The sequence below is a fragment of the Apodemus sylvaticus genome, chromosome 5, assembly GCF_947179515.1.
Source record: "Apodemus sylvaticus chromosome 5, mApoSyl1.1, whole genome shotgun sequence".
NCBI classification, from domain to species: Eukaryota; Metazoa; Chordata; class Mammalia; order Rodentia; family Muridae; genus Apodemus; species Apodemus sylvaticus.
The window spans coordinates 115,138,600-115,210,688 of record NC_067476.1 but is presented as its reverse complement, the minus strand read 5'-3'; the positions used below and the strand labels follow the sequence as shown (position 1 = coordinate 115,210,688).

Below are 72,089 nucleotides of genomic sequence, written 5' to 3'. Positions count from 1 at the left end.
GGGTCCCTCACCAAAGGCTAGGGCTTGGATAATGTAACAATGCTTTTAAAAGATGGTGTTAATAGGAACAGTAACAGAAGTTCCCTGGGAGAATCAGTTATGCAAGAAATTGAGACTTCCATAGAACCTTTTACTTAAGTAATATTAGTAAGCATGAGACACAGAATTTGAGAAAAAAACATTAAAGAAGAAAACCTTAGAAAATTCCAGGAACTAATAAACCATAACTGAATCATTAGGTTTTCATGTCACTCTTTCTATGGATGTGCAGCCTCAGAAATACAGAACTAGTACGAACAGGAAAAATTTTTTGATTATGCAATTATTGACAAACCTTAGTACCCACCAGAAGGCAAAGCAAGCAGTCTTAGAAATCCTGAAGTTCTTCAGCCCTTGAATTGTAACAAAGGCAGGGGTCATGCTGGAACAAGGGTGTATGACAGAGACACAGAGAAACATGACAGAGACACAGTGAACTGCCCGGCTTCCTGAGCAGGCTTGTCAGATCAGGACTTGTTCTAATATTGTAGAAAAATAAGACTGCCTTGTTTAACCAGTGCTGTGTGCTGCCTAAAGAACCACAGGATGCTTTAAAGGAAAGAATGGTGGTCATATATCAAATATAAAAGAAAATTAGAGGGGAAAGGAAGAAAACTAAACAAAGGACTGAGAGATTGAATTTCTGTAGAAATACTAAATATTTAGGTTAGTAAAACAATACAAGATAAGCTTGATATAACAGTAGGAAATAACTACTGGTTTATTAATTCAGTCAACCTTAAATAGAGATATTCTGACTAATATTTCTCTAAATAGAAGGGTTTCTAACACTGATTTTTAACAAAAACAGACATTAAGTTAAAAGAAAACTGATTTTTGGCTGTGGGAGCTGCGGTTTACCGTGCAGGCATGGCCAAGTCCAGAAACCACACCACACACAACCAGTCCAGCAAACAGTACAGAAAGGGCATCAGGAAACCCCAGTCACCAAGATGTGAGTCTCTTAGTGGGGTTGACCGCAAGTTCCTGAGGAACATGCGCTTTGCCAAGAAGCACAAGAAAAGCCTGAAGAAGATGCAGGCCAACAATGCAAAGGCAGTGACTGCGTGCACAGAGGCCATCAAGGCTGCTGTGAAGCCTCAGGCCATCAAGCCCAAGATGCCAAAGGGCCCCAGCCTCAAACTCAGCCGCCTGGCTTTCATCACTCACCCCAAGCTTGGGAAGCAGATTCGAAGCTACATGGCCAAGGAGCATAGGCTCTTCCAGCCAAAGCCCAAGGTTCAAATCAAACCAAGGCCGAGGTCAAAGCTCCAGCTAAGGCCCAGGCTTCAGCTCCAGCTCACACTCCCAGAGGTGCCCAGGCCCCTGTGAAGGCCCCATAGAAAAGGCTCCTGCCAGTGTGAAGACAGACGGACTGCCGTGACAGACCTACCCACACACTATTTGCAGATGACCAGTGTCCTGTGCTGTTTTTACAAATAAACTTGAGGCTAGATCTGTTTAAAAAAATGATTTTATAATGTTAATTTTTAGTTTTCATAAAATTTGTTGTTTGCTTGCTTTATTTCTTTTACGTGCTTATATAATCAAGGAAGATTTTTATCCTAAGAAGTTATGTAATCGATGATTAAAGTTTTTGAGAAAATGAGTTTGTGAATAAATAAAACCTGTAAGAGACACAGGCTGTCAGAGTAGGCCAAGCTGCACTGAGATGTGCTTCCTCTCTATCCCGTCTCTCATGAAATGAAACTAAAAGGTATCCTATGTCAGATTCCTCCCTCACAGCTCTTTCATCCGCCTACTTCAGGCCCTTACTCTCACCCAGAGCTGGACTCTTGCACTTTTCCTGGGGAGCCACTACACGCATGCCAACTCTACTCACCCCACGTAGAAGCCAAAGTACAGATACCACGAAGTTCTACTTGGTGACCCAATGAATTTTATTGGTGTTACAGGAATGTGGATGAGTGGTTACTTACAGGAGGAGAAATGACTCAAAGACAGCTGCACCCCAAAGTTCACCCCAGCATGAGTGACAGCTCACAAAGCGGGGAACCTGTTGCACACCGCACAGCCTATAGGCAGATCAACAGATTGGAGAGTGTCCCTTCCAATTGACTCAGCTGGTCTAAATCTCTTCCAGACAACGCAGCTGGTTTCTGCTTCCCAGGCAGCTGTTCTAATTTCAGAATCTCCTTTGCAAAGTGTTTTGTCTGAGAAAGACTCTCAACTTTTATTATTGTTTTTTTCACTTTAGCAGAGAGGGCCCTAGTGAATCTGGACAGTTTCAGGAACTTCCTGAAGCTATTGTGAGTTATCAACCTCTTGCTTCAAGAGCTTCCCTACAGAATGGGATGTTTCAGTCTCCCAGGAAACTGTTACACAACAGAGTGTCTCTTGAGTCTGCCTCTCTCTCAAGATCCTCCTCCAGGTCCAGCTATGGCTTCCACAGCCCCCTTAAGATACATGATAAAACACCCCAGCCAATATTAATTGTTCATGTGTATATTGTACAAAGCACCCAACCTCAGGGATGCTTCCCTGGGGTTGTGAATCCTTCTGATCCATTGTATCTCTTTTGTCAAGGTTTTTAATGACTCTTCCTTGATTTCAACATGTATGAGATGGAAATCAAAAATTATCCCCCCAAAGACCATGGACGGGGATTAGTACAAATAAATGCTGACATACAGGTAAATCCCGACATAATTTCCTGACCGAACTCATTATTTCCACTCTACATTTTTCCTCATGGGAACTTCTCAGCCCAGCATTTGTGTGAAATAATTAGCACTCTCAAGAATTCTTTCTGTTCTGTGGCATTCTCCCATTAAGTCTTATCACAATAGGAGAATTGGTCATAATTGCTAACTGGAGGTAATTGAATATATCTACATGAGTGCAAATTCTTATTAATAATTTCTGGTTTGGCTCCTTTTGCTCTCAGGAGACTGAAGACCTGGCTAAGAGCACAGTATCTCACAGAACAACCAAAAAGATTGGGAACAACACCTGTGAGGTCGAGCAGAGGCCAGTTCATGCCTGAGGCCTGATCAGACAAAGATTGGCTGATAGGATCAGGAAACTAACTCACCACTCACCTTAAAAGCAATTGCAAAACAGAAGGGCTGTTCACCATATTAGAAATGCTGTACTGAAAAATCGCAGAACAACTAGATTGTTGCTTGTACATTGTGACATTCTGGGATTGCTGCGCAGCTTCTTTCAGCCGGAAGCCTTTCCATAATGGGACTGCATTTTAGCATAATAAATGGAGCAGCATTGCCCCCCACCCACCATGGAAAGACAAGGACCCGCTAAGCTGGGAAGAAGAGCCAGCTCTCCTTCACCTCCTTAACACTAGGCCTCCCTGGATGGAGCCTCTAATGAGAGGAAAGAAGAATGGAAGGAGAAGACCAGAGTCTGTGAGTCCCATCCCATACTGCTGACTCCATGGAGTCAGAGGAAACCCCAGCTAGAAAAGAAAAGAAGTGTGCCTTGCTATCATGTGTCCTGTGTGATTATGGCTGATGGCCAGAAAGATTGTTTGCTACTGAAATCTATCAGTGCACTACATATTCAAAGCACAACATCAAGCTATATAACATTAACAAACACCATTTACTGAATCCTTCCTCTGCTTAGTGCCCAGACAATAAACTATATCCTCTACACATCTCTTAATTCATCCAGCCCAAGAGGTGGTATATTAGCTATTTGTGTTGCATTATAAATTACTCTGGTACTTAACATCTTAAAACAACAAAGATTATCATCTCATGAGGACTCCAGGAGTTAGGAATTCTGAAGATAGTGCGGCTAATGGCTTGGCCTCAGAAGTTCTCATGATGCCGTAGTTAAGATGGTGCTGGAGCTTCTGTCACCTGTTAGAGGGCTCACCCTTTCATGACTATCAAGATAGTACTGGTGGTTGGCAAGAGATCACAGTTCCTTGCCACATGGCCTGTGAGGGAGTGGGAATGCCTGTTTGTCCCCACAACATGACAGCTGGCTTTATCTCGAAGCAAGAGATCCAACTCTAGACACTATCCATGTAGTGATCTAGCCTCAGAAGCTGCATTCTCTCGTTTCTATATTCTGTTGCTTCCATGGAACTCTATTTGTGAAGGGAAATTCCCAAGGAAAAGAGGTGACCGGGGAATATCTTGAAGCCATGAACATTCCCATTCATAGCAGAAGAAGCTGACACATGATTGAGTTGCATTGCTAAGATTCACAGATGGTCTTCAGCAGAACTAGGGTCTGAGACTCTGGCCTCGCTGACTCCAAAGCCAGGCAAAATGTAGTAGTAGCTTTTCACACCACTTTGACAAAATGCCTGCAGTCACAACTTAAAGGAGGAAAGTTTGACTGGGATCATGGTTTCAAAGAGGGTCTGTCCCTGGTTGTTTGACCCCATGTCTTTGCAAAGAGTATCCTAGAGGAAGACGGGTACTGTGGAACATGACCTTTCCCATGGGCCAACAGGAAACAGAGAAAAGAGGACTTGTTTCTCCTTTCCCCAATTATTCAATTGTAATGGCACTTCCCTCATTCATGCTGGGTCTTCCTCCCTCAGCCAATCCTATCTGGAAAACCTCTCACAGACATACCCAGAGCTGTGCTGTATCAATGCACTAGGTGCCTTCTAAATCCAAGCATGAAGACAATGAAGATTAGCCATCACACAGAAACATTGATGGAGCCTGAAGTGTAACTGTGTGCAGAAACAAGTCTGTGATAGTCACAGGATAGTGTACTAAATATCTTGGGTCTTAGCCTTACAATTCAACCTCAGCTTGTAACATTGCTTTCATGGCAAAAATAACACCCCAAAAATATACAGCATGAAACGACAGAGCTAAACAACTCAGGGCTAAAATTAATGAAAGAGAAAGAAATAGAAAGAATCAATGAAATAAAGAGTTTGTTCTTTGAGAAAGTGAACAAGATTGACAAACTCTTGGGCCAAGTAACTAAAAGATCAGAGAGAAAATTCAAATTCATAAAATTAGAGGTTAAAATGGAACATTACAACAGACATCAAAGAAATTCAAAAAGTTCATAAGGAGATACTTTAAAAATATATACTCCACCAAACTAGAAAAATCTAAAGGAAATGGAGGTATTTTGTGATAAATACAACCTACTAAAGTTAAATCAAGATCAAATATGCAATTTAAATACACCTATAACCCTTAGTGAAATAATTTAAAATCTTCCAAATCCGCAAATTTTAGGATCAGATGGATTCAGTGCAGAATTCAACCATACATTCAAAGAAAAACTAACACTAATACTCTTCAAATCATTCCAGTAAATAGAAACTGATGGAACATTGCTTAATTCTTTTCATAAGGCCACCATTACTCTGATTCTAAAACCACACAAGACCCAACAAAAAAATTATGGATCAACTGAATCCAAGAAGACCTCAAAAAGAAGTCATCTACCTTGATGAAGTGGGCTTCCTCCCAGAGATTTGGGGATGTTTTAATATATGTAAATTGATAAATGTAACCCATCACATAAACATACAGAAAGGTAAAATAATTACATGATCATCTTATTAGATGCAGAAAAGACCCTTGGCAAAATCTAACATCCCTTAATGATAAAAGCGATGAAGAGACTGGGGATACAAAGAACACACCTCAGCATATTGCCAAGAAAATTCAATTTCTATAAAGAAACATATGTCTTATAAAAGTCATATAAGACTTATAAAAGAGGTCTTATAAAAGAAAGCATTTAATGGTGGGCTTGTTCATGGCTCCAGAGAGTGAGTCCATGCCCATGATAGCCAAGAGGGAGCATGACCACAGGCAGGCAAACAGCACTGGAGGGAGGGATGGTTGAGAGCTTCCATGTTGAGACAACAACCACATAGCAGAGAAGGGGGAGAGAGCCAGAAAGAAAAGCTTGAACCAGGAATGGTTCTGGTTCCAGTAGACCTCAAAGTCCACCCCTAGTGTTACACCTTCTCCAAAAAGGCACATTTCTAACAAACATTCAAATTCACAAGCTTTTGGGGGTCAATCTCATTCAAACCACAATAGTAAACACAATTTACAACAAACCCACAGCCAGCATCCAGTTAAACAGAGAGAATCAATGCATTTCCAATAAAATCAGGATCAAGACAAGAATGTCTACTCTTGCCATACTTATTTAATATAGTGCTTGAAGTCTATTTAATATAGTGCTTGAAGTGCTAGAACAATAAAACAACTGTTTAATATAGTGCTTGAAGTGCTAGAGCAATAAAACAACTATTTAATATAGTGCTTGAAGTGCTAGAGCAATAAAACAACATGAGGATACCAGAGGGAGACAGATAGGCAAGGAAGAAGTCAAAGTATCTTTATTTGTGGATGATGTAAACTAAACGATCCTTATACATAAAACAGGGACCCACAACTGAACAATATGAAGAGAGTGAGAGTCTTTGGAGCACCCAGTCCTAAACACGATGTCTTCACCCCCTGGAACTGGAGTTAGAACTTGTTATAAGCTACCTTGTCGGTAGCTGGGAATTTTCTACTCAGGGAGAAAAGCTAGTGCTCTTGACCATAGCGCCTTCTCTCCAGACTCTAATATCTAACTTCTCTGAGGCAGTCTTCCTATGTAGACCTGGACCTCACAGAAATCCTTCTGCCTCAGCCTCTTAAATGCTGGGATTACAGGTGTTGGCTATCACATCTGGTTTGTTTTGTTTTAACTTCAAGGAATCACAACAGAACATCCAAAAGTCAGAGACTATGTATAAAAGGATGCTAGAGAACATAGCAGAGCTGATGTTTAACAGCAAGCTTTTAGCAAGTGACACCTTTATTTTATGTCTTCATTTTCCCTTAAAGGTCAAATTTCCCATTATTCATGTCTTAAACAGAGATGGGAACATTTGGATTAAATATGACTAAGTTATTGTTCTCATATATGTATACATTAGTTTCCAAAGCACATCAAATTCCATTCCATATTGACACACAATTCCGTTAGCTTTGACAAACCAGGAAACCCCAGGCACTGCATGTCTTGGAGTCTTTCTTATGAATGCTAATTACCACTACTTTATAGGTATTCAGAAGTGTTTGTTCAGATAAGCACAATGGCAGAAAAATGAATTTTTATTGTGTTCAGAATGGAGGCTTGGAAAGACTGGAAGAAATCACACAAGGCATCTAAACAGCTACAGAACATTTCCACCAAATCAGGGAGCGCTGTGCAGGATTCTGAAGCTCACGGAATACAGTGGCATTCGGAGAGTTTTATATTTCCAGTTTTCATGTCTTCACGTGGCTTTCATGGTAACAAGTCACTTTGTAGATTTATAGGAAATGAAAAGTGGTGCATGGGGAAATTCATGTCTAGTGACCAAAGACTTATACAGGAGATCAAGTGCCCTCTTCTGGCCTCTGCAGATACACCTAAGCACAAGATGCACATACACTCATACAGGCAAAATACACTGATACATAGAATATAAGATGGAAAAATGTTAGATATTCACTTATCACTAAAATGTAATAAGACAGACTATGAGGATAGCTGAGTCTACAGACAATTTGATAAGTGCTATATTTTATAATTGAATGTGTGATAGGTAGGCAGCTTAACCCATCTGCTAAAAGGCTACCATGATGTGTGTTTTACCAGTTTGGTCCTATACAGCTTGTACATGGAGTCTTGGGTGTTTTTATTATAAACTCACTAAAGATTTCAGAAAAACTCTCTCTTCCCCTGGCTTCCATCTGGATGTGTTTTCCAAACTTCATGTCTTGAAATTTTCCCACAGGATGAGCCCATGAGTGGGCTTTGTGCCCTTACAAGTGGGGCTCAGGCGGTCTAGTTTGCATGTTGCCCCACAAAAACAACACGAGAAAATAGAAATAAGAGAGTGAACACTCACCACACAGAATCTTTAGAAACTTGGCTTTAAGAAGCTGTTCTTGATGAAATATACAAAATACCACATAAGAAGTATGTGTGTGCAATAATTGTTCCTGTGAGCAAATTTGATCTTCACAGTTGATATCTAATTTCTTCATGTTTCTTCTTCACGCTTGACTAGTTAACAAACCACAATCACCCACAGCCAACAGCCCACCCCCACTTCTCAGGGACCTAATGTCACACAATAGTAGAAACTATCAGTATCTGGCAAAATCACGCCCCCACCAGAGCATGAGGCAAATCATAGTCAGCTGTTGCGGACAATCTGAAGCAGACATATATCCCATACCTGGGATTAAAACAAAAACATATTAAAATATTTCTGTGCTTTTTAAAGAAACCAAAATTCCAAAACTGTCACTACATCTGTTCACTTTGATGTGGTCCTTTTGTTTGTGAAGACCTGGACATGTTCCTGGATATTGGCTATTTTTGACATGTCCCATTCAAATATTTTGCAATTTATTGTTTGAATGTCCAGCTTTTCTTATCAATTTATAGAATTTTCTTTAAATATATGTTCTAAACCCTGACACTACTATGGATGACAAGAAGTGTATACCAAAAGGAGCATGCCGTGGTTGTGTCTGGAGGGGACCTGCCAGAGCCTTACACATACAGAGGCTGCTAACAACCAACCATTGGACTGGGCGTGGGGTCCCCAAAGGAGGAGCTGGAGGGTGGTCCGGAGGAGCTGAAGGGGTTTGCAGCCCCATGGGACAAACAATGATTTCGACCACCCAGACACCCCAGGACTCCCAGGAACTAAACTATCAACCAAGGGGCACACATGGTTCCAGCCAAAAATGTGGCAGAGGAAGGCCTTGTTGGGCATCAGTGGGAGGAGTGGTCTTTGTTCAGGTAAAGGCTCAATATATGCCCCAACAAAGGGAAATTGAGAGGGGAAGGAGGGAGTGGGTTGGGTGGAGGAGCATATATGTGGAGGCAGGGGCTGGGAGGAGGGGTTGGGGGTCTTTGGGGAGGGGGGAAATTGGGAAAGGTTTTACTATTGGCAATGTAAATGAAGACAATATTCAATAAAAATAAATAAATAAATAAATAAATAAATAAATAAATAAATAAATGTTCTAGATACCAGTCCTTTGAAAACATAAACATTGAGAATAATATTTTCATATTTTATGGCTGAGTTTTCACTCTCTGAGGTCTTTTGATGACTGGAAATTCCAAATTTTAATCCAGTCTGATTTTTCAATATGTAACTTGCCTAAGCAGGTCTTTCTAATCCCTAAGATGTAAAGATATCCCTTTGTGTTCTCCTAAAACTTTTACTGATTCAACTCTCATATTTAAGTCAGCAAATTACCTAAAGCTGATTTTTCTTGTGACATGAGAAGCTGAAATGTATTCAGCTTCCATCTCTGTTGGGACAGCCTCTGCTCCATAATCATCACTCTGCTCCATAATTGCTGGTGACAGTCAGGCAATGACACAGCACTGGGCTCTTCATGTTAGCTTCTTCAGAGTCAGAATGAGTCACAGAACTGCCAGCTTCTTTATGTCTGTCTCAGAGGCTGATATTTAGATTTTTGTCAGTTCTTAGAAGATAAATAGCATCATGTAACGGCAACCAGCATACAGCAGTGCTTCCTAGTGTGTAGACCTGATTCTGTAGAATATAAACTTTGCAATTAATGAGAATAGTCCTCTGTAGATGGCAAGTTAATGGCCACTGGTGGCCAGTATAGATAGCAATGAACAACCTGCTATTCATAGGCAGACTGTTAACTTCTCTGAACTTGTCATTTGGGCAATGCCCTCCTCTCTCCTGATGATGTCTACAAGGTTACATCCCTCAGCTATGTAGAAGAAATGGTAGGTCTATACATTATACAAGATCAGGGGGCTGATGAAGGCATGGAAGAGCTCTGGCTCACAAGGCAGCAGACCCTGACTCTAGTTCTTCCATACCAAGCATAAGACCTTGGGCAAAGTCTTTCTGAATTGTGTTCTCTTCGTTTTGAAACAAGTTGGCTGGGAAATCTCCATGGACTTTTCTATATTGTCTGATTCTGTGAAACTCAAAATAGCACTGAATTTACACAATAATTAAAATGTGTAATGTGAAAAAAATGTGTCTTAAAACAGCAACTGGGCTTTGGAGAGCACCTTGGTACACAATGGTTGCTGTTTCTCAAACCAGCAAGCTGATTGCAATGTAGGATTAAGGTAAGAAGAGTGTCTAATGCTCAATTCTTTTTTAGTAAAGAAACTCAGATCCAGAGAAATCATGTGCTAATTTGTGAGTGTACCTTTGTCCTCCAGGTACTCTGGACTTTTTGAGCTCACTCAGCTGCATTTAGACAGTTTCCCAAATGGGCAACTTGGAGGATGTGAGATTGCCCACATTATCCTGAAATTCCAGGGAATGCCCTGTATTTTATTCTTTTGTAGCTACCTTTTCCTGGAAAGATTTGAGGAAAGCAGCCAGCTGATGAGCTTGTGGGCTCCTTACCCAGCTCAGACTGGGAGCCAAGAAAGTGGGGATGGAGTTGGAAGGAAAGTTGCCACCTTTTACTGGGGAGAAATTGGATGGTGTGGTGGTAAGAAAACTGAGGCGAAGCAGACAGGCTGATCTCAGTAGGCTAAGACTGCTTTATTGAGAGACTGAGGACCCCAACTTTTCTGTGGGATGAAGCCACTCACTTAGAGGGACCGGGGAACATAAATATGCAGAGGTAGCTACCAGGAAGTTACAGCTATTTATTGTGGTTTGCCTGGAACCAGAGTGGGTTGTTTTCAATATCCAGAGATATTTCTGCTGATAACGTTGAACAGTCAGGCTGGGCCTAAGCCATTCATTATGGATACGGGCTATCGTTCATAATTCCTCATGACCCAACATATCCCAACTCTGGAAGGGTAAAAAGAAGTGGCAAAGGACATAGTTTTTTGGGGGGGCTGCTTCCTGCTGGAGAGGGACAGACAGTCCCAGTGGTGCAACAGGGCAAGTTGAAGTCCCTTCTAGCTGGGGTAGGGGCTAGTAGGTTTTGGCCATGAAGAACTCAGTGACCCTCTGAGCTATGAAAGTGTAGTCTTTGTTGGAAGAACTTGTTGAGACAGCTGTAAAGGCAGGGACCAAAGAGAGAAGTCAGTACAACTGTAAGGACTGGGATTGCTGAGAGGGCAATCTGCATCCCTAAGTAGTCAGATTATCCTTCCAGGACGTGTTGTTAGCCCTTCCTCTGTTTTTAATTCTCTCTAATAATTGTTTAGCATTTCTTGTACTAGGCCAGCTTACTTTGTGTAACGGAGCAGTCATCAAGTCTAGTCCTCTGAGGTTTTGGAGGATCACAGCAGCCAGGGAATCCACTTAATTTTGTAGGGTGATTATGCTTTGTTGTACCAAGGTCAGGTCCTTCTTTATCTGATTGGTCAGTTGGCTGTGTTGTACCCATTCGAGCCCTAGTGCTTTTGCATGGGTGGCTGTTGTAGGGTGAAAGCCATGTAGAGGGCCTATGTGCAACCTTTTGTTTCTCTATAAGAAGTTCAGTACTTAAAAGGCAAGGTAACTCTTGCCTGCCAACTCCCCTGAAAGCACACCCAACAGTGGTAAACTGTACCCTACACCCCATGCTCCATTTCCTGCCCCATAACTTTGTCTGCTTTCCCAGAAGCCTTGCAGACACCATGAACTCCAGTCCACGCTGGTAACAGGGACCACAGATGCATCTTTATCACACAAAACTTCCAAGCCCACACAGGCCACAAAAACTCAGTGGAGAAACTCTACTGTACCTGAAGATGGTACACTTCAACCCCAGGTTGGTCATTAGAACCCCAGACCACTCATGTCAGAAGACACAGAGAAAACAGCACCCAAGAGGGGAAAAAACATCTAACAAAGATAAACTCAGAAATCATCATCTGAGCCTATAAGAACCATGAACCCAGATGACCAGAGGCCAGAATAAGAATACAATAAGGATGTTAAGCTGACCTGAGATTTCTTTTTTGTTGTTGTTGTTTTTTGGTTTTGGTTTTGGTTTTGGTTTTTTGGTTTTTTGTTTTTGTTTTTTTTTGGTTTGTTTGTTGTTGTTGTTTTGGGGGGGTTGGTTTTTTGAGACAGGGTTTCTCTGTATAGCCCTGGCTATCCTGGAACTCACTCTGTAGACCAGGCTGGCCTCGAACTCAGAAATCCACCTGCCTCTGCCTCCCTAGTGCTGGGATTAAAGGCATGCACCACCACTGCTCGGCTCTGAGATTTCTTTAAGGCTTTTGAGCACCGGTAAGACAGAAAGGTTAACTGACATAGAAAAGGTTTCGGTGTGCTCTTTTAGTTTTGAGTTCCAAAACCAATGTTCAGAGTTATATGGAGTTAGATTCCCCAAACTATCGGCTACTAAAAGATGCCGTAGGAAATTCATATTAGGATTCAAACTTTTTACAACAGTCACTAAGAGTTTTTACATTTTTATAGAACTATAGGGGCATAAATACAGAAAGGTACACAAATGTACAACCTGGTGCATTTTTCTTTTCATATTTTTATTTTATTGTTTACTGTATGTTGACATTTTGCTATATGTCTGTGTACCACATGCATTCAGTGCCCAGGAAGCCAGAAGGAGGTATCAGATACCCTGGGACTCAGTTACAGAGAGTTGGATGCAGGGGATTAAACCTGGGTCTTCTGGAAGAGCAGTCAGTGCTCTTAACTGCTAAGTCATACCTCCAACCATGTATTATATGGTGTTCATATTTTTTAATTTCGTTTTGATGTGTATGAGTGTTTTGCCTGCATGTATATTTGTGCATCCAGGTACATGCCTGGTATCCACAGAGGTCATGCCTGGTATCCACAGAGGTCAGACAAGGATATTAGATTCCCCCAAAATTGGAATTAAGGATTATTGTGAGCCACCACATGAATCCTGGAAATTGAACCTGGGTCTTCTGAAAGAGCAACAAGCGCTCTTAACCACCAAGCCATCTCTTCAGTCACCCAACCCTGTAGATTTCAATAAAACAAATATATCACTGTCACCAGCATCCATGGCGAACTATAGCAATATTACGCAGCTTATGCTTTGCTGGAGGCACAACCCTCGCTACATGACATATGAAATGAGTTGACAAAGACTTAAAAGGTACAATTAAGGAGAGAGTGGAATCTAGACAGAGAAAAGACAGACTGTGAAAGGGACAGTGTCCTTGAGAGATGAAGTATTTCCTGCAAAGCCTGACTAACTCACCAAGCTTCGTGCTTTAAACACGGAATTTCATGCCTGTCCTTTTTCATTCAACATTTTGCCTGTATCTGTAAACCCTTCATTCTCATTGTTACGTTCGTGCTGTGAATATCCTTTCTACACTGTGCTTACCACCCTTTGTCTGTTTGATATTGTTCCAAGGAGAGCTGCCTCACAAATGCACAAATCCTCTCCAAAGGATTACATTAGGTGTGCCAGAGATGTTTGCCCAGTAGTTCTGAAGATGAATCAGTGGCACATAACCACTAAACTAGAGCACTAGTCCTGGAATGTCACTGAAAGCCCATGGAAGACTTGCTAGAATAGAGACTTCTAGACTCACCCCAAGAACACGTGGTTCAGGGGATCTGTGGTGGGCTTGAGAACCCACATTCCTAACAAGTTCCATGAGGACTATCAAATCTGCTTGTTCAGTAGCCACAATTTTTTCCCTTCTTTGGGTGCTTATCAGTGTTTATTAATGTATAGAATGGTAGGTTCCATTGTATTTTCACACAGGTAAGGATCATATTTCCCTCCTCTATCACCCAGGTTATCCTCCCATTCCCTGGTCCCCTTCCCACCTTCCTGTTCCCTAATAACCTTCTATTTTTGTGTCACTGTCCATTTTTATAGTCTGCATGAGAAAAATCATGCAATATCAGTCTTTCTGCATCTGTTTACACACACACTCACACAAACAGACGTGACATATGTTCTCTTATCATTCATTCACTGGTGGGCATGCAGACTGGTTTTGTGACTTGAGCTTTGTGAATAAATACAATAAAAACAGGTGTGCACATTTCTTTGAGAATCACGTAACTAGAAAGATTTATAAAGCACTGCTTCTGGAGAGCTAACTACTATGGAAGTGTGCTAGCTGTAACAAATGGCACCAGTGGCCTCCAGCAGCCTTCCATCACTAAAGTCATTCTCAAAGCTCTGCAGCTTTGTAGAGCTTTGAGACACAAATTATTCTTTCCCTCTGGGAAGAAAAGAGAGGGTTTTTTTCTCCAGGTTGCAAGATAAAGATGCCCAGCCAGGTTTCCTCACATGAATTGACAGAAAGAGAAAGAGAGAATAGAAAGGCAGGCAATCTTACCAGAGGCTCTCACCGAGGCCTGCCGCACATGGGCTTGCCTTGCCTAGCAGCTGAACCGTTGCCCGAGAATCTTGTGAAATGCAGTTTCTGAGTCTGGAAGTTGAAGGTGGAGCTCAATCCCCTGTAAATTTTTTTCTGTTTTTAATTCATTTTACTTATTTTTATTAACATACAAAGTAATGGGTTCCACCACCATGTCTTCATACATACATGTAATTTTATTGTGTTCTTATGCATTCTTTTTCCTTTTGTCCCCCCTTTTCCCTCACTCCCGCTATCTGGTTCCCTCTCTTCCACCAGGAGGTTCAAACTTCTGCATTCTTAAGCCATGTTCTAACTATTCCGTCTTCCACTCACATTAAGATCTCTTCCTCCCATCTAATAACAGCCTTTCTAGTTTCATGATCTCCACACAGAGAGACACAGACAGACAGGTGCGTGCACACACACATACACACACACACACACACTAACAAGGACACAGACACAAACATTGACACACACAGGGACAGACAAAATATGGAGAGATAAACAGACAGACAGACCGACAGCTTTAAAATGTAGATAATACACATGAAAGTGAACACACTCTTTCTGGGTGTGGTTTATTTTGCTTGACATCATGATCTCCAGTTCCATCCATTTCCCTGCTAGGGGAAAACTAAATACTATTGTCCTACAAAAGGAACACAGCAATAAAGTGACTCCTAGTGACATTCTCCTAAACCCATAGATCAGTGCCTTGCTCTGTCATCATCCAAGAAGTTTCCTCTTGCAGTAGATGGGAACCAATACAGAGTCCCACAGCTGGACAAAGAGCAGAGAGTGAGAGACTCTGGATAACTCAGTCCTAAATGGGATGTCTTCACCAAACCCTCCCTTCAGGGCTCAGGGAACCATAAGGAAGAGAAGGCAGAGAGGCTGTAAAAGTCACCGGCAATGGAGGGTACCACGGAAAGTGTGTCTTCCAGGCACAACAGGACTGATACACACGAATTCACAGAAAGTGTGGCAGCAAGCACAGGGTCTGTGCATATTCAAGCAAGACAGTGTCCCAGTGCTGAGAGAGAGGTGGCCAGCCTCTCCCATGTCAGGAAGATAACTGATAGCTGCTTGCAAATAAAAAGATAGTTTTCTCCTATGGCGTCTCACTGGGTATACAAAGTACTCTTAAGGGAGGCCCCATACCCAGCAGTAGATGGCCAACACAAAATGAACTCAATGGATTTTTGGAGGTGTTTTGTCTCATAATGCTTTGTTTGGACATTTTTAATCTTATTGGTCCTTTGCTTGTGTGTGTGTGTGTGTGTGTGTGTGTGTGTGTGTGTGTATGTTGTGCTTTCTCATTGTTGTGGTTTATTATCTATTTTATTCTGGTTTGTTTGACTTTTTTTTTAAAGATTTATTTATTTATTTTATATACGTGAGTACACTGTTCCTGTCTTCAGACACACCAGAGGAGGGCATCAGATCCATTACAGGTGATTGTGAACCACCACATAGTTGCTGGGAAGTCAGGACCTCTGGAAGAGCAGTCAGTGCTCTTAAACCCTGACCCATCTCTCCAGCCCCAGCTACCAGAATGACACTTATTTGCCTTTTTTATTTGATTCTCTGTTTTTTAAAACAAGAGAGAAAGAAGATATGGCATTGGATGAGTGGTGAATGCAGAGGACCTAGGAGGAGAAGAGAAAGGGGCAATAATGATCAGATATATTATATGAATTTTCTTTTTTCCCCTCTAATATTTCTTTTTTTAAAAAAAATTCTTCTCAGGCTGGAGAGATGGCTCAACAATTAAGAGCACTGACTGCTCTTGCGAAGGTCCTGAGTTCGAATCCCAGCAAACACATGGTGACTCACAACCATCTGTAATGAGATCTGACACCCTCTTCTGGTGTGTCTGAAGACAGCTACAGTGTACTTACATATAACAATAAATAAATCTTTTTTTAAAAAAGTTCTTCTCTCATGCAATACTGCAACCTCCCCTCCCTCTACTCCTCCCAGCTTCCCAACACATACCTCCCCTCTCCCCCAGACTGAGTTCTCCTCAGTTTCGCTTCAGCAAAGAGCAGGCTTCCTAGGGACACCAGCTTGGTAATGGTGCATGATCTTAATGTGTTTTTAATCAATTTGTAAAAATTTGTTGAGATATTTTGCAACTATGTTCATCAGGAAAACCGGCCTATACCTTTCTCTCTTTGCTATCTTCTTGCTTCATTTTGGTATCAGGGTGATGCAGTTTTTATAGAACTATTGTAGTGGTTCTTCCCATTCTACCTCACTGAATGGTTTGAGCAGGACTAGCATTAGCTCTTGTTTAAAGATTTGGTAATATTCATCAGTAAATTCATTTGGTCTTGGACCTCTCTTGCTTTCAGACATTTTTTTCTTGTGTTATCTCTAGACCTCAAGGTTCCCACAGATCACCAGAGACCATCAGGAGTCCAACTTGTATGCAAAACCAAAGAGTCTTTATTCAAGCCTGAACTCAGACCCTCCAACCTCTCCAGCACAGTGGAAGGTGTGGAAGGTACTGAGCTGGTACAAGCCTTGCCTATTTATCATGGTATCAGGGTGAGGGACTTTCCAACTTGATAGTTGTGTGATTGGCCAACATTTGCTTGATGCACTTCTATTGCTAGTAATAATTTTAGCTTGGGATGAATGGTTGGTAACTTAATCAATCTACTTTAGTCGTTAGGTACTTTGCCCTTAAGAATTCATTGTTGTTAGAAGAGTGGCTTTTTGCCCAGGAGAATTGTGATTGTTACCAGGGTGACATGGCTCCTAGAACACATTGGGGTTTCTACAGTAGCTGAGTTTATTTAGAGGGCAAGCTATAGAGTCTGAAAGCAAAATGGAGTTTGTAATGCTAAGCTGGCCCTTCTTTTGTTACTACTCCAACTTCATCAACTGCCGTGGGTCTGTTTGAGTTTTCTACATCATCTCAATTTATCTCTGGTAAGTCATTTGGCCGAGAATTTATCTATTTATTCAAACTTTTTTCATTTTTCTACAATGTAGGCTTTTAAATACTCCCAAATGATCCTCTGTGGTTCTTCGGAATCCAAGAGAACATGTATTTGCTCATCTCTAATTGTATTACTTTCAGTGCCTCTCCCTTTCTTTTGGGTAGTTTTCTGGGACTTTGTCAGACTTTAATTTTTCAAAAAAAAACAACTCTTTCATTGTCTATGTTGTCAATTTCTTCTCTGAGCTTTATCATCTCACAACATTTACTGCTGCAGGGTTTGAATTGTTTTCATTATTCTGGGACTAAAAAGTACAACATTATGGGAGATTGTTCTGATTGTTAGTAAGCTCCGTTGACCATCTGTGTGCTAACCTGGCCAGGAGGTCATGTGCCCTACAGACTGTCCAGCACTTGCAGGGGCATGCGCCACCATCTTGGCTACAGGACGCCAGAGAGATCTAATAGACAAAGCCAGCTAGCAGACATAGCCTGAGGCTAATATCACTGGAGTCTAAGACTGACAGGCTTTGGCCTACACCCAGGCCCTGGGAAGCTCAGTGGGCCATCTGTGTGCCAACCCAGCCAGGAGGTCGTTTGCCTGGCAGGCTGCCCAGCACTTGCAGGGGCATGCACCGCCATCTTGGCTACCTGACAGAACCAGTTAGCAGACATAGCCCGAGGCAAACATTGCTTGGGCCTAAGCCTGTCAGGCTTATACATGGACTCAGGGCCTGGGCAGCTAGGCCAGCTGTGTGTGCACCAACTCGGTTGAGGGATCTGTTGCCCTGCAGAGGGATCAGCACCCAGAAAAGGTCCCTGCAGCATCCACCATCATTACTCCCTGAAGGAGCAAATGGACAACACCAGGTTCACAGAGACAACTTGGAGCAGGGCACACTAGGGCTCCAAGGGCACCCAAGAGAAGGGCAGCACATCATCAATCTGTGCCAGGGGAAACCCAGTCATCCAGTGTTGCAGAAATAGCCTTACAGGTTCACAGGAGGTTCAAACACTAGCCAGCGACAACAAGACCAACTAACGCCAGAGATAACAAGATGGCAAAAGGCAAACGTAGGAATGTTACTAACAGAAATCTAGGCAATGTGGCAGCGTCTGAACCCAATTCTCCAATAATGGCAAGTCCTGGATACCCCAACACACCAGAAAAACAAGATTTGGATTTAAAATTACTGGTTGTGATGCTGCTAGAGGAACACAAAAAGGACATAAATAAATCTCTTCAAGAAATACAGAGGAGCATGAACAATGGAAACACAAAAATCACTTAAAGAAATTCAGGAGAATAAGGGTCAAGAGATAGAAGCCAATAAAGAAGAAATGCGGAAAAAAAAAACCCTTAAAGAAATGGAGGAAAAATTGAGTCAACAGGCAGAAGTAATGAAAGAGGAAACACAAAAATCTCTTAAAGAAACAAAAGAAGGAACTGAGCAAAACCACCCTGGATCTAAAAACAGAAGTAGAAACAACTAAGAAATCACAAAGGGAGACAACTTTGGAGATAGAAAACCTTGGGAAGAAATCAGGGGCCATAGATGCAAATATCAACAACAGAATACAAGAGATGGAAGAATCTCAGATGCCGAAGATACCATAGAAACCATTGACTCAACAGTCAAAGAAAATGCAAAATGCAAAAAGCTTGTAACCCAGAACATCCAGGAAGTCCAGGACACAATGAGAAGACTAAACCTAAGGATTATAGGTATAGATCAAAGTGAAGATTTAAAACTGAAAAGGCCAGCAAATATCTTCAACAAAATTATGGAAGAAAACTTCCCTAACCTAAAGAGAGAGATGCCCAGGAATATACAAGAAGCCTACAGAACTCCAAACAGACTGGACCAGAGCAGAAATACCTGCCATCACATAATAATCAAAACCCCAAATATACTAAACAAAGAAAGAATATTAAAGGCAGTAAGAGAAAAAGGCCAAGTAACATATAAAGGAAGACCTATCAGAATCACAGCAGACTTCTCTCCTGAGACCATGAAAGCTAGAAGATCCTGGGCAGATCTCATGCAGACTCTAAGAGAACACAAAAACCAGCCAAAACTACTATACCCAGCAAAACTCTCAATCACCATAGATGGAGAAACTAAGATATTCCATGACAAAACCAAGTTTACCCAATATCTTTCCACAAAAACCCAGCCTACAAAAAATAACAGGAGGAAAACTCCAGTACAAGGAGGGAAACTACACCCTGGAAAAAGCAAGATAGTAACCTTCTTTCATCAAACCTAAAAGAAGATAACCTCTCAAATATAAAAATAATATCAAAAATGACAGGAAGTAATAATCACTATTCCTTAATATTTCTTAACATCAATGGTCTCAATTCCCCAATAAAAAGACATAGATTAACAGACTGGATAAGGAAACAGGACCCTACATTTTGCTGCATACAGGAAATACACCTCTTTGTCAAAGACAAAAACTACCTTAGAGTAAAAGGCTGGAAGACAATTTTACAAGCAAATGGTCTCAGGAAACGAGCCGGGGTAGCCATTCTAATATCAGATAAAATTGACTTTCAATCTAAAGTCATCAAAAGAGACTCTAAAGGACACTTCCTGCTGGTCAAAGGAAAAATCCATCAAGAAGAACTCTCAATTCTGAACATCTATGCGCCAAATGCAAGGGCACCCTCATTTGTAAAAGAAACTTTACTTAAGCTCAAAGCACACATTGCACCTAACACAATAATTGTAGGTGACTTCAACATTCCACTCTCCTCAGTGGACCGATCAGGAAAACAGAAACTAAACAGGGACACAGTAAAACTAATTGAAGCTTTGGACCAATTGGATTTAATTGATATTTATAGAACATTTCACCCTGAAGCAAAAGAATATACCTTTTTCTCAGCACCCCATGGTACCTTCTCCAAAATCAGCCATATAATTGGTCACAAGACAGACTTCAACAAATATAAGAAGATTGAACTAATCCCATGCCTCCTATCAGATCACTATGGAGTAAGAGTGGTCTTCAATAGCAACAAAAACAGCAGAAAGCCCACATACACATGGAGGCTGAACAATACTCTACTCAATGATACCTTGGCCAAAGAAGAAAGAAAGAAAGAAATCACAGACTTTTTAGAATTTAACGAAAAGGCACAACATATCCAAATCTTTGGGACACAATGAAAGCAATGCTAAGAGGAAAACTCATAGCCATGAGTGTCTCCAAAAAGAAATGGGAGAGAGCATACACTAGCAGCTCAATGGCACACGTGAAAACTCTAGAACAAAAAGAAGCTAATTCACCCAGGAGGAGTAGAAGGCAGGAAATCATCAAACTCAGGACTGGAATCAATCAAGTGGAAACAAAGAGAACCATACAAAGATCAACAAACCCAGGAGCTGGTTCTTTGAGAAAATCAACAAGATAGATAAACCCTTAGCCAGACTAACCAAAGGGCACCAAGTCAGTATCCAAATTAACAAATTTAGAAATGAAAAGGGGGATATAACAACAGAAACTGACGAAATTCAAAAAATTCGTCAGATCCTACTACAAAAGCCTATACTCAGCACAACTGGAGAATCTGGAGGAAATGGACAATTTCCTAGACAAATACCAAATACCAAAATTAAATCAGGATCAAATAGATCATCTAAACAGTCCCATAACCCCTAAAGAAATAGGAGGGGTCATAGAAAGTCTTCCAACCAAAAAAGGCACAGGACCAGATGGTTTCAGTGCAGAATTCTATCAGACCTTCAAAGACTTAACACCAATACTCTTCAAACTATTCCACAAAATAGAAACAGAAGGAACACTACCCAACTTCTTCTACGAAGCCACAATTACGCTGATATCAAAACCACACAAAGATCCAACAAAGAAAGAGAACTTCAGACCAATTTTCCTTATGAACATCGATGCAAAAATACTCAATAAAATTCTTGCCAACTGAATCCAAGAACACATCAAAACGATCATCCACCATGATCAAGTAGGCTTCATCCCAGGGATGCAGGGATGGTTCTATATACGGAAATCCAGCAATGCAATCCACTACATAAACAAACTCAAAGAAAAAAATCACATGGTCATTTCATTGGATGCTGAAAAAGCATTTGACAAAATTCAGCATCCTTTCATGCTTAAAGTCTTGGAAAGAACAGGAATTCAAGGCCCATACCTAAACATAGTAAAAGCAATATACAGCAAGCCAGAAGCCAACATCAAACTAAATGGAGAGAAACTTGAAGCATTCCCACTAAAATCAGGGACTAGACAAGGCTGCCCCCTCTCTCCTTATCTTTTCAATATTGTACTTGAGGTACTAGCTAGGGCAATTAGACAACAGAAGGAGGCCAAAGGGATACAAATTGGAAAGGAAGAAGTCAAACTATCACTATTTGCAGATAATATGATAGTCTACTTACGTGACCCAAAAAACTCCACCAGAGAACTCCTACAGCTGATAAACAACTTCAGCAAAGTGGCAGATTATAAAATCAACTCAAGCAAATCAGTAGCCTTCCTATACTCAAAGGATAAGCAGACTGAGAAAGAAATTAGGAAAATGACACCCTTCACAATAGCCACAAACAATATAAAGTACCTTGGTGTGACTCTGACCAAACAAGTGAAAGATCTGTATGACAAGAACTTCAAGTCTCTGAAAAAGAAAATGGAAGAAGACCTCAGAAAATGGAAAAATCTGCCATGCTTGTGGATTGGCAGGATTAATATAGATAAAATAGCCATCTTGCCAAAAGCAATATACAGATTCAATGTAATACCCATCAAAATCCCAACTCAGTTCTTCATAGAGTTAGAAAGAGCAATTCTCAAATTCATCTGGAATAACAAAAAGCCCAGGATAGCTAAAACTATTCTCAACAACGAAAGAAATTTTGGGGGAATCAGTATCCCTGACTTCAAGCAATACTACAGAGCAATAGTGTTAAAAACTGCATGGTATTGATACAGAGACAGGCAGGCGGATCAATGGAATAAGATTGAAGATCCAGAAATGAACCCACACATCTATGGCCACTTGATCTTTGACAAAGGGACTGAAAACAGGCAGTGGAAAAAAGACACCCTTTTCAATAAATGGTGCTGGTTCAACTGGAGGTCAGCATGCAGAAGAATCGGAATTGATTCGTTCTTATCTCCTCATACTAAGCTCAATTCCAAATGGATCAAGGACCTCCGCATAAAGCCAGGCACACTGAAGCTAATAGAAAAGAAACTGGGGAAGACCCTTGAGGACATTGGTACAGGGGGAAAGTTCCTGAACAGAACACCAATAGCTTATGCTCTAAGATCAAGAATTGACAAATGGGACCTCATAAAATTACAAAGTTTCTGTATGGCAAAGGACACCATCAAAAGGACAAATCAGCAACCAACAAATTGGAAAAAGATCTTCACCAACCCTACATCTGACAGAGAGCAAATATATACAAAGAACTCAAGAGTTAGACTCCAGAAAACCAAATAACCCTATTAAAAATGGGGTACAGAGCTAAAGAAAGAATTTTCACCTGAAGAACTTCGGATGGCTGAGAAGCATCTTTAAAAATGTTCAACATCATTAGTCATTAGGGAAATGCACATCAAAACAACCCTGAGATTTCACCTTACATCAGTCAGAATGGCGAAGATTAAAAACTCAAGAGACTGGAGGTGTTGGCGAGGATGTAAAGAAAGAGGAACACTCTTCCACTGCTGGTGGGAATGCAAATTGGTACAACCACTCTAGAAATCAGTCTGGCGGTTCCTCAGAAGACTGGGCATGTCACTTCCGGAGGACCCTGCTATACCACTTCTGGGCATATACCCAGAGGATTCCCCAGCATGTAATAAGGATACGTGCTCCACTATGTTCATAGCAGCCTCATTTATAATAGCCAGAAGCTGGAAAGAACCCAGGTGTCCCTCAATAGAGGAATGGATACAAAAAATGTAGTATATATACACAATGGAGTACTATTCAGCCATTAGAAACAATGAATTCATGAAATTCTTAGACAAATGGATGGAGCTAGAGAACATCATACTAAGCAAGGTAACCCAGTCTCAAAAGATCAATCATGGTATGCACTCACTGATAAGTGGATATTAGCCTAGAAACTTGGAATACCCAAGACATAATCCACATATTAAATGATGTCCAAGAAGAATGGAGGAGTAGCCCCTGGTTCTGGAAAGGCTCAGTGCAGCAGTGTAGAGCAATACCAGAACAGGGAAGTGGGAAGGGGTGGATGGGGGAACAGGGGGAGGGAAGAGGGCTTATGGGACTTTCGGGGAGTAGGGAGCCAGAAAAAAGAAAATCATTTGAAATTTAAATAAAAAATATATCAAATAAAAAGAAAAGAAAAGAAAAGAACTCTGAAAGCTTCTAGCATTTTACCTGCTTCAACATCTTTGAGTTCAGTTGCTGAGGAGCTAAATCTTCTTTTAGAAGAATGTTGCTTGGCCTTTTCATGTTTCTTGTGCTTTTGTGTGTGCTTTGCACATCTCTTGGTTTAAATATCTCTTCTGGATTAGGGGAATGGTGTTTTTACTGAGCAGCCTCCAGTCAAAGGCTGGACTCCCAGTACTAGTTGGTGAGGAGGAAACAAACTGCTGTAGCACCATCAGCATCAAACAACACGTGACTGGGTGTATGCGCAAATCACTTACAGCTACCAACATGTCATCAGTGAGCTAAAGCTATCAAGATTGGAGGATGTGCTATGAATGTAGGTGTGGAAATAATAAATGAAGTAAGAGACACCTATATTCACAAGGTACGGCCAAAGGCCCTAAACAGCCAAGACCATCCTTGACAGCAGGAAGGATACTAACAGTATCACAACACTTGAGCTCAAATTATATTACTTAGCCATGGTAACAAAAACATCATTGTGCTGATACAAAAACAAAACAAAAAAAAAACAAAAAAAAACAGACATGCACCAAAAATAAGTATGAGCCCATTTTAAATGTTTAGCAAGCCTTTGAGATTTTTCTAGTTAATCTTAACTGTTAACTTGACACAGCCTTAAGGTCATCTCAGTGGAGAGCCTCAAGTGAGGAATGGCCTAGACTGGCTTGTGAGCACATTTGCACAGGACTATCTTGATTTTTAATTGATGTAGGAGGTAGAAGGACCCTGCCTACCATAGTGTTGCCATGTTTTGGAGAGGTTACTCTGGGCTGTATAAGAAAGCTAGCTAAGCATGAGCCTGCTCAGGTCATCAACAGCATCCTCCATGATTTCCGATGTACTTTTTTGGCTGTGAGTTCATTAAGCAGAGGTATTGTTGTATGGAAGAGCAGGCAGGACAGCCTTTATGTCCCTGCCTTCACTTCCCTCAGTGATGGACTGTGACCAGGAGTCGTAAGCCAAAATAAACCTTTCCTTTCTATAGTGGTCTGACTATGCATGGCCTTGGGAGTGGCACTATTAGGAGGTGTAGCCTTGTTGGAGTCACTGTGGCCTTGTTGGAGGAAGTGTGTCACTGTGGGGTGGGCTTTGAGACTCTCCTCCTAGCTGCTTGGAAGCCAGTTTTCTTCTCCTGTTTGCCTTCACAGCAAAATATAGAACTCTCAGCTCCATGGACGCTGCCATGCTTCCCACCTTGATGATAATTAGGACTAAACCTCTGAACCTGTAAACTAGCCCCAATTAAATGCTGTCCTTTATAAGAGTTGCCTTGGTCATTGTGTCTCTTTACAGCAATGGAAACCCTAACTAAGACACTTTACTAAGTTGCCTTTGGTCAGAGTTTTTGTCACAGCAACAGTAGGGAAACAAGAACTTCAGAACCCACTGAAACATCATATATGGCTGTTATAAAGACAATACTGGTTTGAGAAGCCCACACACACACCTGGGTGTACATGATCCTCTCCATAAACACATCTCTATTCACCTGATGTTTAATCTGTTATAATCTTAAGCTATTCCAATTCTGCTTTATATTGTGACAGGTGGGCCTTCTCAGGGTGTCCCATGGTGCAACTCAAAGACTCCAAGACACAAATTACTAGGTAGTCAGTCAGTCCCTTTTGAAGGTTCAGTCTTGTTGACAAAAGAATTTAGAAACAGACTCAGAAGGAAACTCAAGGACCATTTTAGCTGATTTTGAGAAAACAAAACACTGGACAAGCCAACCATAAATCCCAGTAGTTGTTGTTTAGAAAGAAATGAGGAGGAAACAGTCCTGTCTGTAAGATACAGCAATTGATGGAGCTCAGCCATGCAGCCCAAAATAGTTTCAAACTTGCAATTCTTCTGCCTCAGCCTCTTGAGTACTGGGATTATAGTTTTTACTACCATCCCTAGCTTTTCCATGTATCTAAACAACAGCTAATATGGAGTCCCTGAATGCCAATGACCAGCTTCAGTTTGGTCAGGGGTCTTGAGGAAGGAGCAGGTATTCGGGTGTGGTGAAAGGAACAATTTGAAGTCAAATCATGGGTACAAGCTGACAGCCTTGTGTTCTGCTTCTGCTAACTCTTCAGACAACTCTCTGTAGATAGCTCTTGGCTTTGTAGTCTGCTCAAGATAGCTTTCTGCTCAAGACAGTCTTTGCTCAAGACAGCCCTCTCGGCTTAAGACAGCTCTCTCTTGCTGGAAAAAATGCTAAAAGCTCTCTGGATAGCTATGAGTTTTCTGACCAAAGTCAGAAAAGTTACTAGAAAAAAAATCTAAAAGGGCTGTGTTCACTCTTCATAGTGGTTTGGATATGCTTGGCCCACAGGGAGTACTATTAGGAGGTGTGATCTTATTGGAAGAAGTACATCACCATGGGGGTGGGCTTTGAAGCTCCGCCCAGTATGGAAGAGTCAGCCTGCTCCTGCCTTCCTTTGAATGAAGATGTAGAATTCTCAGCTCCATCTCCAGTGCCATGCCTGCCTGGATACTGCCATGCTTCCTGCCTTGATGATAATGAACCTAACCTCTGAGCCTATAAGCTAGTCCCAATTAAATGTTGTTCTTTACAAGAACTGCCTTGGTCTCTTCACAGCAATGGAAACCCTAACTAAGATACTCTCCAAACAGATTTGTCTGGGTAGCTGTTAGAAAAAAAAAAATCTAGAAGAGCGGTGTTCACTCTCCAAGCAGTGCTCTTTGGTCAGCTAGCTTTCACAGACCAAAGCACAGTCTTTTATATATCAATTCAGTTATTTACTCCAGGTTCCCTTTTGATTATTTCACAAATCCACATTTTACCTTAGTGCTTTATTCTTCTGAAAGAACAGCAAGTACACCTTTTTTAACATTGCAAATGATCTGCCTGCCTTTGTAAACACAAAACACATAAGCTAGCTAGTTGGGTAGAATCTCACCTGCCTAAACTTGCTCTGTCCTAGGCTGACCTTGAACTAAGGAACCTGCCTGCTTTAGAATAAACAATAAACTTACGTGGGTGGGATCTTACCATTCAATTACCATTCCATAAATCTCCTTAAACTCCTTCCTTAATATCTTTCAGTCAAGTCGCATCATAGTGCAGATGCCTCAGTTCTTTTAGGTCCATGAAGCCCCTCATACAGTTTATATTGCACCCTTATATTTTCCATAGTAGAAAAGATATACATTCTTGAACTCATGTTTTCAGAGTTCTTTCCCACAGCCTTAAGGGCTGTCTTGAAGGTTAGTATTTACCATTTTGCTGAGACATTAGACACACCTTTGCCTCCCAAACTTGTGCTGTCTTTGATTATGATGGAGTCATTAACCTTGGCACAAAAGACATAACCCCAAGGAAATATACAAACAAGCCTCACACCTAGCAACTGTCAATACAAGTGGAGGCACATATTCTGCTGGCTATAATCCAGGGGTGTGACTCTGTCACACCATCCCTTGTGCATGGCCACACAGGATTTGAGTATCCTGGGCTCATAAGGCTGCTTTAACAAAATACCAGAAGTCTAAAATCAAGGCACTAACTAAGGCCACACTTCTAGTCTCTAAGAGAAATTTTTCATTATCTCACTTGGTTTCCTTTCATGCTTTGCAGTCCTTGATTTCTGGGGCTCGCGAGATGGCTCAGCAGGTTAAGTGCCCTCGAACAAGCATGAAAACCTGGTCCAGGTCCCCAACAATCAAATAAAGATCCAGGTGTGGTATGTAACCATAACACAGCGATGGCAGACTCCTCGACATCACTGGTCAGATAGTCTAGCCAACGAATGCCAGACTCAGTGAGAGTCCCTGCCTCAAAAGATGAAGAAGACACCTAATAACAACCTCTTCACACCTATGTGCCTCGCACATGCATGCGCATGCACACACATACATACACACAATTTATAAATTAATTTTTTCCAGTTCCTGAGACTTCTTGCCTTTCAAACATAGAGACTATTTTTTCTTTTTCTTTTTTAAAGGTTTATTTATTTATTATGTGTAAGTACACTGTAGCTGTCTTCAGACACTCCAGAAGAGGGAGTCAGATTTCATTACAGATGGTTGTGAGCCACCATGTGGTTGCTGGGATTTACACTCAGGACCTCTGGAAGAGCAGTCAGTGCTCTTAACCACTGAGCCATCTCTCCAGCCCGAGAGTATTTTTTCTTAAAGATCAAAAGTGGAGACTATTTTTCTTTGAGACAGGAGGTCTCTGCCTCATTTTCCTAAAATAAGGCCTGAACACAATGTCTCCACCAGCAATCTCTGCCTTGAAGTTAGAGTCAGTAGAGGTGGTAAGGAGGAAGGCATCCAGGTTCCAGTCACACCCTCATCCTAACCTTGATTATGTTTGAAAGTTATTTACAGTTAAGATTGCAGAGACCAGTAGGGATGGGTTCAGCTCATCACACTGACCTACCTGCAGGAGACTGGAGTGACAACTAAGAATGTTAAGAGTGTTCACAATGTGCCATTGTCATGACTGTCACCTTGAACGACCTTCCCACTTCCCTTCAGATACTTAAACATAAAGTCTTTTTGGAAACTGATTATCTCAGTTTTCCCTTTTGACTTTGAGAAAGCCACTTATCTGGCCTCCTCTAAACTCAGAGTTCAAGGAAGCCAAACTCTTAGAGTTGGCATCTACATTAGAAAGTGGTCACCCTCAACACCCTAATTTATCTCAGGACATATTTACAAAATTACAAAGAGAAGACATTACCTACTATTATGTAATTTTTGCCACGTAGTGTGTTTGAACATTCCAACTTTTTGAAATGCCTGAAAAAGTAAATCAAGCCAAAGCGAAACATTTATGATTGGAGAAATCTGGCATAGTTTTGGAATTTGTCCCATAAATAATGAGGCATTTTGGAAAATAATGAATTACGGAAGGAATTGTGACTCCTCTCTAAGGATAAGCATGGTCAGAGTCTTTGCTTTTGCACAGCAAATGGTTGAAACATTTGTGAATTATCTGAGTGGTTCTCAAACATTCCAGGATCCTCATAGAGCTGTATGATTAATACTTGAAATGTGAACACATCCAGTACCCACACTTTTAAGGGATCAGTCATGAAAGTAATAAGAGAGAGCTCTCCTAATGCCTCTGATTTGGGTTTAGAGCCAACCACAGAAATCAACACTTACAAGAGAAAAGCAAGCTTTAGCTGGGGCACTTGCTTAACAGTACATTTCAAATATTTAATGGTTGCTAAGCAACCAGGACCTTGGGTATACCACTATTGCCTTTGGGGAGCCTTTTAAATATGGTGGTTATTGAATGCATCTTGAAGTCAGCCAGACCAGTTCAGCTCCGTTGTCCCCGCCTGAATGCCCTCAGGAACATCACTTGCTGCCTGAGCCCCAGTGTCCTACCACTTCTCCTAAAGCAACCTTCAGAACATGAGTTAAAGTGCCTAACACTGGGGCAGTCATACAATTGGCAATAAAGATAAGCTATTCTTAAGGACTGAGACTTTGTGCCCCTCCTCCTTCAACTTTATAGTTAGAGGTAGTTACAAAGACACACATCTGTAATCTTAGCACTCAGGTGACTTGAGCAAGACAATTACCAGTTTTAGGTCAGCTTGCATGCCAAGGGTGAGGGGCGAGGAATAAAGAGAGAGTTGCATTCATAACCATTAGTGCAATGGTGTTGGCAGAGATCCTCTAAAGGTCAAATCCACAGCCTTAGCATCAGTCTTTTATGTGGGAGCTTGGGATCTGAACTCAGGTCCTCAGACTTGCTTTACTGACTGAGCCATGTCCTCAGTCCTAAGTATATACTTCTTAATACTCCCACACAATCACAGTGTCATAAGTGGAAAATATTAAAATGCCAAACATATATTCTACATTTAAATGGGCATATTTTCCAAATATCCTTACACTTGTTTTTTTCAATCTGGAAACCCTTATAATTCACCCAGTACATTCATTTGAGATCTCTCTCTCTCTCTCTCTCTCTCTCTCTATCTATCTATCTATCTATCTCTATCTCTATCTCTATCTCTATCTCTATCTCTCTACCTTTCTTGAGACAGGGTTTCTCAGTGTAGTCTTGGCTGTCCTGGAACTCTATATGTAAACCAGGCTGGCCTAGAACTCAGAGATATATTTACCTCTGGCTCCCCAGTGATGAGATTAAAGGCATGCACCACCACCACCCAGTTGACTCTCACATCTCTTTAATCTTGTCTTATCCCAAATAATTTTACCATTTCTTGTCTTGTGACACAAAGTACAAATGAGGAGCAGAGGCAACCTCAGGGGTGGATTCTCACAGACTTATAGGATGGCAGAGATGCAAAACAGTCTTTGTGCATTGGGTATACCTTTTTGAAACCCTAAAAGTTTGTATGAGTGAGCCCAGGTTAGCCTGCTAGTGGGTGAGATCACATGATCCTTCCATGTTGCCTCTACAGCTGTAAAGACAAGACTTGTAAGCAAAGCCAGCATAGACTCAACCCACACCTGGCTTACACATTAACCTTAGTCAGTGAGAAAGTGAAGCCAAGATTCCCAAGCCCCACTCACACCAGCATACTACCACAACTCACCCACAGACTGGTTAAAAAAAAAAAAAGACAAAAAACTAGTTACTATCTTAATCTACTAAGTATAGGTACAATTTGTTATGCCTCAAAATCTAACTGATAAAAACTATTGTACCTCATCAAATTTCATCCACAATGTGAACTATAGCTTGTTTATTAAACCAAATTATAGATTATAACCTTTATCAAAACAAAATTTATACTCAGCGCTTTTCAACATTCACAAAGTCCTTATGGTTTTAAATTATTTCAGAAAATTACATCCAATTAAATTTAGGATCAAAGTTTTACAAATTTCTATACACATACCTACTCTCTCGCATGGTGGAATTATGCAGCTGAAGAATTCCTGAAGCATTCTAAAGTGCTTTTGTTGGACTGTTAAGACAAACACACGGCTCAGTACAAACACCAGCTCTCGGTGACGAGCCCAACATCAAAGAGCCACTCTGCCTTTAGAATTCTAAAGTGGTAAGAAAATCCACAAGGAGGGTGCTCAGACTTTTCCGTGTTATAAAATCATCTGGAAAACCTTTTGAATTTTCCAAATCCAGGCCCCACTCCCAACCTCTGTGTCTGAACCTTCGAGGTTAGACCCTGGCATCATTTTCTTTCTCTTATAGTAAAGCCAAAGAATCCCAGGCCCTGCGAGTCTGCTCACGGCTGCACCAGCAGATAAAGAGCTTTGTCTCCTCAGTCACTGAGAGAAGCTAAAGTACCGTGTGACTTTCTCACTGATCTGTACTCTGCAGCATCCCTAAAGCACGGGCAAGCATCTTTATTCGCCCCAGTTTCTGCTTGTAACATCTTCACACCCTGCTGAGGACAATGCAAAATGACCTGAGGGCTGGACATCACAATCCCCCAATAAGGCTGAAAATATGTGTTTTTGTTCTTTTGTTTTGTTTTCTTATATATGTGTCTCCTAAATCCTGGAGACTTACCAACACCCCAAAAGGTTTCCAGCTATTAATCAGAGACATAAATAACACATCATTTTCTCAATAGCCCACTCCACTCAGCCTTTTCCACTCTGTCTCTTCCTGTCTGATGGGAAGCACTTTTAAAACCCTTTGCAAAGATTGCTCTTGGCTTGCTGTTCCGAGTTCCCCAGCCCCCCCCCCCAGGCTCATCAATGAGATTCCTAAGTGCACACAAAATCACTGACTCTACCATGACCTTCCATGAGGGTCTTTTGGTATCTTGGGATTTTTATCTATATTTAACAACTTGGCCCCACAAATCCCCAGCAGCTTCTTTAACCAAAAGATCTTCTAAATGAGCCAAACCATTTTTCTTTCTGGATTTTAAACTTTCCAAGATACCACCAAATAGTTCCCTAAATCAACACACACACACACAAAGAGAGAGAGAGAGAGAGAGAGAGAGAGAGAGAGAGAGAGAGAGAGAGAGAGAGAGAGAATAAAGAAACCAGTAATCTCTGAGGGGGAAAAAAAAACCAAAGCTAACATCCTGACAATGGAAGAGGCTAGAAGAAACCCAGCCAGTCCTTGCCCCAGAGGAGACTCCAACTATTTATGCCTAACTTGTGTGCATGCCCATCAGTCCCCTAGGCAAGAATTCTATGGGCATTCCCATAGAATTTGAACCTTGCATTAATCAAGCTGCAATTATTTCATATCTGAATATAGATAATAAAATATGATGCAGAAAAACCACCCAATATCACCAAAAGTATTCTAAGGTCAGTTACAAACATTTGCCTTCAGCTATAAGAAGAGAAAAACATCTTGTCATTTCTAACAGAATAATATTTAAGATGTGTGCCCACCTATGTATAAAGTGTTGGAAAGAGCAGTTCAGGGCACTGGGTCAAAGGAACTATGAGAAGGAAGAGAAACCAGAGGGAACACAGGTCTGTCAGGCAAGCCTTCCTTGCAGGAAAAGATGGGATTCAGGAGGCCCTGGAGTCTTCTCCAGATCAGGAGAGTCAAGGACCAAGGATGAAAACTAGATGCAGGGAAGGCCAGAGGTGCTCCAGGAGTGCAGATGGAGTTTTATGTCTAACATGGAAACCAAGTCCAACAATTACAAACAGATCCCAAAAAACTACAAACCAGTTTGTAGAGAATGGGTTCAGGTAGAGTTCAAAGAGGAAAACCATGATTGTCTCTCTGAGCAGACAGAACCTCTGCCAGCCAGATATTTCCAAGAGCCTAAAATGGAAATTCCACAAGGAAGAACTCTCCCTTCTTTCAGTCGTTTAACAAGCCAACCATTGCCGAGTAAGTCCTCTCAAACTACTGTAGTTACATCTTAGCATGGAGGCTTCGGACTTGAGCACTGACTTCTATGTTCTTCTGTAGCTATATACAGAACACATCAATCAGCTCTGTTCACGGCACTTGCCAAACCTGCGAGCAAGGGCTCCAAGCTTTTTAAGTGAATGTACCCAGATGTGGTGACTCCAGCCCTACTGGTGCATGACCTGCTTGAGAAAGATAAGGTAACAGTTCACAAGAGAGGAGTGCTGTTGCCCACTCACCTGGAGGCTCACTATATGTGTCCAATGTCCCAACTCTGGCCACAACTGGCTAGATCAGGGTGTACGTGGGCTGTTGTGTAGTGTCTGCTTGTGCCATCCCTGCACATGGAGGGAAGTGAGTGGGTGCGGTGAGTGGGTGCAAGAGAAGCCTGGGTCGCACCCTGACTTTGAGTTACATCTATCTGGAAGGTAGGTACTTTTCCAAATATCACAGATGCTCATTATGGGCTGGCAGCCATCAGGGTAAATGTTTGGCTGAGGCTGGGACAGTTAAATTATTTTTCTCTCCAAGATTAATGAAATGTATAGACTTTGAAACTGGAGAGGTCTGGCCCAGTTGGGAGACGACTCTTTACAGAGCAGGGAGAAGCACAAAAGGAAAGGGGGCAGATAGGAAACCCACCAAGCAGAGCCCCAACAGAGCGGCCACACAGCTACAGCAATGCCTTCTTCTGTGTGTCTGCCCTCTGGAGTCCTGACTTGGGATCTGTAAGAAATACCAGGTTGTGTCCAGTTTCCTTTCCTTTGATTGGCTGATTCAAGCATGTTTCTTATGGTGCATGCTTACAACCAGGAGATGTGCTTCTGACTTGTTAAAAGCTGCTCCAAAGACTTAGAGGAGAGCTGGATCAGCACATGCTGCTGTTACAGAGGAAGAGGTCAGTTCCCAGTACCCACATCAGGCAGCTGTTACTTCAGCTTCTGGGGAAATGGACTTTTCGGGCCTCTGCAGGCACCTGTGCTTGCATGCACATACCTACACACAGATATACACACATACACATAATTTAAAATATTTTTAAAAAATTTTTAAAGTTGTACCCAGGAGCCCTACAAGTGGGTTCGCCGAGTGATGTGCCTGGTCAGTCAGCATAGTTTCTCCTCACTGATGGAGACTCCAGACGTGAGGAAATTATCAATGTAACTCTTCAAGCAAGCCCTCCAATTAGTTTGATCATATGGCTTTAAGCCAGCTGTTCGGTTATTAGAAAATATCTATGGAGGGTTCAATGAGCAGAATCACACAGCCTGCTGGAACAGCACTAGCCTGGTGTGTGGAAAACCCTGGGTTCCTCCCCCAGCTCAAAGCACAGTACACAGAAGAAAATGCTGGGACAAAACCATTTTATTGGCTTGGTTCGTACTCCAATTAGCTTTTCAAATGCTTTGAATGTGTCAAAACAAAGTGCTGTTTTTCCATGTTGTCAAGTATCTACATAACTTTTTGTTTGCATGAGTGTACCAGAGCTCTTTGTTACACACGTAATCTATGTCTCCCGTGTCAACTTCAAAATACACACACTTATGATTCCTCCATGATGCCAGCACCTGGGGATAATTGTTCCAACACATGGTAATTTCCACTTCCAGTTTTTTTTTTATTCACACATCGAAAAAATCTGGATGCTAACCAGGTTTTTGTTACAAGAATTGCCTTCGTGCAGAGCCCGCCTGCCTTGATATGCCTCTTGTGTTAATAACAGTCTTTAAAGCGAGGCTAAAAGCACTTAGGGAGAAATCATAACTTGGGTAACAGATTTGAGTGACTGTCAGCTGCTAAAAGGCACTGCTGTGGCCTTGGTGGTGAGGGTATGACCCTCCAGTCTAGTTACCCGTGATCCCCTGGAGTAAATTCCTGCTGACAAGCGAAAGGAGCAGGAAATAGTTGTCTCTTTTGGGAGCCCATTCAGCTTCAAGAAAAGCAAGCAAGAAGGCTGAGTGTGGTGGTGCATGCCTTTAATCCCAGCATTCAGGAGCCAGAGGCAGAGGCAGGTGGATCTCTGGTAGTTCAAGACCAGCCTGGTCTTCGTAGTAAGTTCCGGAACAGCCAGGGCCATATAGTAAGGCCCTGGGTCAGATAGATAGAGAGGTAGATGGATGGATGGATGGACGGACGGACGGACGGACGGACGGACAGACAGACAGACAGACAGACAGACAGACAGACAGATAGATAGATAGATAGGCAGGCAGCTGATAGATAAGATAGACAAAAAAGGAATAAAGAAAAGAATAAAACAACAAGAATCACTAACTGAGAGATCAGCCCTTTGCCTGGAAAACTGGGAATCACCAAATGGCCTCAGACAGATCTCGGTGTTAACCACCTTGGAAAGTAAACAGTAGATGTCCACTTCAGAACTCTTTGCAGCTCAGCTGCAAATGCTGATTAAATTCCCTGACCTTAAACAGCATGAAGTTCCTGTTTTGGTGCCTCTTTTGAAGGCTATGAAGCAAAAGCACTTTATGTAAATGAACATACCATAGGGAAAACTATTAACACCAAGGTAAACGTTTGCCACTGGGGGTTGGGAGGGCTCGAAAGGGAAGTATGGCCCCTGCAGTGAATTAAGACTCAGACTTCATGCCGGGCTGTGGTCACGCCTTTAATCCCAGCATTTGGGAGGCAGAGGCAGGAGGGTTTCTGAGTTCAAGGCCAGCCTGGACTACAGAGTGAGTTCCAGGACAGCCAGGGCAACACAGAAAAAACAAAACAAAACAAAACAAAAAAGATAAAAGATAAGACTCAGACTTCTCTGGTTTCTGCCTTACCGAATGCCCAGATGAAGTCTCTGAAGCTAGGGCTCAAAATAAGTCTTACAAGTTCTTTCTGTCAGGTGCTTTTTACCAACAAAGAAATGACCGCCTGGCGCAGCCCCTCTCTACTTTCTCTGATCCTTGGAAGCCACTGTGGGACTTGACTGACACCTTCACGGTTCTCAGTCAAGGGCTCAATTTCTCCCTCTGCTGGCAGAACTGGGAAGTTTTATTCTGTGCTGTGACTGAGCTTCCCAGGGCACCTGGACTCTGATTATCTCCTTAACTCTAGCATCTGCTTTATCTTTTCTTGGCCACCTCCCCCTCTCCATCTTACCCTTTCATTCCCCAAAGCACCTACTACGATCAATTCCCTAGCAAGCACAGTGCACTCAAATCGTTGTCTCCAGATGTTTTAAGTAACCCAACCAAAGGCTGTATTTCACTTTAGAAATTCAAACTAAGGCCATATTCTTTTAATACTTAGGTTAACCCAGAACCTTGTGCCATTCACCGTGAAAATGACTTGTACTCCCTCCTAAAACAAGCCCAAATATCCTTATGCTTGCTTAATTGGCAGTTTTGCACATATCTAAGAAAGCTCAGGCAAAAGTGGTCAACCCCCACCCCCCAGATTATGAAGAGGGGGCAGAGAAAGGTTTGGCTTTTCCATTTATCTGCATCTTATAAATTTTTCCTCACACTTGTGTACAACCCCAGAACTCCTGTGGTATGTGGTATATGGTACGCCTGTGTGCTTTCCTGAGATCAGGAAAGAGTGACATGAACAACTAAACCTGGAAGAGAAAGAGCCAGAGACAGAGGCACAAAGTGAATCAATACTGAAGTGCCTCTTTATAAAAAAGAAATCTTTCCCAAGCTCAGTCAGCAGGGCTGGAAAGCCTTTGGTGTTTCTTTGTAGCTAGAGCACTGCCCTCTCTACCTCGTATCCCAACAAAAGAAGGTCCTAACCATGAAGGAGATTGCATTAGCTAAACTCTCTAACAGAGTCCAGCCTCACCCCCACCTCCTTTTAAGAGCTGGACACCAAACTCAGAGCCTTGTATGTACTAGGAAAGCATTCTACCACTGAGCTAAGTGCCTAGTGCGAAAGAAAGAAAGAAAGAAAGAAAGAAAGAAAGAAAGAAAGAAAGAAAGAAAGAAAGAAAGAAAGAAAGAAAGAAAGAAAAGAACAGGCCCTCACTATGTGTTCCAGGCTGGGCTTGAACTTCTGATCCTCTGACCCCAACCTCCCAGAGTGCTGGGATTACAGGTGAGCATGTGTGTACCCAGCTGGAATTCAGCTTTGAGTCTGGTGACCAGCTCCATCCCTGGAAGATTCCACTCTCTCATCCCACCTCTCCCTACTTCTGCCTCTTCTGGGGGCTACAAAACTTCTGAAACAGTTTCAGTGGCAATCCCAAATTCTGACCAAAATGTCTCTTGGGCCTTTGTCCACAGACAGGAAGTATGGCTAGTGGCCATACAGTCTGATACTCTTCATTCTCCCCACTGTCCCTTGGTGCTGCCCTCGGAGCAGATGAAGCCAGAGAGGCAGCCTGAGTTCTTCTCAGTCAAGCCAGCCCGCCAGTGTCTTACACAGCCGTTCTACAGAACACTGGAAGTGCAGATGGGTCGTGTGAAAGGTGGAAGCCATGACTCCACTGAGGAGTCCCCACCTGCCTAACTACGCTAATTCACGGAGGCTAAATGATGTTTAATTTCAACAGCCTTACAAAGTTTACCTACCAATGTGTCAATAACAACAGCACAGTCTTAGTTCAATTTCTAACTATTCCACAAGAGATACACAGATGTAGAAAAATGATGGGAGGGACTTGGTTCTTAAGGACAGAGCCTACTCCCTCCTGTACTTTGAAAGACTAAAGGGTTACCACGCCTACAGGACTGAGGGCAGAAAACATTGCTGAGAAATCTTACTTTGGAATACTGCTTTCCCCCATCTCAACAAACGTGTGTCCATCAATCGAATGCGTGGTCTTGACCTCTGCCCAACAGACAGCTTAATAGCGCCCTGAGGAGCTCTTTGTGACAGAATCCACCACAATGCCTTGTGCAAATGCTTTTATGCTTTGACTCAGCAATACCAGTTGTGGGAATTTGTCATACAAATATCTTGCACGTACACCAAAAGATGCTCGGTGTACTCGTTCACTGATGAACTGTAACACACACACCATTCAATACCACGACACTACAGGAACAAAAAATTGGAAATAACTTAATTTGTAATTTTACAAACATCTTAAACCTATTAAACCAACAACATATCCAGCAATGTGGGTTTTAAAAGGTAGCAACAGTGCATCCCCACAACAGACATGTTACAGTGGAAAGGTGAAGAAGATATATATATATATATATATATATATATATATATATATATATATATATATATATATATATATATATTAGAAGAATGTAAAGATACCCCTAGGAAAAACAGGGGTACACAGATGAATGAGGAAGAATGCTATTTTACACAATATCATTTTATGTGCTTTAAATTTTTGAATTGTGTTCAGTTTGCTGTTGACTGAGAAACTATTCTGCAGTATGAAACTTCAAAAAGACATTGGTACCACAATCAAGCTGTGTGTCCCAATTCCTCATAACCAATAACTCTGTAGTAGAATCTTTACTTCTGCCTTCCATTGTTTCCACGGGATGTGGTAGTGGGAAACCTTATTCCTGAAAAGAATCATTTTTTAAGATGAAAAGTAACTTAAAAGAAGTTATTGGGAGAACAGGGGGAGGGGAGATAGGTTACGAGACTTCCAGGGTGGGGGAACCGGGAAAGGGACACTTGAAATGTAAATGAAGAATATAATGATAATAATAATAATAATAAGAAGAAGAAGAAGAAGAAGAAGAAGAAGAAGAAGAAGAAGAAGAAGAAGAAGAAGAAGAAGAAGTTGTTATTGGCCTATGGCCGTGTCTCTGAGAGATTGTCTTACTGCAGGAGGGCCTAGCCCACCATGGGTGACACCATCCCTAGGAAGGTGGGCCCAGGCTGCACACAAAAGTTAGCTGAGTGAGCTTAAGCCTGTGCATGAGCCCCTGTGGTTCCCCTGTGTTCCCCTGTGGTTTCTGCTTCAAGCTGCTACCTTCAGTTCCTGATCTAACTTCTCTCAGAGATAAGCACTAACTAGGAAACATTGGCTAGATGTTTGCTTTACTTCCCAGTTTGCTTCTGGTCATAGTGTTGTATCACAGAAACAGAATAAACTAGGGCAGGCCCGATGCTTCTTCTCAGAACACAAGGACCAATATTCAAGTACTGTGGTGGTAGGAAGGAGTGACTTAATGGAGTTCAATATGGCAGTCTCAGGCCCACCAACAATTCAACGTTGCCCTTTAGAAGCCAAGTGTCTTTAAAAGATGCTATGCTGTGCCAGCATAAACCCACTCCAATGTCCTGAATAATAATGGTGTGTCTTCCAGGGAACAAACTTTGGGGTGGTGGTGGTGGTGGTGGTGGTGTGTGTGTGTGTGTGTGTGTGTGTGGCTTGGGGGGTCTCTACGGTTCATCTCCTGGGACTTCCCATGTTTGGAATTCACTTTGTGGTAATAAGATGTGATGGGACCTTTAAGAGGTGGAACCTATTGTGAGGTCTTAGGTCACTTGGAACATGTCTTATCATGTGACCTCTTTCTCATTCACAAGAGCTCCCACCATGACATAAAAATGTGTACCAAAAACTGATGCTGGCATAATACCCTTGCACCTCCAAATCTGTACCCTAAATGGACACTCTTTTCTTTATAAAGCACCCAGTCTCTGGTATTTTGTTACAGTAAAGAAAACTAAGAGGGACTGACAAATCCAGGTATAATATTTTCAAAATGTTACAACTGTTGAATTTTATTATTTATGTCTCTCAAGTAGATTCAAACATACAACCTCCTGGCCCCAAACTAAAAGTTTTCTTCTTCATCTGTCCATTTCCTCCACGGCCATTTCAGCTCCTAAGACCTCTTACTCAAGGCGAGGCATTGAGCTCAGTGTGCACAATGTTTCTCATCCCCTGTCACCTCTCCTCCCCTTAGAATATCTTATAGAGTTCAGCTAAACCTCTCCCACCTAGAAAGACTTCAGAGAAAAGATCTTTTTAACCGACAGCTTGAGAAGCTGCTCTGACTACAGGGGTGTGGGGTTCATAAATTATTAGCATCTTATCTGACTAAGGAATCTGCACTTCCAGACTTGTAAACTTATGTGCCAAAGTTAGGACACAAAGTTGTCTACAACTGTTTACTGAGAAATCTCCAATCTTTCAACCTCCTACTCACCCCATCTTAGCATCCATGCCATAGGTAAGGCTCCTCACCCAGGGGACTGCTCCCTGCCCCTCTTGAAGCCTTGTCATGCACATGACCAGCCTCATAGTCCCCTGTGCACCTGACCCCATCCGTGGTGTAACTCTCGGCAGCTGACACCTCCCACCCAACTCTTGAAGTTCTCTCTTTTTCAGCCTTAGGCTTTCTCCATCACACAATGAGTTCCATGGCCCAGATGGAAGGGCAGTTATCACCCTCAAGCAAGCTATCCGGAAAAGACAAGACAAGACAAGACAAGGAAAGGAAAGGAAAGGAAAGGAAAGGAAAGGAAAGGAAAGGAAAGGAAAGGAAAGGAAAGGAAAGGAAAATGGAAAGGAAAGACAAGGAAAGGAAAGGAAAGACAAGGAAAGGAAAGGAAAGGAAAGGAAAGACAAGGAAAGGAAAGGAAAGACAAGGAAAGGAAAGGAAAGACAAGGAAAGGAAAGGAAAGGAAAGGAAAGACAAGACAAGGAAAGGAAAGGAAAGGAAAGGAAAGGAAAGGAAAGGAAAGGAAAGGAAAGGAAAGGAAAGGAAAGACAAGACAAGACAAGACAAGACAAGACAAGACAAGACAAGACAAGACAAGAAAATTGTCCCTAGATGCCGGGGGTTTGGGGCAATGGTCGCATGCTCTGGCTGCTCTGTGCTCCCAGACAGCCACAAGGCAGGCTCTCCATGCTTTTGCAGATGAAGTGAACTCCCACAGGCTCCCTTGCACACAATGCATTGGCTCTCTCCAGCCCACACCGCTTCCTGCACACCCTACTCTTACTTCCCATAAACTACCTGCACTCAAATTTGTTTGGGGGTCTTTTTGAGGATCCTGAATTAAGATAACTACTTCAACTCACTGTCCTAATTGTTTCCTGGAGGACTGCATGCTGGTCCCCTGACCAATCTATTATGCTGAGGTCAGAACATAAAAGTTGCTAGGATGACAATTATGGGTTTCTTGATGTGTGTGAATGAGACCCTGACCTAAATCTACCTTGGAGAATACTGTGAGTATACCAGAGGGCCCTAAGTGCCTGTTTGTCCCATATAAGGGGAGAGCTGGTGGGCATGGGCCAAGAGAGTTGACGCTGATAGCTGAAGTGGATAAGCATGCACCTTTGAAAGCGTGACCTAAAGAGTATGTCCAGGCATCTGGCTACAGTGTCAGTCTACTCCTTGAACAAAACCAAAGCAAAACAACAAAGGCTTTCCTCCAGTCTGGAAGTTGTACTTACCTGCCACAGCACCAGCCAAACCACAGCCTCTCCCTGGGAGGAAAGAAGCTGGGTCTCCTGACTTGATCAGAGCAGTAAGGAGGATAGGAGGACAGGACCGTAGGTTAGTTTCACATAAGGCAGGATGGGCAAAACCACAGAATGCCCAATTACAAATACTATTGGCCAGGCCTCATGTAGAATATGTTCTCCATGACCAACACACAGTTCCTGCTGTAGTGTGAGTGATTTATAAAGCCCTCCGTTTCTGGGAGAAATAAAATAACTCCTCTGGAAATAAAGCAGGCCCCGGGTCTCCTCAGATAGGCTAGAAGTTAGACTTGGATTGTCTTTGAATAACCAAAGATACTACAGGAAAGATCATTCCAGTTAGAATTGAAGTTTTGTGCGGGGCAAGCCATAATTTCCAGCTTTGACTCTTAAGGTCTGAATTGCAGTATGGGGACCTCTCCTGCATCACTTCTAAGGGAAGACTAGACTTCACCCCTTACTTGCTGGCTTGTAAACACACACACACACACACACACACACACACACACACGCACGCACGCACGCACACGCACACGCACACGCGCGCGCGCGCGCACACACACACACACACACACACATATTCCAACTCTGCATGCCAGTGGAAGCCACAGATACTTGCAGAGAACAGTACTTTCAAAGATGGCCAGCTGCTGAGGTCTCACCGGGTTTAAGAGCTTACAAAGCCCATGGAAGGACCACCCGGAAGTCTGAGACCCTAATTCAGTGGAGTTGGGAGGCAGGCGGGTCTCGGGGGCGGAGTTGGGCGCCGGGAGGGGCGGACACCTGGGCTGGGTCCCAGGCTGTGGGACCAGTTGCAGAGCAAAGCAGCAACTCCAGAAAGACTGATGAGCCTTAGAAGCGCGAGGAGGACAGCAGGACTGAGCGACACGCGCCTACCAAGTACGCAAGCCTCAGCCAGCGCTAGCTAGTGTCCCCAGAGCCCGGGCCGCGCCCACCTACCGCGGCGCCACCAGCCAGGGAGTGCGCCCCTGGAAGCACCAAGGCAAGTGAGTGCCGGGTGGAGGCAAGCGGACTTGGGGCACGGCGCGTCTGTTCCAGGAGATCCCCTCCTGCCCCCGGACCCTGAGATTGGGGACTAGGGGACTAGGGTACAGCCTGGGAACCGCGGACTCGGTGGAAGCCGTGCGGACAAGGGAGAGGGTGACTGAGCGGTTCCTGCGCCCTGCAGGCAGCTCCGTGCCCGGCTTTGTTTCTTGGGCTTGAATTCCCCACTGGATATCTATCCCCGGGCCAGTGTCGCACGGATGCGAGTGAGAGACGTGGGAGCCTTCACACGGGCTCCCTCTTCCCACAGTCTACGGTGCTGAGAAGCTGGCTGGAACTCCCGCTTATTCGTCCCCTGTGGCGATCTTTGGGAGACCTATAGACGCCCCAGAAAGAGGACACTGAGATCCAGACTCCACTGGAACCTCACTTGTCAGGTAAGGTGGAGCGCACAGCTGATTCTTGTGTAGCAAGTTGGGGTTTCACTAACGCCGCCGTGACTGCTGTTCTTGGCTAGAGTAGCGATTCGCGCCCCCCGCCCCTTCCCCCTCCCCCCCAGCGCTCTCCTGGCACATGTAAAACTGGGCAGACCTCACTGTCCAGTTTGATAGCCTCTTGCTAGCCCTACCCATAGCTCCTACCGCACTGGCAGGTGTGTTGAGGGGGAGAGGAAGGCAGTTCATTGAGACAGTCCAAGCCAGGTTGGCATGCTCTCCCTGGCGCTGACTTGTCCATAGCAGCTACCTCCTGGGAGCTAGCGGTTTTTGGAGACACTATTTCCTCTCCCTTCTGTGGACATCTCGAGACACCGAGAATATGAAGGAGTTCTCAAGCAATGGACAGCCCCTAGACTCCCTGGCCATCCCCACGCACTCTTAGGAGGCTGTTACCAGTCCAGTCTGGTCTCAAGTAGCCACCTCTTGAAGACACAGATCTTGACGGTCTCAGTTCCTCCTTAGTCAGGGTTGGCTGTGGTTGGGAATCTGGGAACCTAAAGAAGGGGTCCGGGGAGGGGTGGGGTCAACCTAGAGAGAAAGGATTTATTCTAGAACAGGGCTTCTTAAATTTTTCCATTCAGAAGGACCTCAATTCACCAGAGAATTTTTTACGTGTCCCTGGGTTTGTAAGTGTATAAAGTAGGAATATAATTTGAACATTTACTAATAATAAATCATTAATGTATTTAAAAACAATTCTTTGATATGCATATAATTTTACCATTTATAAATGAGGAAAGCAAATTTGCATAGCAATGAAATGGATTGCCTATTTTTACATAAAGAATTAAATCTTGGCTGAATATTTGATACAGCATCTAGAACATTTTTCAGAGTTGAATGATACTTTGATTTTATAATTGTCAATGCCAGAAATGACTCTTCATATAAACACATGATACAAAAGGCAAGCTTGCTTCAGGGCTGTTTTAAAACTGTTGGAAATTCTGTCCTAATTCCAAGCCATATTTCATTTAATGATTTTTTTAAATGAAAATCCAGTCAACTGCTCAGACAGCATTTTTTACATTTTAATTTTATATGTGTGTGCATATGCACATGCGTGTCTGTGTGCATTGTATGTACGTGTGTGTACATGTTTGTATAAGGTGGGAGGGGGTACTCTCTGAGGCCTGAAGAGGGTATCAGTTCCCCAGAACTTGGAATTACAGGCAGTTATGAGCACCCCAATGTTGATGCTGAGAACTAAATTCTGAACTCTGGTATTATTCAATAGAGCCCCCTACAAGAACTGCAAGTCCCTGTGACCACTAAGCCATCTCTCAGTCCTTCAAATAGAAATTTTTAATTTTTCTCCATTAATTTTTTTATTCACTTAACATCCCGATCACTGCTCACTCTCCTCCCAGTTCCCCCTTCACATATTCGCTCCCCCATCCCCACCTCTGAGAAGAGGACTATCCCCCCACCCTGGCACATCAAGTCTCTACAGGGCTAGGCACATCCTCTCCTAGTGAGGCCAAACAGAACAACCCAGTTAGAGGAACAAATTCCAGGCAACAGCTTTAGGAACAGCCTCTGCTCCAGTTGTTGGGGGACCCATAGGAAGACCAAGCTGCACATCTGCTACATATGGGTGGGTGGAGGCCTAGGTCCAGCCCATGTATGTTCTTTGGTTGGTGGTTCACTCTCTGGGAGCCAGCAAGGGTCCAGGATGCTCTACTCTCCTGGTCTTCCTGTAGAGTTCCTATTCCCTTTAGGGAGCTCAGTTCTTCCCCCAACTCTTCCATAAGAGTTCCCAAGCTTCATCCAATGTTTGGTTATGGGTCTCTGCATCTGTTTCAGTCAGCTGCTGGGTGGAGGCTCTCAGAAAACAGTTATGCTAGGCTCCTGTCTGCAAGCATTAACAGAGTATCGTTAATAGTGTCAGGATTGGTGCTTACTATGGAATTCTGAATTCCGGTCTTATTCAAGAGAGCCCCCTATAAAAGCAGCAAGCCCCTGCGACCATTAAGCCATCTCTCAGCCCTTCAGATAGAAATTTTAAAATCAAAGCCTGTCAGCCCAATAAATCCAAGGATACACTAATTTGTAGCCGAATGCAACAATGTATAGCATCCAGTGTGTAGTCTTTGTTTTCTGTAATTAAACTGTTATGTTTCTATGAGAGCAGAAAACTCTGTGTGTACAGTAATTGTACCTGTGCAATTCACAGCACACGGGTCTGAGGCAAGGTGTTTCAGGCCCTGGCCATGGGCACTGCCAAGCACACTAGCACACAGGGCAGAGAGCACATGTGTGTTTGGAAACAAGGCTACAGGAAGCACCCTGATGGAACTTGGTTGAAGGATGCCAGAAACGGCCAGGATTCATTATGTGTCTGATTTTGATTTTTGAATTGATTTTTTTTTCCGATGTCACATTCAGTCAATGCAAGCCCCATAGTTTAAAAGACTGGCTTCTAGAGTTCCTAAGCAAAAAACAGGAGAGCAGCAGGAGAATCACTGCCAGCCACCAATACATTCCTGTCTATCCCCTGCCTCGTGCCATTGTCTGCTAAGCTGTTGATTGTAAGAACAGTCAGCCCAGCACTGTTGCTGGAAGAAGGGCAAGGGTGTACATTCTTCTTGGGTTTCTCTGAGGATTCCAGTTCATTCTGTGGCCAGCCTGCACACGGCCTCCCGTCTCCTTGGCCCTGGGTGAGTCTGGTTGGACTGTACCTAGGTAACTCTTGGGGGAATAGTACCAGATCTGATGTTTGCTTGGCTGACCACTGGTTGTATCTTCCCCCCAGATCCTGGATGGTAGCAGTTCTCCCCAAGGACCTGCACACACTGACCCCAGCAGAAGTGCTGAAGTCCATGTGGGCATCTATCCCTGATACATCCCGGCCCACTGGTAGCACCATCAACATGGGACACCAGAACAGAAACACTAGCTTTGCACCAGACTTGAGTCCATCCCAAGACCATGTTTCCTTGCTCCCCTTAAACTTCAGTTATGGTGATTATGACCTCCCCCCGGATGAGAATGAAGATGTGACCAAGACACAGATCTTCTTTGCAGCCAGAATTGTCATTGGCATGGCACTGGCAGGCATCATGCTAGTCTGTGGCATTGGCAACTTTGTCTTCATTGCTGCCCTCGCCCGCTACAAGAAGCTGCGCAACCTTACCAACCTCCTCATTGCCAACTTGGCCATCTCTGACTTCCTGGTGGCGATCGTCTGCTGCCCCTTTGAGATGGACTATTATGTAGTACAGCAGCTTTCCTGGGAGCATGGTCACGTGCTTTGTGTCTCTGTCAACTACCTTCGTACTGTCTCCCTGTACGTCTCCACCAATGCTCTGCTGGCCATCGCTATTGACAGGTGAGGTTTTCAACTTCTGGCATGGTTCCAGATGTGACAGCTCATGATTTGTTGAGGGGCTAGAGGATATGTTCTCCAGATGTGTTCTGTTCACCAGCATTTGAGAAAGTTGGAAGCTTCCGAGTCTCATAGCTCTGGTCATACCCTACGATACTGTCTCTGCTTCAGATACAGGTGGCATGTGCCCTACGACATAAAGACAAAAAGCAGAAAACTCGGGCAGCAACTATTTTAAAGCCATAGGAGAGTTAGCCAGAGCAGCTTCTAGTCAACACAATAGGTACCAAGTTTTTCATTGTAGCCAGATTCAGATACAAAGCGTTCCACTGCTTCCTGTGCTCCTCCCCCTGACCCCCAGTCTTAGTCCTTCAGTGCAATTCAGATTTGTCTGTTCTTTAATCACTTCGTTAGAATCATGGAGCGTGGAGCATCCATCCCTTCTGGTGGTTTTTGTTGCAGCGCTGATTTGAAAATAAGATGGCAGAATTTGCTTACAGGAAAGAGAGAAGGACATGTTTGCTTTTGCTGTTTTGCAGGTATCTGTATGCTTATTTACATATATTTGCATGAGATGTCCCAGAAGTCCTTGCTCTGCTATAAATTTATAGGTACAAATTGTAACAGCAGCAAATGAGAAATCTTGTATGTTTCATTGATGTGCATAGTTTCAGGTCATCATTGTCACCGGTGGTGGGGTGAGGGATGGGAAATATCTCTGATGCACCCGCCCTTTTGAGCTGCTCTGAAATGCATTCTGAAGCTAGGCTTCCTGGCCTACCCTTTTGTCTCCTTCAGTTCTTCAGTTTCTCTCTTGTTCTGGGTGCTGTTTAATATACCAGTTAGTTATTCTTCAGTTATATTAATAAAAGACACAGGAACAAGATACCTCTTCCTTTGTATAGCAAGATGCCCATGGGGAAAGCACCTTATTACAGCCCTGAGGCTCTGCAGTCCAGAAACCAACTTATGAAATGCACACATGCCAGCCAACTGAACAAAACTCCTCAGGAAAATCACAGAGACTAGCACTTGCTACAGTGATAGAGTCTGCTTCCTGCTTCCCACCCACCCAAGTCACCTGAACAGGAATCTCTTGAGCTGGGAGCTGCAAAAATCTGCATTTTTATTCACTTTCCTGAGTGACTCTAATGTTTGCTGCAGTGAGAGCGATTGCTGTCCTCACGCCTCATCCCCTTGTAAGCTGTGTCGGTCTGTGGTTTGTGATGCTAGGGCTGCTTAGGGAAGCAATCGCCCTGGCACAGACAGCAGAGGTTCCATTTCACCCCAGCCAACCTTTCCCCATGCAGCCTTCACACCCCATCAGCTGTACCCCCTCATCCTGCTCCCAGGGACCCAAACAGGAAAGTGACCATCATTCTGGGCCCTTCTTCCTGTCCCTCACCCACTAACCCCATCTCTTGTGTTCAGCTCTAACTAAATCCAGCACCTGACCCTTCAGCTTTGCTACTTGGCAGCTCATGAGGGACACTGATGCTCTGATGTTAGCCTGTCTCTTGCTACCCTGGAGCTTCTAACTGCACCCTAAAATCCATGCTTAACCATATGAAGTTCATCCGATATGAATCACTATTGCTGGCTTTTCCTAAGATATTCCTTCGCTTATGAAATCTCCAGAAGTCCCAATGTCACAGGATATAAATCCTGACTCTATCAATGTGGTCTATGCCAGCATGACCCGCCAATCCATATTGTGCATGAAGATATAGATGTCCCCATCTGTGTGTTTTAAAATAAACATCATGTCTTTGGTCTTTCTGCCTCGACACTAAGATACCTATATCTTAGTTTCTGTTTTTCCCCCAGACCCTCTGACATGTGCAGGGATCCATGCACAGGAAGTACACCAGGAAGAACTGAGTGGGAAATGGGAAGTGGGGCCAGTAAAGATGCTACTAAAGCCTCCATGGGTGATTGCTGCTAAGAAACCCTTGGAGTAGTAGGTGTAGATCCCAGCTCAGAGTTCTCCCAGGCACGGAAGATGGCTCTTACAAGTCATTGCAGAGGGCTTCTCAAAAATACTGCATGGGTAGCCACGAGGACTCTGAGAGCCAGAGAAAACCCTCAGATAAACAAAGAGGCAGGTATTGTTGTGCTAGAGTGCACACACATACGCTGAAGCAGCAAAACAGAGAGGAGGGAGGGAGTATGGACCAAAGTGGTGAGAGCAGAGGGGGATGGGATGCTGAAATGCAGAGGCGGAGCCTACAGGGGAGAATATACTGAAGGGTGAGAGGGAGGGGTGGAGGGGGCATGGCAGCATGGCCATGACCGCCATACTGTCCCAGGCTATGAAACATAGAAACACAATCAGTAGAAGATGCAGCTTTTGACCGGGCAGTGGTGGCGCACACCTTTAATCCCAGCACTTGAGAGGCAGAGGCAGAGGCAGACAGATTTCTGAGTTTGAGGCCAGCCTTGTCTACAGAGTGAGTTTCAGGACAGCCAGGGCTACACAGAGAAACCCTGTCTCGAAAAACAAACAAAACAAAACAAAAAAGATGTAGCTTTTGAATTCAAGAAGCTTTTTTTCCATGTAAAAACTAGGAATTATCAAATATTAGGAATAATAAAGGTACAGTGACTTGTAAATGCTAGTTTTTTCAACAGAGGCAAGGGTCCCATCTATGTAGTCCAGAACGACGCTGAACTCTGATTCTCCTGTCTTAGGCTACTGGGCAATGGAATAACAGGCACACACCCTAAATCTAGACTCAGCTTCCTCAGGAAGTTTATACCCGCTGTGGCCGGTAGAGGAGCTAGATGGAGGGGAAGCATCCTAGAGTGCTCCCGGTGGAGCACATCTGACAAGCACAGAGGAGCTTCTGGGTAGGTGCTGGGGTTCTGTGAGGATCGCAGATTAAAGCAGCACATGGAACCTTAGAGCAGCGCCCTAATAAGGAGCCCCTTCTGCCATCATTGGGCTCTAAAATAATCAGAAAGCTGGACTGGACATTGCTACCCTTCTCTGATTTTTTTCAAAAACCCCACTGATTTTAGAAAATAGGTCATTTTACTGGGGCCATGTTGGGTGGTATTTCCTGGGATCTTATTTTTATTCACCTCAGATAGAGAAACAATTTAAGTTTCTCGTGAGTTAGAAAAGAGACTTGTGAGTTAGCCACTGCCCTCTCCCAACACAGGTCCTCTCCTAAGAGCTTCCAAAAGGAATACCTCCTACCGGCCCTCACCTTGACCTCCAACACTGCACTATCTCAATGTCATCATTACAAGCTAGGGTGTTTATTATAAGGGCTACAGGAAGCAGCCATTCAGTAGGGCTTAAGCACCACCAGTCCATGCTCAGCCTGGGCTCCTGCAGAAGCACCAGTCTCCCTTGCATTCCCATCCACTATTTCTTCAAACTTGCCTGCTCTGCTGTGCAGAAACTCCAGAAGGGCCATCACATGTTGTCTTTGGAAGCTGAGCCCAGGGACTATCCTCATGCAGAGAAGGTGCTATTTCTAGTTGCAGAGCATTGACCTCAAAAGCATACACACACACACACTCAAGCAGACAGTTGGCAACAGAGACCTTGCAGATGTCTCTCTTGCCAACAAATGAATCATGGGAAATGATCAGCATACACAAAGTACTATAACTCCATCATACATTATGGATGTTTGCCTTCTTGGAAGCTGACACAAATTCTGACAGATTGTCGGTTAAGTCATTACTATCCCCACTTCACAGATGCAGAGACTAAGTCTCAGGAGTGTGCGCCATTTATCCAAGTGTGCAGTCTGGAAACAGACCTGCTTAACACCTTCCAAGTCAGTGCTCTTGCCTTTCCGATTTACTTGATGTTAACAATGGATTTTGGAATGTCCTCCAAGTAAGAAATATGTATTGGATGACAACGTATCTGACTGTAAGAGTTAAGGATAGCTAGGCAGATTATCAGTGTGTGTGTGTGTGTGTGTGTGTGTGTGTGTGTGTGTGTGTGTGTGTTTAAGGCTAGTCTGATCTACAACTGTTAAGTTCCAGGCCACCCAAGAAAAAGATGGTGGTGGTGGGGAATTGGTAATGACAATAAAATAAGCAGAAATGTGAAGGTTTTTTTGTATTAGTTATTGGTTTACTGTGAGTTATTGATACACTGTAAGTTATTGATACACTGTGAGTTATTGATACACTGTGAGTTATTGATACATTGTGAGTTATTGGTATACTGTGAGTACTAGTTATTGGTACACTGTGAGTATTAGTTATTGGTACACTTTCAGTTATTGATATACTGTGAGTTATTGATACACTGTGAGTATTAGTTATTGGTACACTGTAAGTTATTGATACACTGTGGGTTATTGATAAACTGTGAGTTATTGGTATACTTTGAGTATGAGTTATTGGTACACTGTGAGCATTAGTTATTGGTACACTGTGAGTTATTGACATACTATGAGTTATTGGTATACTGTGAGCATTAGTTATTGGTATACTGTGAGTTATTGAAATACTGTGAATTATTGATACACTGTATTAGTTATTGGTACACTTTCAGTTATTGACATACTGTGAGTTATTGATACACTGTGAGTGGTCACAGGACCAGATAGAGAACAGTTTTAAGTCCTGAATTTGTTTTATAGTCTCTAAAGATTTTGGATTTAGTGAATGCCCAACGAAGATATCTGTATCCAAATTCACTGAGCCCATGGCTGTGCTGCATTGCATGCTAAGGTGGAGCAAGGTAACTCAAGGAGCTACGGTTGCTGATCATTTAGAATAGAGACTGTACTTGGCAAGGTGGAGCCAATGAGTAGCAAAGGTTCTTACCTGAAGGAGGTGGGCAGAATGTCATAGTAGGCCTACATGAGAAAGACTCCACTGGCCATTGCTGCTTTGAAGGGAGGAGAAGTTATGAACCAAAAGATATAGACAGTTCTTGAAAAGTTAGAGACTTAAACAACAAAACCCAAACAAAAGCCCCCCCATCGGGTTGTCCTGAGAACCCCTAAAAAGTGCCACTTGCTGGCACCCAAGATTCCCCAGTGAAGCCACGTCAGTCTTCTGACCCCTAACACTGTACAAGCACAATGGTGCCATTTCAAGGCTCACTTTTGGTAGAAAGGCAACAGGAAATAGTTTGTCCAGTTATCACAGAGAGTCAGCGACTGTGAGATGTCTCAGTCAGGTGGGGAGGATGCCTATCTGTTCACCTCTCTAGCCCTGTAATGCTCGTCCTCCTGGCCCGGTCACACAGATAGGTGGAAGGCTCCAGATGCTGCTGTGGTAACACCCAGCAGGGAGCCCCCCATAGTTGGAATGGATCATGGTTGGGATGGATCCATCTTTCTCCTCCATATTCAGAAGCTTCAAGTATGGAATCAGTTGGAGAGCCACCAGCAAACAGGTACAGAGGGGACAAGATAACAGAAATACCACAAGGGACAGAGAATAGTAACATGACAGAGGGATTCTAAATTATGTCGGGGTTTTGGAAAGGTGATCAAAGGGTTTGGTTAGAAAAAAAAGTCTGACAGAATTTTCTGCAGAGACTTCCTGCTCTTGGCCCACGCAGTTTGTGAACATTAAACGTAGCAAGGATGCACTTGGGTGTTTTCATTAGATTCTTCCTGCTCTTGGCCCACACACTCAATTCCAGGATGATTTGTCTCTTCTCTACCTCTCATGCCTCTTCTCTCCCTCCACCCTCCCCCTACCACCCTTCCTGCCACCACCCCCCCACACACACACACAATACACAGAAATTATTCCAGGACCCAAATATCTAAATAGCTATCATTCCATCTCTCTGGAAGCAACCCACACAAGTGAGCTCATTTTCCACGAAAGCGTCAGGCTTCATCTGCCTTGAGCAGTGTGACTCTTTAAAAAGAACAGGAGTATCACTTTAAGGTGCTCCAATGAGATGCCTTCCTCACGCACTCTCTCCTGAGTGTGAAATGGCGGGGAGGTGGGGGTGGGAGTGGGGTGGATGTGAACGCTTCGTTTCAGGAGGCTCCACTCTGGTGTCTGCTGGCCATCAGCCTGGGCATGCTGCTTATTTCTAACTAGAGTCCTGAATCCCATTTAACCCAACCGCCTCCATAATGTTGTCTCGGGGGCAGGGGAGGGGGGAGCCTGAGCAGTGTCCTCACCTCCGTTTTCACCTTAAATCATGAGGGGTTTGGAATAAGAACTTTAGGAGGACCGTGTCCCTGGGCAGGGTGGTGAGATTGAAAACTCGAAAGGTACAGATGAGCATGTGGTTCTGCTGAAAGATACTCGCACAAGTGCATCCTTACTGTGGTTAATGTTCACCGACTGTTGAGGTTTGGTCTACAGCTATGGACTGGAATGCTAAATTCTGTACCTGAAGGTCTAGGCCTGCGAAAGAGTTCTCATATTTACCAGTTTTTGTGGTACAAACCTTGTTCCTTAACTGAAAGCCATTGATTAAATAAAAATGGCGGCCACAGACAGTTACTGGAGGGATTAGAGATAGGCAGGTTGAATTACTGGGGGGGGGGGGGGCGCGGAGGAGAAAGAGAAGGAAGCAGGAGGAGGAAGCCACCTCAAGAGGAGATGGACCATGAGCTCATGGCCTGGAGAAACAGCAAGTATTTGGGTGGTTAGAAAAGTAGATTAGGGGTCTCCCCGTCCCCAGCCCCCCCCCATCCGCCAGCATTATCAAAGCCAAATAAAATAACCATAGTCTGAATCTCATTCATTTGTAAGCTAGACAGGGATAGGGTTAAATTGGCTGCACTGTAACAAACACCCTGCAAGGTAAATACCATTTGTCTTGGGTTGTATTAAAAGAAAGAAATCTCAGAGAGAAAGGTAATTCCCTGATCCCTATGCCAGGCAAGGGAGAAAAGCCAGGTTGCTTTAACCCATTAGCTGTTCCCATTAAACTGCGGCTCTAAAAGCCAAGCGGGGCTGTTAATGAGCTAAGGCTGCTTAGATCTGGGTCAGAGGCTGCTGGGGATTCACTGTGCTGCTCCAGCGCTCTGGGCTGGTTAAAAAACAATCGTGCTTCCAAGTGTAACCATCACTGCTGGCTTCCCTCTCCCTTCAGATATCTCGCTATCGTCCACCCCTTGAAACCGCGGATGAATTATCAGACTGCCTCCTTCCTGATCGCTTTGGTCTGGATAGTGTCCATCCTCATCGCTGTCCCATCTGCCTACTTCACCACAGAAACCATCCTCCTTATCGTCAAGAATCAGCAAAAAATCTTCTGTGGTCAGATCTGGTCGGTGGATCAGCAGTTCTACTACAAATCCTACTTCCTCTTCGTCTTCGGCCTTGAGTTCGTGGGTCCCGTGGTCACCATGACCCTGTGCTACGCCAGGATCTCCCAAGAGCTCTGGTTCAAGGCTGTACCTGGCTTCCAGACGGAGCAGATCCGCAAGCGGCTGCGTTGCCGCCGCAAGACAGTGCTGTTGCTCATGGGTATCCTGTCGGCCTACGTGCTGTGCTGGGCACCGTTCTATGGCTTTACTATAGTGCGAGACTTCTTCCCCACGGTGGTGGTGAAGGAGAAGCACTACCTCACCGCCTTCTATGTCGTGGAGTGCATCGCCATGAGCAACAGCATGATCAATACGATATGCTTCGTGACCGTCAAGAACAACACCATGAAATACTTCAAGAAGATGTTGCTGCTCCATTGGAGGTCCTCCCACTATGGGAGTAAGTCCAGCGCTGACCTCGACCTCAAAACCAGTGGGGTGCCAGCCACTGAAGAGGTGGATTGTATCAGACTAAAGTAGCCTGCAGGTGTTGCCCAAGGAAAAACTTAATATTCGATTCTCAGTGTATCACACACCATCAACCACTCACAAGCAACATGGAAAGATACAGCTGTATTCATGTTCTCCTGCGCTAATGTACCTGGATGCTTCTATGTAATAACATACAGCACAACTGATGTCTGTATAACATCTTAAGAGACTAGACGCAAAGAGTCTGCGAACAGATTATTCAAGGACAAGAGCTGACATTTGAGGATTACCTGCTATGTGCAAAAACAGTTACCAAAAAAAAATGAAGCTATTTGAAGTTATTAAGCTCTATCTATCTATCTGTCTGTCTGTCTGTCTGTCTGTCTAGCTATCCATTCATCCATTCATCCAGGTCACTAGAAAGAAATCACAAATGATTAGCCAGAATCATGCTCCATTCTCTTTCATTCTGTATCTTTTCTGCGCAGAACTGTCAAAGGCAATAGAATAAAGCACTTAGACATGCTAGAAATGTAAGGAAAACTTCATCAATATGGAGACCGTGGCCTCATAGGAAGAGGGTCCATACAGCACACTGACTTCCCCCACTCAGCTCCAGTTATCTCCTTGGATAGTCTGTACTTATCTGCAATGTTATAATTTCAAATGGGAAAAGGAGGGGGGCGCTTTACCAAGGATGTATCAAATCTCATCAGCCTAGAGGGCAAAGATGGGAGCTCCTGAGACAAGAAATATATCCAGTTCTGGATACTTTAATGCCAAGGATTCCGGGGCTCTGGTGTCATGGAGGAAGAGGACACAGAAAGAGCCGAGGGTTCCTGTGGCCATGAGTAGTCTCTGTCCATTTGCTATGATTTTCTAGAACATACTCCGACTTACAAAAGGAGCTCTACTGGAGATCCAAAGATCTGGTTAAAAGTCCTAACTCCAGGACTCATCTCTGTGTGTCTCCACTTGAATGAAGTGGAAATAATGAAAACGGATCATTAGGAACATCAGCCTGGTGGAGTCGTGGTGTGGATGTGATTTTCACCTTTTCCCTGGTTAAGAATGTGACTGTGAAAAGCTCTTTAGAGGGAGTTCGGAGTGGAGAAGCAGCTCCACAATTTTCATCCCTCTTCCTTGGATCAGAGACCACTGAACTCATTTTGAAGTAGCATATCTACAGTGGGCATCACCGAGTGCAATCAAGAAGATACAGTCAATGCCCCTACCCTCAGCATCCTTGTGATCTCAGACAGTCTTTCCAACATAGCATGATGGACCCCAGGACTGAGTCCACTTGTATTATTATGTCATCTACAGAACACTAGGGTTGATCAGGTTGGCTAGATAGGTATTTCCTTCCTCCTTCACAGCCCCATATGTATCCCTCCCTTAAACTCAGTTACCCAGGAAGACCTTCTTAAACACAGGAGGACCATTATTCTGTACAGGACACAGGAGTGTCATGCTTCCCCGATAAACCTCCAAATAACCTCTCCAGTAGGCACTGTACCCTTCATGGGTCAATAGAATTTGCCTCCTTCTTGTATTTAAAGATACAAGATTTTCATTTAGATTTAACCAGAAACCAGTCCTGTAAATATCAATGTGTTTGTTATATCTCAGTGAAAAGGGGTATGCTGTTATCATATGTAATAATTAACAATATAGAATTATAATCACAGTGCCCAAAAGGTTCCCTACTAATCTTTTATTTGTATTTATATGTTTGATATAAATGAAGTTGTGTAGCTGTCTAAGCAACTCAAGCCTGAAATGAGAGAATTTCCGAAGGTGTTCTTAGAGCAGGGTCATCTCAGACGAGCAGCTGGCCTCAGTCTGTGCTCTCTCGGGAGTGTGCTCTTGAATGTGAATTAGCAGGAAACCATTATCCTACGTGCCCCCTTGTTTATAAATGATTTTTAGAATGCAGGCTTCTTTTCACTTAGAGAATATCTATACGTCTGGTTAGAACAAAAGTAATAAGTTAATTACATTTGTGTTCAGTCTTCCCAAGACTAATTAAAGACAAGCTTAAGGCACTTTAACATGTCAAGATAAACACACACTTTTGCCTACTATTTCATGTAGAAAGTTAATCTCATTTAGCAAAGCCAGATCTATTTTTTTGGCAACAGAACGAGAAAAGATGGTTGCACAATGAAGCTGTTACAGATTTTTGTTACACATCCAACATTTAAAATAAGTTACTTCTAAATTTGGAGAAATCAAAAACTGCTTCAGGCCCTCAAGTATGACAAACAACTCCAGACTTCATAAAGAACAATGTGACATTTGGGAGGTAATCAGAAATCTTAACACATGTTCTGTTTCTGCTTAAAAGCAGTGGCTCCAAGATCCATCTTTGCATCCAACCATATACTCCCTTGGCTACAAGAGCACACACACACACACACACATCACTAGGACACTAGACCAAGAAATGCCTTGAGAACATAACATTTAGCCCCTTTCTTTGGTGGATCTGAATTCCAAAGAAGGAAATGACCTATAACAGGCACACAGTTAATTCTTACTAGAGCTAAAGCCTTGCCCTAGGATTTTATCTCTAGGACAATGAGCAGCTTTTAGTGACTGCCTACACCTGAGTCCAAAGGACCTGGCACATTCACTGTGGTGGCAGGTTCCAGAATATGTGGAATCTTAAGTCTCTATGTTGCTTTGCTTATTCATTAAAAAGTAGTTAAATTTCCATTCTGGATGCCTTGTGGTATAAGCTAAGATCAAGAAACAATGTCTAAGTTGTACATAGGGATTCCTTGTAGACAGCTCTTGGAAGTTCATGGTATCCAACTCTATCCAGAAGATGTTCAAAAAATAACATCCAGTTCTTGTAAATGAGCATTTCTCTAAAAGGCTTTCCATAGCGCATTTTAATTAATACTAATTTTAACATATACTTCCTTTTCTACATACAGTTGAAAATATTAAGTATGTGTATCCTCATGAGATGTGACAATATATATGTTTATGCATAGTCTCATTGTTGTAGTATTGCATGTTTGTAAATTTGCTTACAAACTAAAATGTATTTGTAATCCCCAAATCAGTATTCGTGATGCTTTTATTGGCATTTATATAGGCACACAAAATAGTGATTTTTGACTGATCCAGTGCACATGTTTCCAGTAGAGGCTGAACAAGCTGAGACTCTGCCTTCTTATTTCAGCCGTAAACAAATATTTGGTACAGGACAGGAGGGACATTTGCTCTGCAGAATGTACTTATGCTTCAGACTGTATAAAGAAGGGCACTAAAAAAACTGCTAATAGTTTGTTTGTTCTGAGCTGAACTTTATCCTATGTGTGATCTAAATGGTGGCTCAGGAGAAATAGGAGACTTGTCCACCAAGACACCCCTTTTTCCACTCCCCCTCCCAATCTCCATCCCTTGGCTACATTAAAAAAAAAAAAGGTACAGGAGACAAGGAGAGAGCCACCAACACTTAGGATCTCAGAAACTGGCCTGATCACCACCTGGCCAGAGGGGCAACCTCAAATGTGGGAATGATTAGTGGCCTTTGTGCTGGTTCACTATAAAATTATGCTAATTGGGGTGGACCAAAGCAGGCAAATCTCTCTCTGGCTTCTCAGAAGCTGACTCTCTGGATTCAACAATCTATAGATTCTGCTCCTGTCTCTGATCACTGGTTTCTGTGACGGCAGGCAACATGGGATTTAGTATCCTGTCACATATGCCTTCAAAGTGTATTTAAGTCATGTCTTGCATTTGAAGGGCTTTTCTCATTTGTTTCATGGCCCCAAAATAGTGCATAAGTGATCTCTTGTGTTCCCAAGTACAAAACAGCTATGATATATCTTACATAGAAAATAAATGTTAGAGAAGCTTTATTTTAGTGTCACTGGTGTGAACTCGATGTCAAGGAGGCAAGTACATGTTAGATAAAGCTATATTTAAATGGAAGCATGCATTTAACAGATTATATGGTGATCAGTTGACAAAATGTGACCAGTGGCCTCTGGGTGTGACTCCAAGATTTCCTTGTGAGCAACTGATCGGTATTTGCTAATTCTTTTATAAATACAATATTTTCTAATTCACATTTTAATCACTTTATTGGACATTCTTGTGAAGAATACGGATTAAGTCCTGTCTCTTGAGTTCAAACCTTGTTTGTCACAACACATAAGTTAGGACTCTAGCTTAATGAAGCCGGAAGGTCTAAGATTTTAATTAACTAAACTGTCATTTTCCCACAGCTTCCCTGCTACCACCTCCTTCAAAGTATGCCACTTTGATGCAAATTAAAGCCCTTAATGAGGGAGCCCTGTAATGGACATGTACACCTTACCCAAGTCACAGCCCACACTTTCTGCAGACTACATATCCTAAGAAAAAAAAGCTTCCTCCCCATTAAAAATCTGAGAGCTAAAGGCTGGCAGTTCTGTAGTGCTGTTACAGTCAGGGAAGAAGACACACACACACACACACCTCTTCATCCCACAGTGGAAAGGAGGATTGCACTGTCAAAGACTTTGAGTGTTTATGCGGCATTTCAGAAGACAGAGGGTAGCCGGGCGGTGGTGGCGCACGCCTGTAATCCCAGCACTCTGGGAGGCAGAGGCAGGCGGATCTCTGAGTTCGAGGCCAGCCTGGTCTACAGAGGGAGTTCCAGGACAGCCAGGGCTACACAGAGAAACCCTGTCTCAAAAAAACCAAATCCAAAAACAAACAAACAAACAAAAAAAACAGAAGACAGAGGGTGATCTTTGCAGAGCCATGGTGAGGACTGTTGTTAATAGGCAATGCTACTTCTTTTCTGTTTCTTTTATTGTTTTAGGGTTTTTGTTCTGTTTGTTTTTGACGCAGGATATTTCTGTATAACTTTGGCTGTCCTTGATCTTCCTAGGTAGACCAGGTTGGCTTCTAACTCACAGAGATCCACCTACCTCTGTCTCCTGAGTGCTGAGATTAAAGCATGCACCACCACACTTGAGTGCAATGCTATTTCTTCCAGCAGACCCAGGAACACATATGTAGAAGTCTGAGACAAAAGAAAGAATCCCTTTAATATAAATGATGTTTAGCTCCACCTTGGAGACGTGCTCTCAAAGAGCATGGTGCAAATTATAAAAAACCTGCCTCTATGTGTCTCCGCTGTCTCGGACAATTACCACTGTCCTTGAATAGAGAGATATCGCAATTAAATAGCCTTCCACCAACAGCACTTCCTGAGGAATATAGGGGAGGAAGAGGCTTGCCTGTAAATACACAGATATGCAGATCTTGAAGAAAGGCTTGTTCTGGGCTGCCCTGTGGAATTGAGAAAGGCAAAAGGCCACCTCTTAACTGCTGGAAGCATCTTGATGAAAACTGCACCTTTCTATATACTCCGGTACAGGTGATGCAAGGGATAAGGCGGGTCAGGTAAGGAAAGTTGGGCCTGCCTCACCTCAGCCCAGGGACAAACACCAGAGATGGGCAATAATGCCCAGGGGATGGAGTTAGATACAGGTAGCTCTAGATCATCAGCAGCAAAAAGAACACAGAAGTGAGCTAGGAGCCATGATACCCTGGTTCCTGACTCATTCACAGACATAAAGTACTTAAAAAGAAATGGTTGCCCTACTAATTAAGGTCAAAGTCTACCATTGTCCAGATAGCCTTCTTCTTGGTGCAATATGGAGGACCGGCTCCCTGCGCTGGCAGGGCTTCTCCTTTTTTGACCTTGTCTGGGAAGTTCAACCCCTTTCCCCATACCTCTACCCATAGAATGTCACATAGCAGTGATAAAGATTACAGAGTCCCCTTGTTCTGGAAAGACTCAGTGAAACAGTATTCGGCAAAACCAGAACGGGGAAGTGGGAAGGGGTGGGTGGGAGGACAGGGGAAGAGAAAGGGGCTTATGGGACTTTCGGGGAGGGGGGCCTAGAAAAGGGGAAATCATTTGAAATGTAAATAAAAAATTATACCAAATTAAAAAAAAGAGAAAAAAAAAAGATTACAGAATCAACTTCCTTTCTCCCAATAAGAACCCATTCAGCAAACACCTGAGATTCCTGAATTGCTTCCCCATGCTAATGAAGCATCTCAGTACTTTACACCTTCAGCCAATGACCTTTGCTCATCCTGGATGTTCCTAACCCCAGTCCCCAAAACTATATAAGCTCAAGTCACCCCAAGTAAAGTTGATCTGTCGCCCTGCAGCTAGTCCTGGTGTCACCATTTACCTTACATACCCAGAGCTTCCAACCCCCATTTGTCATCTCTGTTCCCTTTGCCCTCATAGACTGATATCGACAGACAATGCCCAAGGGCAGGAAGGGACACAAGAAATTTTTAAGCCAAATGGCCAAGAAGCTGGCTCATCAGAAATTCTTCCCAAACCTAGAGAAATATTCTGTCTCAGTCCATTTCCTGTAGCTATAACTGAGTACCTGAAACTGAGTAAGTTACGAAGAAAAGAAATGTATTGTCCTAGAGGTTGGAATGTCCAAGATTGGGGATGGGTATAGTTGATGTGGGCCTCTTGCAGAGGCTTTGGTAAGGACTGTCTGAAGAGGTCTAAGACAGCATGTGACAGAACATGGTGCGTACACAAGACAAAGCTGATCTGGACTTTCTAATGTACTTCTTTTAAGACACCCAGTGAACCCACACAGCAGCAGAGTTTAGGTCACCTCCCAAAGACCACACTGCTCACAGAGACCATCCCTCACAGAAAGACGTCTGCAGCTTTCAGCAGGAGTCACACCAGAGGCAAGGAGCACCAGGTAGACTGCTGAATCAGAGCTCCACTTGATTTCCACTCTGCTCCTGTATCCCCCAGCTTATTCCTGTTTCTTTTCCTCTCTTCAACCCACATCCTCGCTGTCTCAGAAAGCCACGCCCATCTAAGTCAGGATCCTTGCTGCCACTCCTCTTTCTTCCTGCACCAAGCAGTGTCTTGATAACAAGTTACTTTTCAACTCAGTTGGTTCAAATGAGAAAACTTGATTGAAAGTGGCATTTGTATCAGTGGAGTGGGAATTGGTGGGGGTGGGGTGGGGGATGAGGATGGGTGTGGCTCCCAGAGACCAGCAGCAAGCAACTTCTTCCCCTAGGAGAAAAGACAAGTGGAGGAAAAGGGCATGGGAGTCAGCTTGGAAGGGTCACTACGGAAGAACGTTGTTCTATCTAGCATGCAGCGGAGGGTTCTCCTCCCTTCCAACTGCCCTCCAGTCTCAGTAACTCCTTTCACTGGTCAAATCTAACCTAAATCTAGAACACAAGAGGATCTAAAAAGTGCCCTCCATATTTAAAGTCAACTTCTGAGGTACAGATCAAAGCACAGAAAGTTTCTAGGTAAGAAGTGGCAGCATAACAGTGGATACCCTGCCAGGTGGTGGTGGCACACACCTTTAATCCCAGCACTTGGGAAGCAGAGGCAGACAGATTTCTGAGTTCGAGGCCAGCCTGGTCTACAAAATGAGTTCCAGGACAGCCAAGGCTACACAAAGAAACCCTTTCTCTGAAAAAAAAAAAAAAAAACAAAAACAAAAACAAATAAACAAACAAAAACAATGGATACCCTGAGGTAGTACCTTCATTTGTTTAGCAATGGTGATAGCTTCAGCCTTATTAAACCTAGACACTAACATTAAGCTATTGAATGCTTCTGACCTCATTGCCGTCCTTTGGAAGGAAGAAGGTTCTCCTGGCTTTCCCGTCAAACCATTTCTCTCACATCCCTCACAAGGTGCTAGCCAGCATAAGGGTGTCCAGAATGTAAATTGCTATTCCATCTATTCAGGTGTGAATGAGGTGAGACCATGACTCTAACTTCTTGCCATGTCTAGGAGTGGTGGGCAAAGAATTGGGATCCAATGTTAGAGTCACTGGGGACTTATGGGAAGAGGTTGGGGCCAAGTCTACTCTAGGAGCTCTCAGTGGAGAACACAGATAGGCAGGAAGAAACAAAAGTGAAGAACACTAGAAGAGTAAAACAACAGAGAGGACTTTTGGTCCAACCAAAGTAGAGAGAGGAAACCCTCCTTTCCTTCCAAAGGACAACAATAGGGTCGGAAGGCTGCAACAGCCACAACCCTACAGCAGTGCCACCCCAGGTTCACATCTCTCATTCTACCCTAGCATGAGACTCCTCTCATTCCTACGCTGTCACATACAAACAATAATCCTGTGCTGAATTTCCTCAAAATGAATTACTTCCTGCAAGATACAGGAGGGAGGTCCACAAGACTCAAAAGTAAATGAAGCTTATAATTCTCAGGAGGCTCCTCAGACTCATAAGACTCATAACGCCCACAACAAGGTTATGTGTGCAGTAACAATGGCCAGGGAGATAGGATTCTCCACTTAGCCAGGCTGCCTACAAGTTATACAGAGAGCTCATGGTTACATCTTTCATGAGTTGTTACCCATTCAAGGTTGGGCTTTCTCTTGACAAAATTGCCATAGAGTCACCCATGATTTAATAAGTACCCCATAAAAATTTACTTGCTTATTACACTAATCTTGGATCTGTCATTGATGTCCTATCTGGGGTTCACATCTCCCCAGAAAAGCTCACTCAAATGTCTGCCCTTAGTGGGTGCTTCTGTACCTACTGTGTATTCTTCTTGGCTTTCTCTTTGTGTGTGTGTGTGTTATCCCTACCTCTTATTATTGTTCCAATGTCATATTCATTGCCAAGTTAGTGACTTAAAAATATAGTTGCCATAACAACTCTTGCAAAAATCACATGCTGGCTGCTTCATTAAACAACTGGCAAGTCTTCCTAGAAATGTACCTTGGAAAGGGGGGAGGAGGGTTTCTGTTTTATAATGACTCAGTACCACAGTCACCACACCTACTGTAAGGCACATATATTAACTTCTACAACCTTCTCATCGAGCCTTTCAGTCCATTTTATAGATAAGGATACTGAGCCTCATAACAGTTGAGGTACTCATAATATTAATAAGGTCCAGGAGTGGAACATATATATATGTATACAGAAATAGGTGGAATATGGATTATCAGGGATAATGAGGAAAGAAATAAGGGCCAATATGTCAAAGGGCATAAAATTGTAATTGAATAAGATGTGTAAGTCTACAGATCTAATAAATGTAAGATGACTGCAATTTACAATATTGTATTTGTCTTAGTTAGGGTTTTACTGCTGTGAATAGACACCATGACCAATGCAAGAACAATGTTTAATTGGGTGTGCTTACAGGACCAGAAGTTCAATCCATGGTCATCAAGGTGGGAGCATGAAAGCATCCAGGCAGGCATGGTTCAGGATGAACTAAGAGTTCTACGTCTTCATCTGAAGACTGCTAGAATACTGACTTCCGGGAAGCTAGCACTAAAGAGTTAAAGTCCACTTTCACAGTGACACATCTACTCCAACAAGGCTACACCTACTCCAACAATGCCACACCTCCAAATAGTGTCACTCCCTGGGCCAAGCATATATAAACCATCACAGTATTAAACGCTAAAATTTTTCAAGAGAGATGTCAGCTGCTCATCACATGCACACACACACACACACATACACAAGCACATGAACATACAAATTTCCCAAGACTAAACTTCAAGTAGTATCTAGATGATCCCGGACCAGCCAACTCGGGATGACAGCTAGCAAAGAACAAAATACCCACTCAATGCAAGAGGGTTATAAATTCATACCCAAATCCATAAACAATGTACTAGCTCCAGATGTGCAAGTCTCAACAAAAATACAAACAACATGAAAACTAGAACAATAGGAGTCATCCCCAAGCAACCAATACCATGGTAAGGGTCCCTCATTGGGAAACTCAGATGAACCTACAGCCAAAAAATGCAAATGGACCATCATAAACATGTTCAGAGACTTCAAAGAGAATACAGATAAATTTCTGAATGACATTAAAGAGAACAGGAATAAACTCCTCATTGAAGAGAACATAATCAAATAGCTGAACACAATAAGAATGACCATTCAATAAAAACAGTGAAAAAATCCAAATTGAAACAAGGGCTGTACATCAAAGACTCAGTAAATCAAATAAAAAAAACCACAGTGGGAAACCTCACCAATAGAATGGATCATGAGGAAGACAGAATGTTGGAGCTTCCAGACAAGGTAAAGGAATTGTATCAAAGAAAATACATTTGTAAAGCCATGAACTGAACATATGAGATCTTTCAGAAACCATGAAAAACCAAATCTTCAAATTATGTAGATACAGAGAAGAATCCCATATTAAAAAACATAGACAATATTTTCAATAAAGTAAAAAAATGAATTAAAAATTCCAAATCTAGGATAAGAGCTGCCAGTCTAGGTATCAGAGACATATAGAATATCAAGATCATAAAATAAACTTCTCACATAATATTATAGTTAAAACATTAAAGATACAGAACAAAGAAAGTATTTGGAAGGGGCAAATAAGAAAGAACAAGTAATATGTAAAGTAGATCCATCAAAACAATAGTTGAATTTCCAATTGAAACTTTAAAAGACCTGGGGATGAACTCTTTATGAGTCCTGATATAGTATGGCTTCTTATTTGAAAACTTTAAAAAGGCTTGGAGCAATGTTTGTCAAGTTCTAAGAGAACTGAGATGCCAACTAGACTATTATACCTCACAAAAGTATTGATTACAAAAGGAATTTTTTTTCATGATGAAAGCAGGATAAAGAAATTTATGATGCCCAAACCAGCTACACAGAGACTACTGGCAGAAACAATTTGAACTAAACAGAAGTATATAAACATATTCAAGAGGCTACAGGGAATAAAAGAGCATTGGGATAGCTGTTAAGCAAGGGGGGAATGAAGGAAAAAACAAAAACAAAACTGCAAAATCAACAAAATGACAGGAATTAATATACACCTTTCTGTAATAAAATACTGTAGCTACAGTAGCAATGGTCCCAATTCCCAAATCAAAAGACACAGGATAGCAAATTGGATTAGAAAACAGGATCTATCCACAGGGAATATTTCACCTTCAAAGACAGAAAAAGGTATTCCAATGAAATAGTACCAGAAGACACACAAGCATCACCAATCTAAAATCTGACAAAATATTCTTCAATCCAACACTAATCAGAAGACATAAAGAAGGTAACTTCATAAATAGATAGATAGATAGATAGATAGATAGATAGATAGATAGATATAGATATAGATAAAGCAACCAATCAATAGCACACTACAGTTCTAAACACATATACACCAAACTAAGGTGCACCCAATTTCATAAAACAAAAAGACATAAGGCAAGCTTAATCTCGAAGTAGATTACTTCAATACCCCACTCTCACCAATGGAGAACTGATCTGAGAAAAAAAATAGATGAGAAGTATTGGAGTTAAAAAACATCAAAGATTGGATAGTCCTAAGAGTCATCTAAAACATATTCTAAGTAGGAAGAGAGAGACACCCAAGCACCTGCCCTAGGGTCCCATGGTGGGCGCCACTTCAGTGAGCAAATATGTGATGGAGCAATGGGAAAATGGGGAGTACATGGTGGAGAGGGATTGAAATGAAGACACAAGGGCAATGAGGAACAGGCAGATATGAGGAGCCTGTGCAACAACCTAGGGTCTTGGTGAGGTCCACCCAAGCTACCACCAAGGGCCATATCTAGATCCATGGTCCTGCTATAGCCAGGGTCTGTGCAGATGTCTGCAGCCCCTGATGCCACCAAAGGCCATCCAGATGTCAGTGATCTGGGCTATTGCCTGAAACCATGTTGATGTCAGGTGCCATACTTATGCAGGTGGATGTAAGCTGATCTGAGTGGCCTGTGCTGCCATCTGAGAAACACGGTGTCATCCTGACCTGCTTCTGAGGTCTGGGTCCTCATGTCTGGGTCCATGGTCCTACTACAGCTGAGGTCTGTGTCAACGCCCATAGCCCAAGTTACCAACCAAAAGCCATGTGGATGCCAATGGTCAGGGCTGTCTGAGACCATGTTATTGTGTGAGAGCCATGATGCCATGAGGGGCATACTGATCTGAGTGGCCTGCTCTACCACCTGAGCCTATAGTGACATCTGTGCCCATGCTGCTGCCAGGAGGCCATGTCGGGATCTGTACTCCTATAGCAGTAGCATCTGTGTTGATGTCCAAGGCCCCATGTTAACCACCAAAGACCATGCAGTTGTACGTGGTCTGGGTTGCTTCTTGAGGCTAGGTTGATGGTTGAGCACTGTACTGAACTGGTTCCTTCCCTTGCCTGCAGCAGGAGTGCTGGCCCCTGATGAAATGAGTGAGATAAAGCAGGTCCCAGACCTTGCCAGCTGTGGGACCCGGGAGAACTGGCTCTGCCCCTCACTGGCTGCAGCACTTGGGAGACCAGGCTCTGCACCTTGCCTGTGCAGTGCAGTAGAGCTGGCCCTGGTGGTGTGCACATAGAAGACCTGCCCCTGCGTGCAGGAGAGTGGTGAGGCTGGCCTGCCCCCTGCCTGAGCAAAGTCCAGATCCAGGACTCTGAGTTGGCCCATAACATCTACCCTATCTATGGACTGCTGGAATGCATGAAGGGGCCAGTCCTGCAGATCCAAAGTTGCAAGATCTCCATGACACTGAGCAACAACAAGATATCCCAGAGGAGTCCCAGTGGGGATCCAGAATTGATAGTATAGCAGAAGCCAGAGGTTCCTCAGACCAGACCAACTACTCATAACAATGAACATTTTCGAGTAAAGCTGTTTGGGCAAAAAGGTATACTGTGTGACATATTGTGAACACTGTGGCTTCCATGGAGAGATTTTTTTTTACTTTTACTTTTCTTTTTTTCTTTTTTGATTTTTTTGATAGGGAGGTGACAGGGCAGAGGACAGATACGAAGAAATGGGGAGATGAGTAGGTTTGGGGCATTGATGTGACATTCACAAAAATCATAAAAAGTTTTTTAAAAAGAATATTTTATCCAAAACACATTCTGTTCAGTATCCCACAGACCATTCTTGAAAATAAATCACACATTGAGCTACAAAGCAAGTCTTAACAAATATAGAAAAATTGAAATATGTTCTTATACTCTGACTATAATCAAATAAAGCTAGAAACCAACAACAAGAGAAATTACAGGAATACAGAAAATTATGGAGGTTAAGTAACACAGTATTGAATGATGAATGGGGTCATTGAAGAAATCAAGAAAGAGATTTTTTAAATTCCTAGACTTGAATGAAAATGAAGCATAATGTATCATAATCTATGGGATATAATTAAGGAAGTCCCAAGAGAGAAGTTTAGAGATATAAGAACCCACATTAGAAAATCAGAAAGGTCAAGTATGGTGACACACAACTTTAATCCCATCACTCATAATGCAGATCCAGGTGGGCCTCTGTGAGTTCAAGGCCAGTATGGTCTGTATAACAAGTTTCAGGCTTGGACTGAAATAGTGAGTTTCTATCTCAAAACAAAATTGAAAGAGAACAGAGACAGAGCAAGAGAGAGAGAGAGAGAGAGAGAGAGAGAGAGAGAGAGAGAGAAAGAAAACAACTACAAAAACCCTAATGAATTACTTAGTTTGTTAAAAAAAACAAGAACAAACCAAACGCAAATTACTTATTTAGGCAGGAATAAATAATTAAGAATAGGACAGAGAGTAATGAAATGGGAACAAACAAAACAAAATTATAGTGACTCGGAGAAACCAAGAAGTCATTCTTTGATGGGACAAATAATATTGTCAAACTCCTAAACACGTTAATAAAAACAAATATAAAAAATACATAAATTAACAAAATTACAAAGGAAAAGGGAGACATTACAACAGGTTACAATGAAATTCAGAAAGTCCTAAGAGTATACTTTTTAAAATCTGTATTTCACTGAGTCATAAAACCTAAAAGAAGTGGGTGACTTTCTTGATTTCTCTGATCTAGCAAAGTTAAGCCAAGATGAGATCAATATTTTAAATAGACCTGTAACAAGGAAAGAGAAACAGTGATTTTAAAAAAATGACTTCAAAGCCCAGTTGAATTCACCAGTGAATATTTTTCAGTCTTCAAAGAACTAAGCCAAAGTTTCTCCTCTTTGAGTAGAGAAACATCCATCGAGTAGAAAAACAAACTTTTTGTTAAACAAAGCCAATAGTACAAAACTACATAAAGATACAATAGAAAAGAAAACTTGATGAATATTTCTAATGTACATATACACAAATATTCTCAACTAAATACTTGGAAGCTGACTATAGAAACACATTAAAAATGTCATTTATTACCATGATCAAGTTTGCTTGAGTCCAGGGATTTAAGAATGATTCAACATAGGTAAAGAGATAAATATAATACATCATATAAATGGACTCAAAGAAAAACATCATGTGATCATCTCTAGAAATGTAGGAATGGACAATTAGCAAAAAACAACATCCCTTAGTGAGAAAAGCTCTGGGGAGAATATGGATATAGGGAACATATTTGAGTTGTTATTTTGAGAATAATAATGGTTATATATGACAAACCTATAGTCAACACCAAAATAAATGGACAAATATTGAAGTGTTTCATAAAATCAGGATCAAAACTAGAGTATCCAATCTCTTTACTCCCGTTCACATGCTAAAAAATCTTATCTAAAGTAATTTTTTAATAGATGAGAAACAGGAAAGAAAGAAGTAAAAGTATCTCTATTTGCAGATGTGGTTCTAAAAAGAGATCCTATAGACAACACCAGAAAAGTTCCATAACTGATGGACACTTTCAACAAGGTGTAAGGATACAAAATTAATACACAAAAACCAGTAGTCTTTCTGTGCACCAATGACAAATATACTAAGAAAAAAATCAGAGAAATAACCTCTACATAATACTCTAAAAAAGAATATTGGAATAAACCTAAGCAGGGACACAAAAGATCTCCACAATGAAAACCTTAAAATAACAAAGAAATAAAGAAAGACAGTAGAGGGACAGAGAGATTCATTTAAAAAGGAGAGAGAGAGTCGTAAATAAATCTTTTAAAAAAGGGCTGGAGAGATGGCTCAGTGGTTAAGAGCACTTACTGTTCTTCCAAAGGTCCTGAGTTCAATTCCCAACAACCACATGGTGGCTCACAACCATCCATAATGAGACCTGATGCCCTCTTCTGGAGTGTCTGAACACAGATACAGTGTACTTAGATAAATAAATCATTTTAAGAAAGAAAGAAAGGAAGGAAGGAAGGAAGGGAGGGAGGGAGGGAAGGAGGGAGGGAGGGAGGGAGGAAGGGAGAGAGGGAGGGAGGAGGAAAGACAGTAGAAAGTGGAAAGACACCACTACCCATACTCGTGGATTAGAAGAATTAGTGTTTTAAAAATGAACATCTGACCAGCATCAATCTGTAGATTCGGGAAAATTCCACTTAAAATATTTGTCCTACTGCTTACAGAAATAGAAAAACAAATCTTATAAAATTCACATGGAAACACAAAAGACCTAAATAGTAAAAAAAAAAAAAAAAAAAAAAAAAAACAGTGCTGGAGCTATTGGTGTGCCTAATTTCACTTTATACTACAGAAACATAGTAATATAAACAGCGTGGTACTGTCACAAAAAAGACACGTAGATCAATGGAACAGAACAGAAAATCCAGATGTAAGTCCATGTAACTAGAGTGACCTGATGTTTTACAAAGATGTCAAAAGTAGACAGTTGAGATAAACATTATCAGCAAGTGGTGCTGGGAGAACCCAACGTCTACATGTATAAAAATGAAAACAGGGCCCTTTATCTGCTACCCTGCACAAAAATCAACTCCAAAATGGATCAAGCATCCCAAGACCTAAAATTCTGAACCTACTGATTTTATTAATTTGCTACATTGTAATTGACTAAATACATTAAATATATAGGTATAGGTGGCACTTAAGGGACAGCTTGGTGGTTAAGAGCACTTACTGCTCTTTCAGAGGACCCAAGTTCATTTCCCAGCACCCACAATGGGCTGCTCACAGAGACCTGTAACTTCATCTCCATAGACCTGAGCATCCGTGTTATTGTATTCCCGATAACTAGGAGATGGAAACATCCCAGGTATCCATCAACTGCTGAGTGGATGATGAAAACAGGGCTTATGTGTACAGTTGATTCTATTCAGCTCTGAGCTAAAAGGAAATGGATGGAATTGGAAAATATTATATTGAGTAAGGAACCCTGAAAGTATCATGAAGATAAACACTTTCTGTCCCCTCCTATGTGGATCTTAGACTCATGTTTAAATTTCTGTGTTTGAGTAGGAGAATCTGTGGGGACTATGAAGTAAAAAGAGGAGCCATTGGAGGTGGAGGAGTGAAAAGGGTCTGAAAAGGGGAGAGTAAACACATTTATTGTGATTGTAGAAAGGAATGCTAGAGTAGGGAATGATGGTAAGATGTTGAGGATGAAGAAGGAGGAGGAAGAGGAGGAGGGGGAGGAGGAGAAGAAGATGAAGATGAAGAAAGAAAGAAAGAAAGAAAGAAAGAAAGAAAGAAAGAAAGAAAGAAAGAAAGAAAGAAAGAAAGAAAGAAAGAAAGAAGAAAAAGGCCATGGTAGACCAGAAACTCAGAGAGATCTGCCTGCCTCTGCATCCCGAGTGCTAGATTAAAGATACATATTACTGTGACTTCAATGTTTAAACAGGGTTGTGGACTGAAGGTAGAGGAAAGATAGGAAAGGGGAATGGTTAATCAAACCGAAGTATGAAAAAGCCATACTTCATAGAGCCTAGTACTTGCCAGCCAACCAAAATGCATGGCAGTTGCTTTGTTTTGCTTTGGTTTTGACAGGGGCTCCCATGTATCCCTGGCTGGCCTGGACTCACTGTATAGACCTCTAACTCCCAAATCCACCTTCTTCTGCCCCAAGTGCTGGAATTAAAGGCATTAGCCGCCACACCTGGAATAGCATAATCTCTTACAGGAGCTTTCGTGGAAATATTCCACATGAGTGGACAATCCTGCTCGCTTAAGTCAAATCTCTAACCAACAGCCCAGTCTCAGGTGCATGATTCTTCCCCCATGAGTTTTGGCCAAGGAAGTGCCAGAGGCTCCCAATACAATGCAAGCTATTGCTACATCTCCTTATTGCCTGTTATAAGTAGACAGTAAGTCTTGTTGCTGAAGGCACCGTTGAATTTGGAATCAAGACACAGAGAAATTGGACTGTAATGGAGCTGGCTGGTGTTCAAAGTGCCAAAATGTGCTATGTAGGCAGTTGGAAGAGAAAAATCCATCAACAATACCACCCAGGTGGGGCCCCCATGTACTATAAACAAGACGTGCCAGCCAATAGAACCATGGCATGAATGTCCAGAAATAACCAACAGCTTCTTGGTTATATTTCTAGCTTGCTGCATAGGAAGAAAGCAATGGCTGATACTGTAGGCCTCATCAAAAGGCTACAGCTAGTCATAGGGAGGCCACAGGCTGCATGGAGGAGCATACTACTTGTGTTTTTCTAAATCAATGTGTAGTAGACTACCTTCTAAATATGTTTCCCAGGCTCTTCCCCTCCTCCACCTGGGCCCAGACTCCAACGCAGGACCCTGTGCCCAATCACTATTGCCACCACTGCCCCGGGACCCGCCCCCCTGCAGCTGCTCCGGACCTAGAGGATCAAGTCATAATGGGAGCATTTTTAGACAAGCCAAAGATGGAAAAGCATAATGCTCAGGGGCAGGGGAATGGACTGTGATACGGCCTAAGCAGCATGCAAGGTTGGTGAGTTGAAACGGAGGATGCACATACGGCTGTGATCAGTTTGCCAAGCAGACTTGAGACATGGTCATTCTTTGCTGTATATGATGGGCATGCTTGTTCTCAGGTTGCCAAATACTGCTGTGAGCACTTGTTAGATCACATCACCAATAACCAGGATTTTAAAAGGAATGCAGGAGCACCTTCTGTAGAAAATGTAAAGAATGGAATCAGAACAAGGTTTACGAACGCATAAGAGCTTTGTCAGAGAAGAAACATGGTGCAGACAGAAGTGCGTCAACAACTGTGGGTGTCTTAATTTCTCCCCAATGTACTTGATTCATTAACCATGGAGACTCGAGAAGTTTACTTTGTAGGAATAGAAAAGTTCACTTCTTCACACAAGACCACAAACCAAGTAATCCACTGGAAAAAGAACAAATTCAGAATGCAGTGGGCTTGGTGATGATTCAGCGTGTCAGTGGTTCTTCGGCTGTATTGAGGGCCCTTGCGGATTTCAATTACAAATGTGTCCATGCAAAAGGTCCCACAGGGCAGCTTGTCTCACCAGAGCCCAAAGTCCATGCTATTGAAAAGTCTGAAGAAGATGATCAGTTCATCATTCTTGCATGTAGTGGTATCTGGAATGTCATGGGAAACGAAGAGCTCTGTGACTTTCTGAGATCCAGATTTGAAGTCTCTGATGACCTTAAGAAAGTTTGCAATGAAGTAACCAGTAGTCGACACCTGTTTGTGTAAGGGAAGTTCAGACAACATGAGTGTGATTTTGATCTGTTTTCCCAATTTGCCTAAAGTCTCAGCAGAATCGGTGAAGAAGGAGGCAGAACTGGACAAGTTCCTGGAAAGCAGAGTGGAAGAAACCCTAAAGAACCAGGAGGAAGGCAACCCCAGCTTAGTCCGTGTAATGCACACACTAGCCAGTGAGAACATCCCCAGCCTACCACCCGGGGGCAAGCTGGCAAGCAAGCTGAATGTAATTGAAGCCGTTTACAATAGACTGAACCCTTACAAAAATGACGACACTGATTCTGCATC

General features: G+C 42.7%; 1 protein-coding gene and 1 pseudogene across 1 annotated transcript; both read left to right on the top strand.

The window, feature by feature from the left end:
- Positions 1-45,119: 45,119 nt before the first annotated feature.
- Positions 45,120-53,430, top strand: Prokr2 (prokineticin receptor 2). The gene is made up of 2 exons (XM_052181489.1): positions 45,120-45,688; positions 52,734-53,430. Exons 1-2 carry the CDS (start codon positions 45,120-45,122, stop codon positions 53,428-53,430), a joined length of 1,266 nt encoding a protein of 421 aa, XP_052037449.1.
- Positions 53,431-70,938: 17,508 nt separating this feature from the next.
- Positions 70,939-72,089, top strand: part of LOC127684581 (protein phosphatase 1A-like) — a 1,170-nt pseudogene continuing 19 nt past the window's right edge.

Excerpts from the sequence above, each read along its gene's own strand:
- Prokr2 (XM_052181489.1), top strand. The coding sequence starts at position 45,120 with ATGGTAGCAGTTCTCCCCAAGGACCTGCACACACTGACCCCAGCAGAA. Across the intron at positions 45,689-52,733 it reads CTGGCCATCGCTATTGACAG|ATATCTCGCTATCGTCCACC; the intron begins GTGAGGTTTTCA and ends CTCTCCCTTCAG.